This window comes from Corythoichthys intestinalis, chromosome 2 (assembly GCF_030265065.1).
Source record: "Corythoichthys intestinalis isolate RoL2023-P3 chromosome 2, ASM3026506v1, whole genome shotgun sequence".
NCBI lineage: Eukaryota > Metazoa > Chordata > Actinopteri > Syngnathiformes > Syngnathidae > Corythoichthys > Corythoichthys intestinalis.
In genome coordinates, this window is record NC_080396.1 from 39,948,234 (window position 1) to 40,009,001 (window position 60,768).

Genomic DNA, 60,768 nt, shown 5'->3' on the forward strand with positions numbered 1-60,768 from the left:
GAAAGAAGCTTCAAGGATCAAAAAGATAGATTGTGGTCTCATGACTAAAGTGGAACAATATGTATGTTTACCATACGGGATTCCCCCTCAAAGTATTGCATGTGCTCAGAAGTTGATCCAGCTTCAGTAAATTCACTTTACCCGTTGTATAAGTATGATTACCCTTTGCATAACTATAACCAGATACATATGTATCTTTGGGGTGAGAGGCTTTATTTGCCAGCGCCCCGTCTCTGTGAATTAACTGCATGTTGTATTATAAAATACAGTGTGCACGAGGATGAATCGTTTTACAAGCGAGAGTGATGCAATGTGAATGCATTTTGATATAGTATCGTGAGCATGTCACAGAATTCCTCTTATGTCAGACAGGCTGCAATTCACAATCAACATGTGTACTTTAAGAAGTCAAAGGAGAACTAAAACTGCTTAGCTCAGTAGAATTAAGCCTTAAAAAAGAACAGTCATACTTCAACTTATTAGGAAATTACCGTGTTGAGTATTTCAGCTCCATGTATGACAAAGCGTAAGTTATGTTGACTGCTGTCATCAACTCTAGCAGAGATGGAATAGGACAGGAGGACGGGGTGGAGGGGAGTTTTCTAATCTGCCAGCTATGAAATACAAGACGGCGCCCCATGCCTGCGCACTGCTTCATAATATTGCATGTAGTACTCAAGACACACAGTAAGCTCAAGGAAAATATTCTTAGACTCAATATAGATTATACATTTAGGCTAAAAATGGTGACAGACACACATGCACACAGTTTCTCTCAGAACATAGCGTAGTTATTCTTGGAAGTTTGCGGCGAAGTCGGCTGCATCCACAAACTCCGAAGACAAAGGTAAGGACAATAAATTAAATCTCAACCTCACATTAAGTCAGCTGAACCCATTTAGTTTATTATAGCATGGTGAACTGTAAGTTGCATTTTGGGACGAGAGAAGACACCAGGTTCTTTTCTCAGGCTTGATCAGGATGTTCACAAAGGGAAAATGCCCTTTTCTATGCCTAAAAGAAGTGGAATGTTGTTGTTTTTTATCATCTTACTGTCCTGCACAAAAATCCGCAACACATCCAGTGAGTGTGCAGTATTTCAACGAAACAAAAAACAATATTGTCAAGGAAATTTAGTTTTTATGACGCAGGACGTTTTGATGTTGATTTATCGAACATTTGTTTTTAAACAGACAGTGCAAAAGTGTGCCTTTTAAAAGTACCGTAAAACCGAGACGATACAGTTACAGTAGATATCCACACGGGGGCAGGCTAACAGCATTTCACAACATTCCCAATTTTCCCAGCCAATCAGAGGGCACGTAGTTTTGCAGAGGTTTCCAGAGGAGTGAAATTATGGGATGTCCGCGTGGCGACTTCCGGTGTTCACTCGACAGAATCTCTGTCAAAATTCAGTTTTTTCCATCCCCGTGTAATGGATACAAATAAATGAGGGCTCTCACGCTGATTTCCGGGACACCTTGGCAGTTTAATGTGTGTATTTAATTTTTTTTTTTTTTAAATACCGTTTGTGGATTGAGTTGTAAAACATGTGAACGATTAAATGTTTGGCTGTGGCGTTTGCGTATTTTCCCTACGCAGTACTCAGACTTTCGCAAAACATGATTCTTGGGCTAAATATAATATTTTAAATCGGTGTGATTACAAGTACTGTATGCATGCGTGTTTTTCAATATGCGCTCTGCAATCGGCACCTGGGGTATGCCAGCAAACAGGTTATGTGGAAAGTTGATCCTGAAATGAGAGAAATCCTGATCGATTCGTTCCATAAAGTCACCACTATAACAGTCTTTGTAAAACTAACCTTTATTTGTTTTATTCATTTTAAATTCTAACGTTATACTGATCGCCCCCCAACATGAAGCCCTGCTATAGCAGTGTTTGTTGCATGAATATTTTCATATTACTTGAACGCCAGCATTACCCCATCCAAGTCCAAACTGATCGGAGGATCCGTTTCCATGGTGACTCGATTTATGAAGACTACTGATGACGTCATTTTGTCGAGGATGTGCACTAGTTTCACTCAAAGTAAGGGTAGCGGACTTAATTGTACTGATTACCAAGGGTGTAGGTTTGGTCTCAATATTGGTAGGGACGATAATAATCAATGCAAAATAAATGTATTATTCTAAATTCACACTGCAAATTTATCACGTCTTAGTCTGATATTTTTTCTTAAGTCTATTCAAATAATTTTCTCCATCTTGTTTTGAGTGTTAAAGACTAGTTTCAAGAAATCTAAATGAGTACAAGTTTCTTGAAGCACTGGCAGATATTTTCACTTATTTCTAGTAGATTTACACTGAAAACAAGGGAATTTAACTTGTTTTAAGAAGGTGTGTTTTTGCAGTGCATATGTATTGGTTCAGGTGATATACCATTTGATTCCAACCTTTGTTTTCAAAACCTACTAAAGAAACATTTTGAAAACTTCCAGAATAAATGTCTGGATTTTGTTAGCAAATTTAAATTGCAATATTCGAACATAGATTATATTAACAGATAACAGATTATATTAACAGACACAATAAATGCAAACCTGATAATAATCTCTTATTTATCCAGGTATGCCAAAAATAAACATTTGTCCCAAGATTTTCAGGAGCAAAATTAGTGGTGTGTTCCCCTACACCACAACACTGACATCTTTTTACATTACTTACAGTGGGTGCTGCTGACGGGAAAAAAACTAATATTCCTCGTCTTCGAAGGGGACGGAGGAGGCGGCATGTTATATTTGTGTCAGGGCTGAGGTTGCGTGTGTGTGGGAGGGAAGGGGGTCAAGTCATCAGCCAATCAAACGTCCGTTTGATTAAAAAAAAGTTTGACTGGCACATTCAGCAAGTGAAAAGGGGTCAATGTAAGTCTGAAGATAATGAAAGTAATTCACTTAATAATGGTAGGGTCAATTCGATCCTTAAAACATATGGGAAGACACTCTAAATGACCTATACGTATATCTGAACTCATTATATAATGCAAATAAGGTTGCTTAAAAGTTGGTGGGAACAATTTGAGCATCTTGAAAAGTTGGTAGTGTTATGTCCGTATCGTCCCTATGCAAACCTACGCTGTTGCTGATTACTATACTGTGCTTGACTTGATTGATCCAGTTTTCGAGTTCAGGGCAACTCAACTTATTAGATTTAAAACGTGTTAATTCTGCATGCTGTACGCCCCTGAATCAGTCACACTCCTGATCGTCACTCGTCCAAAGTCAGCTGAGATATTTTTCATCACTCTCACAACCCTAGTGCGGATAAGCAGGACAGAAACGGCGATGGATATCATCATGACGTATTCAGCACACCAAAAACACGCTGCCATGTCCAATTTATTAAGAACAGTTGAACCTGTGCCCCCATGTTATATACTGTAACTGACTTTTCATTGATCGGGCTTTCCTCTGAGAAAACATGCAATATTTTCAATATAAATAACTTATTATTTTTATTATGATACTGTATGTTTTTTAAATTTGCGACCAAGCATAGACCAAGACTTTTGAGGGGGCATAGGCCCAACACTGAAATATCCATCCATTTTCTATAGCACAGATTCTTAAAAGTGTAGTACGAGTACCACCACGCGCAGCCTCTCATAGTATGTAAAAGAATTCATGAATTAAATCTTCAGTCTGCTTAGAACATTTCTTCTGCGCATTTGCTGAGTACTGCACATCTATTTAAGTTTTGTATGTAATACAATCCTTGAAGGAATTTTTTAAATCATATTTAAGCACAATGATATTTATTAAAACCACTACCTCAGTCTTTAGAGTTACAGTAGGTTTGTGCTCAGTTACTTTTGATAGAACATTTCAGCCTCTTACGCTGTACTGTTGTACTGTTGGCTGTGATGCTGGTATAGTACTTATAGAGCGGAGTATTTTTTTAGGTGGTGTTTGGTGTAAAAAATTTGATTAATGGTTCTATAGTGTTTTCCCTCATTTAGGTTGCAAGTGAGCTGAAGTCAGCTGACCTTTGGTCAGAAGACAGGAAACTAACAACCTGAACTGGTCATCAGTTAATAGAGTGATGCATACCGACAGATAACTATTCACACTTGTGTCCACAGATACTGTTTTGTCTCACACAATTATGTGGACAAAAAGCAAAGTCCAACAAATGAAGGCCTGAATTGAGATTTGGTCACAAAACATCTCAACTAAGGCAGGCACACTAATCACTCTGGTACCATACACCCATCAACAAATGAAATTTAATTTCTGGCAGAGATAAACACCATTTTTATTTAATTCTATTGTCATTCATTCCAGATGGTCAATTAGTTACTGTGCAAAAACATTTTTAATAATTCCAATTGCAGTACGCGACAATTGTAAAACACATGCATTAGTCTATCACTGTCTTCTTTAATCTCTAATTGAATTTGTGTTTTCATAGATTAAACCACTGCCACTAGGCCGAGCACTGACATCATGCCTGGCGAAGACAAGACATCACAACAACCTCGCCAGAGAAAAAGGAATAAAAAGTCCCGTTCGAAGGGAAAGAGCCCTGGCACAGCTCCCAGTGCAGTTCTGAGTAGTACCTTGAAAGGACAGGATGAGTTCAACTTGCCCTCAATCATTCAGCCACTTCCTAAAAATCCATTGGAAGCACGAACCAAAGTAGCAGTCGCCAAAATTGAAGAGGAGTCATCCCGAGCAATATGTCTGCAGGTTCTTTTTCCATACCTTCTGGCTGGAATGGGAATGGTGTTGGCTGGGATGGTGCTTGATAATGTGAAGGCGAGTGGTTTATTCTATATTTTTTTGCGTGTTTCTCACTGAAACAATTTACGAAAGCACAAGGGAAAAAATGCAGAAGTTTATGCTGTTTGAGTGTTCAGTCTTATTGACATTATTTTCCTTTCATTTTGGAAGTCTCCCCTTTCCTTAATATATGTAATGAGAGAACAGTACAATAATTTAGCAGCACTTGGAAATATGGATGTGGGGCTTCGCTAATCCCCCCACCACATGTTTTCTGTTCACTACCTTCTATCAAGTGTGTTTCTTGCTGCTTCGTGATGAGCTAATGTGTTTATCATTCCTCTTTTACCTGCCCTGGTTATCACATTTATCCTCATTGGCTCACACTTTGCGCATCATCAGTTCACCATTGGTGTCCTGTCTGACTGGGCAATTGATATTAGGTCTACAGTCTACTACAAAAGTCATACAAAAGTAAAGTCTACTACAGGCTTTGTCAGCCAGCCTGTAACAAAAAGCACACATTACGCTCCAAGCAACTAATAGATTTAAATTGATCATTAATAGGTGTCAACTAATTCATTGATTAGTTGCTAATTTATTTATTTTCACCTTAAGTTTCTAGTTTCTTTCTTGTTCTGAGCCCTTCTGATATAGCAGCAACCAAAGTGTGGCAGTAACCACCATTTGTGGTTGAAGCCAACCCATATAGTAGGAGAAATTGCAAAAAGTCAATGGTAGACCTGCCCCTTGCTTTGTGTGTAACCGCGCCGCACCGACCGCGTTCCGATACCCCTCACTCAGGTTACGATTCGAACCTGCGCCGCACGGCAAGCGGAGCCACTAACCACTAGGCCATAAGCTCAAGCTGATGGCCTAGACGCCAGCGCACCCAGATGAAGGCATCGGAGGGAAGGTTTACCACGCACCGCACACAGACCTGCGTGTATCCGTTACACTAACCCCCTGAAAACCTTCGCTGCCGATCCGGGTCATGGCACCATTGTAACCGGGCAGCCCCGCACCGACCGCGTTCCGATCCCCCTCGCTCAGGTCAGGACTAGAACCAGAAAAGACTTAAACGCATCAATTTATCTGAATTAAGAAGAAAAAAAAAGTCACATCCAAACTAAAAAATACACTGAAGGTACATTTTTTTTGACCACTTGACACTAAACATTAAATTTAATAAAGTCAACAAATAATAATTCAAATAGATTAGTAACGTTAACTCATGAGGACCATATGCCAAACAATTTGACCAAAAAAACAAAAATAAATAGAACAAAAATGACAGTGTCATTGGACAGAGGGACAGTTTACATTTTTGCTGCAGGCAGTATCAGCTCCTTTGCTGTGGTGCAGGATTATTGTGCACTGAGCAACTTGGAACGCCACCTTATATGATGCTAACAGTGCTCACTGATTTACTGATGTAACACTGACAAAGCGGGACGATTGTTGGCAATATTTGGCATGTGTTCGCTGAGAAAAAATCAAGCAGTATATCACAGTGATAGGCGTCTAATGTCTTTAGGTGACCTCTTAATCGATTTGGTTTCCTGCTCTCCGCTGCAAACATTTTTAGACACAGTAAACAGTCAGGTCTTTTTGCTCCTCTCCCACTGTATTAAAAGTCAAAGCCAAACGCTACATACGCTTCATCATATTTCCTCGTCTTAGCTCTTCATATCTCCAGTGGTCTTTGCTGTGTGTTCTTGTTTGGTTAAAAATACTGAGCACACTCAGAATATGAGAGTACTGCCACCCACTGAGTGGATGTGCAATTACACTTTATTCTAGTACGGAAAAGAAATATTTTCCTGAGTTCACATGCGCCGCCCCCCGCATCGCTCTGCGCCCCCCTGGGGGTCTGCACCCTACTATTTGAGAAGCACTGCTATACGCTAATACCAAATGATTATGTTTTGTTCGTGTCACTCCAGTCAGTAACGAATATATATATGGGTCCTGATTTGTTTAACACAACCACTTTTTGCTTAAATCTATTTAGTAAAAAAAAAATGTGTACATTTATTTTTGTTTCAAATGTGTACTTTTGTGTTCATATACTTTTTTCTTACGTTTTTCTTTTTTTTGGGGGGGGGGGTTCAGATAATTTCTGTTAAGATGCTCACGTCCCAGGAATGGAATGAAATCGTGAGCACCAAGAAACGACACATGAGTACCAAGCAAGAACTTCTAGTAATTATTTGAAAACTACACCTAAACTCTTATGTGCTTCCCTGATTATAATCAATCATCAACTTAAATTATTATGGTAACTCCAACTAGCCTGAGCCCCAAATGGTACAAAAAAAAAAAAAAAATAGATGAGGATATAGTTTAAATGCTATAAAATGCTAACTTTTTTACAATGCTCTTAACAAATGGTTCAGACACTTATTCCCACAAAAATAGGCTAAAGATAGCCTGGTACACCAGACTCAACGCTGTTCCAGCTATTGAGTCTGGCCACCATTCCCACGGAAACAATTTCCAGGGCGGAGCAATCCACAGCAAACAGACAGCGGAGTGGACCAATCAGCGACGGGCAGACGTGACGTTAGAAAAATGGCGACGGCAGGACGAGGGACTTGCGCGCGGAAGTAAACATACGAAGAGAGCGGAGTTTATTCGACATGGCTAGCGCGAGACAGACTGTTGTCAATGACTCGTTTCGATGTGTTTTTGGTCATTTAAAACTGATTTTACCGTGGATTGGAACATATTCTCGGCTCTGCCGTTCACCATCTGTGTTGCTGAAGAGACGACTTTCGACGCGCAAGAGTGACGTTGCTCGTGAAGAACACGTCACGCAAATAAACGAATCTGATTTGTCGATTGATTTTGTATCTGCTCGAAAAGGCCGTTAATGGGATGGTTCCCAGACTATTTCTCTCAGTGTTTGAAAAATACAGGGAGAATAGTCTGGCAGAGCCAGGCTAGGCTAAAGATACCTATAAACTAAATTACGAATGCATTAGAAAAAAAAAAAAAAACATTAGCTCAAACAAAAACTTTGTTATGTTTGTCTTAACAGGGAGCACCTGGATTCAGCCATGTGAAATGAGTCAGACTAGAAGCCAGTATATCCACCCAAATCAATAAAACTAAATGCAAACACTTTCAAAATAAATCATTACAACGCCACCTTAATTAAACGAATACTCGAGGCAGCAAAATTTAATTCGAATCTTTTCTTCTAATAGAATACTCGAGTTATTCGATTAATCGTTGCAGCACTACATACTACTTTATATATCTATGGCTAACACTTATGTTAGTGTCTTCCCATTCATAAGAAATAGTGAATATACAGTATTTAAATTTAGGCAAAAAATAATAATTGTGTACTGTTGTGCCACTTGTGTTAGATGCTTTTATATCGCAGCACTACTTGATGCATTTCACTTTAGGGTCATGTCTGTTTCATGTCAATTCAAAATAAAGTGAGAGGGAAAAAATCTTCTGTTTATTGTTTCTTCAATTACCCATATTTTTCACCACTATAAGTTGCATCAGAGTATAAGGCGCACCCTCAACGGCCTATTTTAAAATTGTTTTCACATACAGGGCATTAGTAGTAGTAGTAGTAGTAGTAGTAGTAGTAGTAGTAGTAGTAGTAGGGGTTGCGTTATGCATACACTAGATGCTGCCGCGCTATAGAGAATGTCAAGCCATGGTTAACCAATATTGATCCATAAATAAAGAGCATTGGCTGTTTGCTTATGAGAAAATTGAAGGCTTTTAGGTGTGCCTTATAGTGCAGAAAATGCGGTATTTGAAAAGTTGATTTTGTGGCATATTGTTACCGTGATATGAAATTTCAAACCTTATGATACAAATTTTTTCCATATCTTACAGCACTAATTAAACAATTGCATGTTGCATTTACAATAATCTCTCTGCAGTCATAGCTATCAATGATTCAACAACCAAGCACCATGGCTCTCTGGTCAAACCTGGCTAAGTGGGAGGAATGTGTCAGGAAGCAATCTGACATCAGAAACTGAGTCCTACATACAGTATCATGCAAGTTAGAAGTAGGCTCTCTGTGGCAACCCCTGCTAGGAGAATTACCTGGATTTGTAAAAAAAAATAAAAAATTTAAAAAAATATGAAAACGAAGGTAAGGGCATGTTTTATAGAGAAGGTTGATCAAAAAGAATAAGGACGCTGTTATGTAAATACGCATACAGTATAGTCACTCCTTGCAAGGGAGACTAGTTCTGAGAAAAAGCAAGATTTTAAAAGAGTAAGATGGTCATTTCTTTCTGGAATAAGCATGACGTGTAGTGGAGCCAGCCCTGCCTCTTATCTGCTTCGTCAGAGAGGAGGGGAGCGGAGCAGCACTTCCCTGATGCTGTACAAAAGAGGAGAACAACTGGAGCCCTCAGACATCAGCTCCTGCATTTTAGGATATTTCAGGATGCATATTATTAGCATGGACCAGTTTTGTTTCCCCTCGCTTTTAAAAAAGGCATTGGACAGACAGCAGTAGAAAGGATGCTCATTCCAGACTCTCAGATGATTGGATTTAATCAATATACTGTCACATTGTCATTTTTGTTGATGTGGCTATGGTTCTGCTCAGGAGGTCAAGATTAAATCTGAAAGGATTAAAATGGTGACTAAATCCAATGAAGACTGCTTGGATATTAATATTCTTTTGTGATTTTAAATTGTATTTTCCTTTGAAGAACTTTTTCTCCTGAATGACTGGGTGACTAGAGACATTTTTATATCCTGGGGATACAGTGATCCCAAGTTGTGCCAGGAAATGGATCAGTTCATCACTGCTGACTCACCAGTGGGACATGATGTCGTGCATCATTGCATGGCTTGTGGACAAACTAACCATAAATTGCCATCCTGAAAAATGTCATGAAAACAGACTTGAAATATTTATTTCATTCCTAATATCAAATGGTGACAGTTTTAGAAACTAACCAAAATCCGTCTGTGTAAATTACACTAAGAATTTTAATGACTTTAAAGTCAAATGAATAATATGTTGGTCCATTGTAACATCATTTATGATTTTTTTAACATGACATCAGCATATTTTGTTGAAAGTTGTAATATTTAGCCTCTACCTCCTTGGTTTTTTTTTTCTCTCTAAACTGCAAACTAAACTTTTTTTTTTTTTATAAATAGTCATTACAGATTAAATTTACTCCAAATGCGATTGTATCGGCACGGATTGACTATATACAGTATATTTCATTTTTAAATTTAGACTCCTTGTTTATGATGGTGATTGCACTTGTCAATCAAATGGCCTAACCCTGTCATCATGAGACCTTAAATCGCCCCCCCACCCCCCATTATTGCTTAATTTCGTGTGAGATTCTCCCGTAGTCAAGGTGAAAGCTGATGTTATTTCTTGAATTTTTATAACATTTTAGTTTATTTGTGGATGAACCACAAGGGCTTTTGACTTTAATCCAATATTGTTTGGAGCTGAATTTCTTTCTGGATTCAACTGCTCACATCTTTACATTTGCTGGGCTGGCACGACTACATTAAACTTAGATAGCCCTTTCACGTAATATGGCTGTGACTCATCTTGAGCTGGAGCTTTCCTACCAGGGGAACAAGTTACGAGGTGTGACGTGGAAGCTGACACACTCGGAACATGGTTTTCTACCAGAGAGCTCGTGTCTCATTGCGCTTCAAGTTGTGGTGCCATTCCTAGTGTCAGGCCTCGGACTGGTCTTTGCTGGTATCGTCATGGACCTGATACAAGTATGCAAATCAGTCAGACAAAACATGAGCATGATTAACTTTTAGGTGTCAAAACCAAGTGTATACAGTCTAGAGTACAAAGTGGGACATCATTGTTCATAAATATTTTGTACTGCATACTTATAAGTCGCTACGGCCCGGAAACGAAATCGGTATTGAAAGCCAAAAAACCGTATTGGTGCAGCACTTGTTTTACATGGAGAAACAACACTGCTTTAAGACCAGGAGATACATAAATATTACACATTAACTTCATATCCCTCTTTCCGATGTAAGTTGTTTTTCAGTAAATTATGTTTTTGAGATCCATAACATTCCCTTTTTTACTGCACATCTTTCCTTGCTCCTTCCCTGCCCTACTCTCTTCCATATCACTTCTCTCTTGGCAGCTGTGCTGTTCTGTTCTATGTACATCTATTTAAAGACCTAAACTCCATGAACCTGCCGTGTCGGCTAGTAGTCAGAAAGCGTGAATAAGACTGTAAATTCATAATCTACATCTGTGAAGGTTAATGTGTTCTCTTCACTAAATTAAAAAAATCTATTTTTCAAATGAGGAATCCTATTTATTGTTCATTTCCTTTCTTAATTATCTCAACATTGTTCCATTTTATGTCTGTGTTTCAGCACTGGGATGTGTTCAAAGTAATCACAGAGGTGTTTATCCTGGTGCCTGCGCTGGTTGGACTCAAAGGAAACCTGGAAATGACCCTTGCAGCACGCCTCTCCACTGCAGTAAGATATGATACGGATATTATTCAGAGCTCAAATTTAACATTTCAGGGTACTTACCCTTTTTACTTAACCATGGCAAATTTCAGCTTGCCCACTTGGATCAAGTTTACCCATATGTTTTCTTACTAGAAGCAATATAAACTTAACATTATAGTTTGACCAAGTTTGTAGGCCTGCCAACTTTCATTATGAGATGGAGCTAAGAGCCTGAAACTGTGAAGGAGTTTAAATGTAGTACATCTTTTCTGCAAATTTATCTGGGCTTCATTTTTTGTATTTGAGGGCGGGAAAACTCATAATGTTTTTTGTCATCTTTATTTCAGATGAGGTAACTTAAGATCCAAAACCAAATAAACTATAAGAGAATTTAACAGAGTATGGTGCATGCATATTCTATTAAGCAGACACTTGTCTCGGCATGAAAATGTCTGCACTGTCCAAATCCTGATGATTTTCAACATACAATAGGTAGCAAATCCGTGGATACTTAAAATTCACAGTAAATTGAAATTGGATGGCCATGTGCACATTGGAACACATCAATAGTCTCCAGTTTCAGTATTTGTTGCTTTTGGAACAAAAAAATGGAACTTTAAGAAGTCTCAAACTCAGCTGGAAATTTGGGATTATGAATGGCTCATCAGCGTGCACCATCGTTTCACTCATTTATAATGTTACATTACATAAATTTGGCTTGAATTTTGTACCATGTGTCATACAAGAACTTCATGTTCTAACTATTTAAAACCTTTATGATCCTATTTACTCTTTACATTATTATTTCAGATGCATTTTTGAGTTTGTTCTGTTGAATTTTGTTTTCTTGTCATGTCTCTAGGCCAACACAGGACAATTGGATGACCCGAATAAACAGTGGACCATGGTGTGCTGCAATCTTGCACTAATACAAGTAAGGTCTGCTTTGATTGGTTGGTGTTAGTGAGTATTGTTATGTCCACAGTTGAGTTTTCAACAGTTGTCATCATTGTGACACACATATTTTCTTCCATTCCATCAGAAATGTGCCGAAAATTTGGTTGCCGAAAATCTTTGGTCAAAATGTGATTTAAAATGTGTTTTTGTCACCGAAATGTCAGTACTGAAACCGGTATTCCAATCTGTTTCGTCCTGAAATCTGATTTTTAGGGCTGGCTGTTGACATATTTTATTAGCGAGTGTCCAAATCGGAATTGGGCCTGTTCAGACTGGGCCACATTATTGACCCATCTGACGGGTTGCTGTGGCAAAGAAGGCGTCATTCAGCACGTGTAGTGTTCGACGTCATACAATTACGACAGCCTCAGCAAACATGTAACATGTGAGAAAGTATCTCCAAGGTAGGGAACCAAGATTACTATACCATTATATTAGCCAGTATACAGCAGTTTACCAATTTAACAAGCATTGTCATTACTGACCTGCATTGTCATTATTTATATGCCGCTCCTCGCCATCTTCGTGAGGTGCATTGCTGTTGAGCACAAGCGTTGGGCAAAAACTGGGCTTGTCTCCAAGAATTTACTCCCATAAGCATTTTCTCGTATCATAAATGCCATTATTAATCGTCATGTCATTGTTCACTCTCCCCAGGTTCAAGCGACTGTTGTAGGCTTTCTTGCAGCTGTTGCAGCTGTGTGTTTAGGAGCAATTTCTAGAGGGGGTATTGAATTTAACCAGGCAGCTGTTCTGTGTGCTAGTAGCATCGTCACCGCATTCGTGGCTGCTCTTTCTTTAGGTCAGTGACTCTGGAAATGCTCTTTTGCTCTACATCATATCCTATCAAATTCCTGTGGACCACTATAAATTACCTAATCTGTTGTTTTAAATTGTTTCAGGCGTACAAGGTAGTCATGTCATGAAATATGGTTCAAAATATGATCCTAAATCAGGATTTACCAATAAATATTTGGTGTTCTGAAGTAAACCTCAAATACATGGTCGTAACATAAACCCAAAAATGGTTTTTCAGTAATCAAGTTGGCAAAAAATACTGTATCACATTGAAATAGGTAGTTGTAAAGACTGACTGGACAATATTTCTCACAAGGATTCTGAATGAATATAATATGAACAATGTAACATAATATTTCATTGCTACTATTTTTACAATAAAACACTTTTCAATTCTTCTCCCTAACAGGCTTGCTGATGATTGGAGTAATCATCGGGTCCAGGAAGGTAGGAATCAATCCAGATAATGTGGCCACCCCCTTAGCTGCCAGTTTGGGTGATTTGATCACTCTTTCCCTGCTGGCAGGGGTCAGCAGCACCTTGTATGAATACATAGGTGAGTAAATACACATGGCATACAGCTGAGCAACTTTAGTATGCCAGGGCTCCTAACTGCACAAAAAGTTTTCTAACACAAGGGGATGAACAATTGGCCGACTACTCAGTAATAATAAGTAACATTAACTTATAAAGTTCAGAGTCAACTGCTGTAATAACTAATCACGTACAAGATTTGCATTTGGCATCTCATATTCCAATCTGCAAATTTACAAATATTTTTAGTTACAATAGCAGCTTTCTTGCTACATTTAGTCAGTTTTGTTGTTACAAAATTATGTGCTGTGCTGAACAAAGGCAAAGGCAAATTTATTTATATAGCACACATCAACACAAGGCAGTTCAAAGTGCTTTATATCACATGAAGAACATAAAAATCATATAAAATTAATTGAATGTAAAAACAAAGACAATCGAAACAGGAAATAAAATTATACATAAAAATCGCATTTAAACACGAATAGAATAAAAAATAAATAAATAAAAAAGTGGCATGGAAAATGAAAGAATGAATAAAAATTAAAAACTGCTACTACTAATGATAATTGAAATCAGTAATGGAGATAAAGCACAAGAGGAATAGAAAGGCAAATAGGTTAAAATTAGGGCTGTCAAAATTATCGCGTTAACGCGCGGTAATTAATTTTTTTAATTAATCACGTTAAAATATTTGACGAAATTAACGCACATGTCCCGCTCAGACAGTATTCTGCCTTTTGGTATGTTTTACAGCAAGGTTTTTTGTGCTGTCTAACAGCGAACTCTTGTGGTCGCTTTGCGACATGGTTTATTGCTTTCTTGCCAGTTCAATATGGCTGCACGACGTCTCGGGCTGACGCCTACGTTGTAATGTTGTGCTTATATGATCCTTGGACAAGATTTGTCCGTAAGTATGGTTGTTGTAAAGAATGTACATATTATGTTAGTAAGCGAAATGTTATATTTTTTGTATGAGGCGCTTTTTGTTTATGTTTAGTGAACCTGTATAGCGTGCTAAGCTAACGTTGTTGCTAATGCAATGCTTGTGTACTTTTTTTGTGTAGTTTTACTACGGTCTAAAGAGGACAATGTTTTGAGGCCATTTTATTAATAAATCAGATGAAAAAGGAAGAAGTCTGATTATTAAGGCGTCGTTCACTAGCTGTCTAGCTTTGGAAAAAGTAGACGCTTCGGAGTGAGGACAGCATAGACAGATTTAAATGACAGTAGAGTGAAATGCCCACTACAGTCCTTATGTACCGTATGTTGAATGTATATATCCATCTTGTGTCTTATCTTTCCATTCCAACAATTTATTTTACAGAATATATATATAATTTACAGAAAAATATGGCATATTTTATAGATGGTTTGAATTGCGATTAATTACGATTAATTAATTTTTAAGATGTAATTAACTCGATTAAAAATTTTAACCGTTTGACAGCCCTAATTAAAATATATAGAGTTATGGATATGCAGTGCTAAGCAAAAGCGTTTTTAGCCCTGATTTAAAGGAGCTAACAGTTTGAGCATACTTCAGACCTTCAGGTAACTTGTTCCAGTGGTGAGGAGCATAATAACTAAATGCTGCCTCACCCTGCTTGGTTCTTGTTCTTGTAACATACAGCAGACCGGTTCCAGACGACCTTAGGGGTCTAGATGTTTCATAGGAATCGAACAAATCAAGCATGTATTTTGGTCCAAGGCCATTAAGTGTTTTGTAGACGAGCAGTAGTATTTTATAGTCTATCCTTTGACTCACTGGAAGCCAGTGTAACGATTTCAAAAACCGGTGTAATGTGGTTCGGTTTCCTTGTATATGTGAGGACTCTGGCTGCAGCGTTCGGTACTAGCTGCAGCTTCCTGACTGATTTTTTATCAAGACCTGTAAATACTGTATACCGTTGCAATAGTCCACTCCGCTGAAAAATGAATGCATGCATAACTTTTTCTATGTCTTGTTGAGTCAGAAGCCCCTTAATTCTGGCTATATTTTTTTGGTGGTAATAAGCAGATTTAGTGACGAACAAATATCAATGACATTAACCCATTAATCCTCTTTGGGCTACAGATACATGGTACCTTTCTCCCCTTGTATGTCTGGTGTTCCTGGCTCTTATCCCATTGTGGGTTCTTGTGGCCCGTCAGAACCCTCAGAGTAGGGAAATTCTTTGCTCAGGATGGCAGCCTGTTTTAATCGCCATGTGTATTAGCAGGTATGTAGAAGCAAAACACACACTAATGTCAATGGGGGTTTTTTAAGTGGAGGATGTAAAATGGACATTTCCCATGTGGTTCCATATTTTCTGATTTTGTGTGTTTGCAGCCTTGGAGGCGTAATACTGGACAAGACGGTCAGTAATCCCAACTTTGTGGGAATGGCTGTGTTTACACCAGTTATTAATGGTAAGATGAGTGAGAGCAATATCAGAAAAGCATGTAGCAGTTATTCAGCATTTTTAGTACAGTGTTCATCTGACATACCTTTCTCAAAAAAAAAGCAAAAAAAAAAAAACACTAAGGGCAACCTCTCTGCTAAAATCACAGAGGCCACAATAGAATGGAAATTTGATGTCAAGTCATTGGCTGCAAGATATCCCCACCCTCTCCCTCCCCCAGGCTTCAAGTTTAAGATCCTAGGAGTGCTAAATCTTCACCTCAGTGCCCATCTGCTTTCAGTTGTGTAAAATAGTATATTCTGACTGGTTTACTCAATGTCAATTTTCACTGGTCTAGGCGTTGGAGGTAATTTAGTAGCCATCCAAGCCAGCAGACTGTCAACCTACCTGCACCTTTGGAGCATCCCAGGAGTGTTGCCCTTCAAGATGCGGCAGCATTGGCCAAATCCCTACATGACATTCTTTTCCTCAGGTAACATCATCAATATATTGTAGCAGGAGGGAGGGTAAGAGACAGAATTTTTTTTTTTTTTTTTAAGTAAAAACACGATCCTTTTAACCGGTGTCAAGAGTCAAGAATCTGAATTGGACAAGGTGATGATGCTGGAACTTTTGTTTGGTGCTATTCCAATTAGACCATAAATGGCCCGAAATTACCTAATTGCCTGGCATTGACTGCCACTGACAGCCATAGACGTTCAATCCGTTTGAAGTGGGAGGGATGGCAGCGAATGAACGAATGTTTATTCACTGCCACCCTCCCAGTTCAAATGGATTGGATGTCTACTAGTGATAACCTAATTCCAACTCATACTAGAACCTTGTTTTTCTGTTAATTAGTTTTTTGTAAAATATCCTAGAACGATTTCCTGACCAATGTATCGATAATCGCTGTATCGCCATATTGTCAGATCATCATTATCGTGAGCTTTGTATCGCAAATCGTCTCGTATCGTGAGTAGGGATGGGAATTGATACGATTTTTACGATTCCGATTCCATTATCGATATTGCTTAACGATTCGATTCTTTATCGATTCTCTTATCGATTCTAATTTCGGGAAAAAGAAGAACAAACATTTTGATTGGCATCAAGTTTGTTTAATCAGAAGTCACAACCTTACAAACTCACAACGAGGTCAAAAGAGGCCCAAAGCCTCAATGTTAACTGTGGCAATAAGTGGCAAATGCACAAGAATGTGTAACATTTTACTGAAACATTTTTCTAATAGAAATAAAAAATATTGGTATATTTTGGCATATAGGTCATTGTTCTGCCTTTGGCAATGTCCCCAAACTTTTTCCTGTGAGGGCCAAATAACTTTTCCCTTCTCTGATGAGAGGCCGGGGTCAGTTTGTAACAGAAAAAGTGTGATGATTACAGGAGTGCGAAATGTAAAAAAAAATTATTGTTTTTCAGAAAGCCACAATCAAATAACGCTCTGTGGATTCTTCACGGAACAAAAGTAAATAAAATAAAAATAATAATATAATATAATAATAATAAATAATAATAGCACTATTAATTAAATAGATAATAACCAAATAACCCTCTCTGAGTTATTCACTGAAAAAGGCCAGGAAATAAATAACACTACTGAGGGAGAAAAAAACAAAAAAAAATTCAAATGCTCTCTGGAATTGTTCAGGGGGCCGGACAAAATATGGAGCCGCAGGCCGTAGTTTGGGGACCCCTGTTTTATTTACCAGTATATTGAAATGCATGCCTTTTAGTTTTTATGGCGCTATCACGCTCAAGTGGTGGCGCCCTTGCGCTTCCTCACGCGAAGAAGAGCGCGAAGATGAAGAAATGCCGCATCCAAGCCAGTGAGCGAGTTAGTGAGAAAGGGAAACACTGCCACGAGCCTACGTTCTTTGTTAATGTTTGTAAAATATCCACAGAGCCAAGGCCTGTATGTATCATCATCTGTGTTGTTGTTGTGTGTTTCCACTCGCGATCGGACACTTAAATCCAGTTGTGTAGTGGTTTAAACGATGTGCTAATGCTAGCGAACGCATGCTAACTGTTTGTTATGACTGTGTTAGCAGATAATCATCGCTGATTTACGTTGATGCGAACCTGTTTGTTATTGGGGACGAAATTGATTCGTTTCATTTCTATTTTTAGTTTCAAGTGATGGTTGAATAAAGTCAGCAAATTATACCAACGTCTTCTGCATCGTCATTTGGGAGTTTAGCTAGCTGTATAGCCAGGACTGAGCCTTAGCGTCTCGGTGAGGACAGTGCAGTCTATTCCCTCCCGATGCAGTTATTTCCATCTCGCAATGACTGCAAGTCGCTTTGTTGTAATTTTTCCTCGTGAAGTGAAGACACACTTTCGAGCGTTCGAACCTACGTCATTGTTATGTTTACAGCGGCAACGCTCGTGCTAAACTATCGTAACCTTTCATTTTCACCCTTTTTCCTGGTGAAGTGTAGTCAAACTTTGGAGCGAGTGGTTCTTGGCGCCATGCTAGTTTGATGCGTCTGGACAACAAGACACGTCACGACGTAATATGCGTCTTTAGGGATCGTTAAAGGGATCGTTAAGGCTTTTTCATTGTGATGTCGAGGCCTCGAAACACTCAGAACCGGTTCTGAATTGGAATCGGATTTCGATTCCCATCCCTAATCGTGAGGTACCAAGAGGTTCCCACTCCTAGTAATGACACTAGAGTTGGCCTATTAATCAATCACATTAAATTGATATAGCACTTTTAATTCATTAAAATTGCAATAAAAGGTGTTTTATAAGGACAAAAACAGACAAAGGAAGGGGAAAAAAAGTCAAAGTTCAGACTTGAACCCCATTGAGATGCTGTGGCATGACAAAGACAGCGATCCATGCCAGACATCCCAGGAATCTGACTGAACTACAGAAGTTTTGTAGAGAAGAATGGGCCCAAGATTACTCCTGATCGATGTGCCAGACTGATTTACAGCTACAGGAAGCGTCTGATTGAAGTTATTGCTATTCCGATCCTCTGAAAAATGGCCCGTTGGCCCGATATCCCATCATGTGATCGGATCAGGACATCTCTAGTATTGTAGTGCAAATACAGCTCATTTAGTGTTATGTTTTGACTATACACAGCATTTTTGATTAGCTGACACCATTCTCATGAGTACCAGTTTTATCTACAGTAAGCAATTTTGTTCAGAGTTAGAAGATAACAATAGAATGAGGTTAAGCATGACGAAAAGAATAACATTAGTTACATCTTGATAAAACTTTCGTCAACATCCAGATTAACGCAAAATAATAAAGAGAATTAATACTTAAGGATGCCTGGAAATGAATACATTTTTAGAAAGTAAAAAGACCATCCGATTATGTTCCACAACCAGTTGTGTTGCTACCATGAGTGAGCCTCCACTTGTAAATCCCACAGGTATGAACTCCAAGTCAGCACGTGTGCTGCTGATGCTGGTTGTGCCTGGTCACCTGGTCTTCCTCTACGCCATCTTTATGTTCCAGGGAGATGAGGTGGCCATCACCTTATCATTTGCTGCTTGCTACCTCTGTGCTGCTCTGCTGCAGGTACAGCCACTCAGTATCGTATTCACTGTGAAACTATTCCAGAGGCACGCTTGTGTGAGGTTTTCATGCCCTGCGTACAATTGTCAAGGTTCTTGGTTTGGCATTTTCATTTTGTGATGAACATGCATTAGATTGACAACTCTAAATTTAAATAAAATTTGAATGGTTGTTGGTGGATTATTTTTTTGTTTGCTATGAATCTATTAATCTCCATACTCTTGATTCACAGTACAATAAGTGCAGAAAAAAAAGTTTGGTTTATATTCATAGTAATTCCTGTTTACGTTTTTTTTTTTTCTTTGCAGCCCGTTTAGACGAGAATACAATGTCTTTATTGTCATTGAGTCAGACAATTTGTTTGGTTCTAAATAATGAAATCCTCAGCTGGTTGATAAAAGTACTGAAACCAATTGTGCCTTTAGTTGGCTCAAGACTTAACAGCCTTGGTTATTTTTTACAGCTCTGATACTAAATCCAAACCTCGCAATATTATAGAGCTTACTTCACCCCATTTCTGTAGCAATGCCCCAGCTGTGAGTTTTGAATTCGTTTCTTTGTTTTTTTTGCTTACTTAGTTGAGTGCTTTCCTCGTTCCAGGTGGCCATCTTAATTTACGCAGCCGATCTCATCGTTCGTATAATGTGGCGACGTTCGCTGGACCCTGACAACTTCTCCATACCGTACCTTACGGCCCTGGGAGATCTGCTGGGCACGGGCCTTCTGGCTCTGTGCTACCATGTGTCATTGGTTCACAGTCAGCACCTCTGAATCCGCTCCTCTTTTTGTATTATTTCTGGTACACGCACAGATGGGCAGTCGGCCGCTAAAGAATATGTGTCGGACCGAAACACAGATGAAAGTAGCACAAAATGACATACGCACTGTAATAATGAGGGAAATATGTCCCTCATGTATTTGAAAGCAAAGAGATATGCTTTCTTTTGCATTTTTAACGATTCATCCTCCAATTGGCTGTGAAAAGAAATTAACCAGTTGGGGGTGCTACAGAGGCATTCTGCTAAACACCTGCTGAGTTGCATGTGCATGACCACATCACAGCACATCAACGGTAAGCAATCCATCAATATGCTTTGTGTGACATTTGTTTGGAACTCAGTTTGTAGTCCTTTACTGCTCAAGATTTGAAAATGTTGCTAACTTGAAGCCTTTTTAATGTAATTTACATCTGTAAAGATTTAAAAGAAGGTTTTATTGTCGGTCCTGTTCTTAATGTACAGTATGTTGCATTGTGTATTCACTGGAGCAAACTGATTCCCCCGTTGGCACCACATTAGATATAACATTGGAGAAGATAATAAACCAAACTCTATCAATTTTTCCTTTATTACTCGAAGAGCAAGTTGTTGTTAATTTGTTTTTGCACTAATAAGAGAAGAGCCACAGCCCATCTGCTCAATGTGCCCATATGCACAATAACAGTTTTAACGCTATTATTTTGGAATGCAGGTAAATCAAAATCAGCATGTAAAAAAGGCCAGATAATGTGATAATAAATTTCTGTTTAAAAAAAAAAAAGACATTCAAAAAATAACATCTACTATTGCGGAAAAAAGGGTTTATTTTTTTCTTTGGGTTTGGACTTGAAATTCAATAATATACATAATAATTGAGATACATCTTAGGATGCACTAAGGCCACATCTTCAAAGATGTACCTGAGATCATCGGGGGTTTCTCTCAGTGACCCAGGCAGCGTTGATCAGACGCCAGCTTGTCTACCAGTAGCATTACCCCAGAGATTGCTCCTCCTAATCCAGAGCCATTTAGAGGCTCTCTCTGCTGCCTCCATGGTGGTCTTGGCTTACCTCTTCTCGACACCTGTGAGCCAAGTAGAGTGAACACCTTGCACAGCAAAGCCCTTGCACACCACTTCAATGGGCTCACAGCGTGCTTTAGCCTCCACTTTGGCATCGCTCAACTAGCTCCTGGTACTTTGACCGCTGATGCGCAGTTGTCTCTTTTATGTGATCCTCCCCTTTCTATTAATAGTAATTAATAGTACCTGCCTTGATGATACTGATGTAAGCACGATTTCTGGCCTAAATGAAGTTGTTGTAACATGGACTGGAGAGATGAGCTGCTTGCCCAAGTCTACTAGTGTACCGTCTTTAGAAGAGGCTTCCTCCTGAGGTGACAGCCATGCACACCAATTTGATGTAGAGTGCAGCGTATGGTCTGAGCACTAACAGGCTGACCCCCCCACCTCTTCAATCTCTGCAGCAATGCTGACAGCACTCCTGTAATGAGTCACATGACATTTTGGAGGGAAAATGACAAGCAGTACTCAATTTGGAAATTTAGGGATGTACGTATTTACTAAGGGGTGTACTCACTTTTGTTGCCAAGGCTTTAGATATTAATGGCTATATTTTGAGTTATTTTGGGGGAAAATAAATTAACACTATTATATAAGCTGCACACAGACTACTTTTCATTGAGTCAAAGTGTCATTTTGTCAGTGTTGTCCCATGAAAAGATATAGAGTACTTAAATATCTGCAGAAATGCGAGGGGTGTACTGACTTTTGTGATACACTGTAGATCCCAGTCCACTGCTGAGGGGTGAGGAGCCAGGCTGCTGGTTTGGGCTGTTCCTTTGGCTGCTTTTCGGCCATGACCAAGCATAGTATCCTCTGCCAAGTTGATGCTTGCTGCTGTTGGGTTTTGGCCAAAATTAGACATTGACATTTACATGTCAATCTAAGTTGTATAATCAATTATATGTTTATGTATATATTAGGGCTGTCAAAATTATCGCGTTAACGGGCGGTAATTAATTCTTTTAATTAATCACGTTAAAATATTTGACGCAATTAACGCACATGCCCCGCTCAAGCAGATTAAAATGACAGTATAGTGCAATGTCCACTTGTTACTTGTGTTTTGGGGAGTTTTGTCGCCCTCTGCTGGCGTTTGGGTGCGACTGATTTTATGTGCTTCAGCACCCATGAGCATGGTGTAATTATTGACATCAACAATGACGGGCTACTAGTTTATGTTTTGATTGAAAATTTTACAAATGTTATTAAAACGAAAACATTAAGAGGGGTTTTAATGTAAATTTCTATAACTTGTACTAACATTTATCTTTTAAGAACTACAAGTCTTTCTATCCATGGATCACTTTAACAGAATGTTAATAATGTTATTGCCATCTTGTTGATTTATTGTTATAATAAACAAATACAGTACTTATGTACCATATGTTGAATGTATATATCCATCTTGTGTCTTTCCATTCCAACAATAATTTACAGAAAAATATGGCACATTGTATAGATGGTTTGAATTCCGATTAATTATGATTAATTAATTTTTAAGCTGTAATTAACTCGATTAAAATTTTTAATCGTTTGACAGCCCTAGTATATATTGAATGAACAGGTTTCTAAAAGTTTAAAAAACCTTTTTCCATGCTTCAAAAATGACCTATTTTAAAATCTGGATGTTGGATGAAGAGTGACACTCCACCTGTCTCTTCAGAATTCCCCACAGGTGCTCAGTTGGGTTCAGATCATCAGACATACTTGACCACTGAAGCACTGACCCTGCCCTTCTCAAGAAATGCTTCTGTGCTGTTGGCTGTATGCTTGGGGTCATTGTCATGTTTGAAAACTGAACAACAACCAAGGGCTTAGAGTAATTAATGGTTGCATCTTCTTGTTTAAAATACAACAGTATCTCAGAATTCATGATTCTATCAATTTAAGGACTTTACGACTACTAAGACAAAGCCTCCTATTTGTCGGCAGACTCTTCTATGGAAAAGCGGGCACCTGCAACATTAGATTTCATTACTTTGAAGCAAGAACTTATTTGGTAATTTTTTTTTTTTTTTGTAGTTTTTCCATTCATTAAATTGACCAATAAAGCAGGAATCTAAGCTGTAGGGTTACAATTGTGTCCGGATTTGAATGACACTGTATCGGAATTGGAACAGGTACACGAAGACAAGAGATATAAATACAGTTGGAGCAAGTTTACAAACACTGCATAAAGACATCACATTTTTTCCCCACTGTTTGCAGTGAAATCAGACTTAACTTCTCCTGTTTCAAGTCATTTTGGATTTCCAAAATTCCCCGATTTTTTTTTTTTTTTTTTTTTTTTTTTTTTTTTTTTTTTGCTAAATACCATGATAATGAAATAATTTCTTAGAATTTTTTATGTCACTTAAAGATGAAACATTTACATTAGATTGTAATCGTTTTGTGTACTATATTATACTTTAGTTTGTTTTTTTTTATCCTTAAATTTAGTTTTGGCCAGCTTTAAAGTGGATTTACTAGATTTTATTATGTTTATTTTTCTTGATTTTGTTTTTGTTTGTTTGTTTTCGTTTAGTTATTCACACTCTGGCCCATTTGTCAGGTGCACGATAAAGGGGGGGGGGTATTTATTTATTTATTTTTATTAGTGAAGTGATAGCCTCCATTCAGATATAACTAAAGCTTTTCTTGTCAAATTTGCATCAAAAATGACATTAGTTTCTAAATTGCACTTAATGGATGTGACAGATCTCATGTCATAATTATGACAGTCCTACAAACCTATATTCAAATAAAGAGTTACCCAAAAAGTTTAAGCAATTGACAATATTGGTGACAAATAATTTTGGTCTTAATCTCAACTGTTTTCCTTTGTGATGGAAAGGTTTTTTTGTAATCCATTGTCTGTACTGCATACTGCTGATGGGGGTGTGGGAGCCTATCCCAGCTGACTACAAGAAGGACGCAAGGTATATAACGAGTTGACAAATAAATAAAACAAATAATTCATACTCACAGTCATGCTCATTGACATTTTAGTGTTGAATTAACCTACATTGCATGTTTTGGGGCTGTGAGAGGAAACATGAACAGCGAGAACACGCAAAATCCACAAAGACAGGCCCGAGGCTGGGTTTGAACAGTAACTTTAAAGAATTGTTTTTTGTTTGTTTGTTTGTTTGTTTTTTTAAGTTATTTGCTATTTTGCAGAACCTTTTTTAATGTTAGTTACATGGGAATGCAACTTTTGGTCATGCTAAATTGATGTAGTTTTCTCTCTTGCTCAGTTTATGGCTGAGAACATTGTTTATACTTACTACTGCAGCTCTGACCAAGAGTTTCTCTTTTGCACTGTCACTTCCTGTTTTTTTTGACAGATGGTCTGAAGAACCCTCTCAAACACTGTTTGGGTCTTTTGACTTGCATTTCAAAAAAGGTGTTATAGAGGTTTGCAATAGTGCTCATAAACTCATAAGCTTATAAATCATCCTATAGCCTACTGATTGGTAAAAAGAAATTATGTGAACTTCTACTCAGATACATACAAACACATACGTATGTGTATTTAGAATATATATATATATATATATATATATATATATATATATATATATTTTTTTTTTTAAACAACCATTTAAAATTGATACATGGTAATGTTTTTTTTTTTTTTTTTTTTCCCCAACTTTGGCTGCCAGTGACGGTGGGAGACGTCAAAAATATATGAACTGTAAGGGCTGGCAGTGAGTGATTGTGTTCAAGTGCCCTTGACAACAATAGACGTCCAATTTTTTACTGGGGGGCACCTCGTCAATATAAGCTAAATAGTTACTGTATGTTCAATAATATTATCTACATTTAACCAATTTTGGCCTGCTTTATATGCTTTATTATATAACCAATGCATACGATGTATTTGGGAAATTGATTTTTTTTTCTTATAATTGTTATTTCCATTGTCTCTTTTTTATCGTTTGAAAACACTTTTGTGCATCTCGAATATCATAAAATTGAGTGCTGTATAACTCCAAATTTTGATTCGGCATTTGCATTGACATCCCTTTTTCACTTGATAATTTCATACAGTTGAGTAAAGCGACCTTTTGGGAGGAAAAACGATTTTTTTCAGGGCTAACAACCAACTTTTAGTTCATTGCCAACAAATACTGAAAAAATATACTTGTATTTTTTGACACCTCTCCCCCTCAATAAAAAGTTCGTTGTATTTATTTATTTATTTTTTAGTTTGGATGTGCTGAATGTTGTGTCGAAGCGTTCATGCTTCTTTTCGCGTGGAGACAGCTCGTCAGTTGGCAGACGATCCCTTGGCCAATGGCACTAACATAGCAAAGTACAGCAGCTCAGTCCGCGTGTGCGCCACATCCAGGCGTGGACGCTTTCCACGCGGCGCCCACACACAGCTGGCGTGAGCCCCGCACATTGGATGTAACACCACACGGTGTGTGATTAATGTCCTCGATGGCACTTAAGTAGCCTCCATCTTCTCCGTGATAATCCCACGAAGAAATGACCGGTGTGTAAGGGCTCTCAGGCAAGTGTTTTCCACTCGTTCGACATCACTTTCTGTCATTGAATACTAGATTCAATTTATCCGTTTAGGTGTTTTCTTCGTAAAATAATAATAATATTCACCACAATTGCATCTCCTTTTAGCATACGTTGTCCATTCAAGGTTCTTTATATGGCTCACATCATTGCAAGGTGTCACCTAACCAAAATCAATAGTCTAGAATTACTTAATGTCTGCGCTGACATTGTAATTGATTTGCTTAGAACAAACCATCATTTTCCAAATGCACGTTCTCATTCTTTAGTGTATTGAATATAAAAATTGTCCGTTTTTTGTTACTGCAATGATTTTCAGACATCATTGATACGTACAGTTGATCGATGGTCATTGTGTCAATGTGGCTGACCAGTTTTTCAACAGATTTTATTTTCATTAGTAAATTACCGGGGAATATTGCATTATCGATTGGAGTACATTTGTATCATACCAATTAAATAATGTTACAGTTAGGTGCTACATAAATATCACACACATATATGTGTTATATATTATGCTATATATATATATATATATATATATATATATATATATATATATATATATATATATATATATATATATATATATATATATATATATATATATGTGTGTGTGTGTGTATATGACACGTCATGTCATGCCAATTATGAAGAAATAACGTTACCTTTAAATAAAAACTAATCACTAATTGTTGTTGTCTCTTTTTTCTAAAATCAATGTTTTTCTAAATCTGTTACATAGAAATCGTAATGGTTCATTGATTTTTTTTTCAATCGCATGATCGTAACTATCTTTATCAAGACAACTCCATCAAATATCAACATTGTCATCGTATGTCATTGATGTTAATTTTCAAATGATCAAGCAATTGTATAGTATACTGAAGATTTGTTGTAAAAACTATATTATCACTATCACTTATGATACACTATCATGTGCCTGGTATGATATTCTGACGGTATGATAACCTTAAGCCAAAATATCACGGTTTCACGGTATTGTGGTCTTGTAATCATAGCTCTAAAATGTGTTACTTTGAGATATCTGGGTTTAAAAACTAAAAAAAAAAAAAAAACTTTTTTCCATTGAACACGATTTTTATTTCTTTTAAACATATTAAAAAATTGGAACATAAGTATCATGTTTATATATACATATATATATATATATATTTATATATAGCGTAATTTCTGGACTATTGGGCGCCCCTGATTACAAGCCTCACCCAGTACATTTTTAAAGGAAAAACCATTTTGTACATATATAAGCCTCTCGTGCCTATAAGCCGCGTGTGCCCACTTAGTAACAAGAGACACTGACAAAGAAATACACAGTTTTCAAAATTTTAATAACACACCTTAACTTTTCGTTCCAAACAGCGCCGGCAAACACGGCAGTTATATAGCAGCGGCACAGAAGTTACATAGCATCAGTATGGCGGTGCAGCACTAATTGTGCTGGTTAATAAAAACATAAAAGTCTTTGTTAGCAATCTTCATTTTACTCCTGTGCATTCAAACCATGGAAGTCTTCACCCTCAGTGTCGGATATGAAGACGCTCAGATGCACTTCGCCATGCACCTACTCACTCAGTCTCTCCTTCGCTGTCGCCTTCAATGTCTCCCATAATGAGGCAAATTCACTCCCAGCCTGTGCCGTCCTCCTCGCGCTTTACGCTGCCAGGCTCCCCCGGCAAACCTGTGCTAAAGCTGCTCTTCGCATGCGGCGAGTCTTGGCAAACGATCTCTCGCCGCTCGTCATCAAAGCTTCTCATACAACTCGGATGGCCAATTTAATTTCTTCAAGCATTTTCCATGATGCAGGTCTGCCAATTCTACTCATGCACAAAGACGAGGGTCCGCTACCTCTATTCATGCACGACGCACAAAGTTTTTTTTTTGTATACATCTTTTTATTGAGCTTTGGAATACATTGACATGATTTAGTAGTTCTCAGCCACATCTGAGATAACAGATCAGATAGTCTTTATCATGGCACATTTGATGTAGATAGGAGAAAAAAAAAAGGGGGAAAAAAAATAATAATAATATTAACAAAAGATAGGTTGATAACAACACTTTGTCTTTGCCATGAGAGAGAAAAAACAAGAAACAAAACGGGAGTTATGTTTGGCTGTATCAAGAGCAAGTCCTCATCTATTTTACACAAACGACGCAGTTAAACTACCGGTAATAGTGCAAACTAGCGTCTTCCTCGACACGTATATTCCACGTGTCTCACTCCCACATTCCATGCTCGAGCGCCCCTGGCGGCCGTCAAAAAAATACACAAATTGGCCGCATCATTGCACACGCCGCAGGACCCAAACTGAGGGGAAAAAGTAGCGGCGTGTAGTCCGGAAATTACGGTATATATACATATAATTAAATTTAAATAAATGCAGTCCTTTAGGAGCAAGCCACAGCAAACAGACAGCGGAGTGGACCAATCAGCAACGGGCGGATGTTACGTTGGTAAAGCGACAAGAAACTCTAGCGCGTCGAAATAAACATACGAGGAGTGCAGAGAATGGAGAAGTTTATTCAACATGGCTAGCGTGAGACAGACTGTTGGTTTTAGCGACTCGATTTGTTTTTGTTCATTTAAAACAGAATTTACTGCGGACATGAACATATTCTCGGCTCTATCGTTAGCCATCTGTGTTGTTGTGGAGACAACTTCCAACGCGCAAGAGTGAAGTTGCTCGTTAAGAACACGTGACGCAAATAAACAACTGATTGCACGGTAACCTTTGTTCGGGCTTGAGAGGCCAATGAGGAGCTGGGTCCCAGACTGTTCTTCCGGTGTTTAAAAAATACAGGGAGAACAGTCTGGCCAGGCAAGGTGACCCTATACCCACAATTGCCAGAGAGAAAAAAAAACATCAAATGTTTTACCACCGCTAGACACACTAAACATGCTGGAGTTAACTTCCGTAGCTGGTGGGAAACGTTCCTGACAGTGATTACTAACCTTAAATTTTGAATAAATGCGAAATTGTATTGGAGGTATTGCCTCCTCGGCAGCCAACCTCCGCAAACATGTTTTACATGTTGATTGGCCCTCCTCCTCTAAGCCGCGGCCATCTGTAACTTTTTTGTAGCCGAAGTATTCCCATACCTGCAATTTCGTTTTTTCAGATGGGGGGAAAAAGTTCAGGAGTTTCACCTCCTACAGCCATCGTGTAGCACAGCTGACTCACTGATAATGAGCAACAATCGGTGAGGGAGGGCAGAACCTTACAGCTGCAAGCGAGGGATTTCTCCTTGTATTTTTGGGGCATAAAAAATAACTAATACCTTAGGGCCGATATGACGGAAACCTTGACGTTTTCATACCACGTTATACCTTGAAACCGGTAATCAGCACATGTCTACTGTTCATGAATATTGTTGTCCAGTGTCACACTTCGTGACAGCGACCCCGTAATTTCTTAAACTAAGATCCATATCCTATGTATCTCTTTCCCCAAAGCATAGTGCAAGTTCAGGTTATTATGATACTGTCCGTGTTCTTGAAATTCTTGGCACAATGTTGTATGACCATTCTCTTAAAAATTTGCAAAACTGAATGTTATAATATGACAATAAAACTGTGTATATGCATTAATGGTGCCCACACTGTATTAAGCATATACTGTATGTACATTTGTGTTGCGGTGAGCAGCGGCAGAGGAGCTGGCGGTAAATGAGAGGGCGTCACCGTCACCATGCCCCCAGGGAAGCATGGGATGCAGGAGGAGTGGGAGCGAGAGTGTGACCAAGGCATCAGGATGGACTTCCTGTTGCCCACTGGCATCTACCTCACCTTCCCAGTGTCTCATAAAGACACAATCAAGAGCATCAAGTTGGTATGAGCATGAATAACAGTATTGTACCAACATCACACATAAGTACGTCCAAAATGTCTACGAAGAATGAAATAAGCTGAATCATCTCCAAGTAAATGTCATTTGATTTTCTGGATGTTGCATTTCTCCTTGGCCGCTCTCCTTATGAATGCGAATGTGCTGTTTCCATGCCAACCACTCTGCCACCTAAGACACTTCCATTTAGCTGTGTTTAGTAATGATACTCTTGGAAGCTTTTAAGATGATTAAAAAAAATAATAATTGCTTGCCGCTTCTTGTTTTTTTTTTTTTTTTTTTTTTTTGTGAGTGCTCCAAAAGTTTCAGGGACGAAGAGTCGCTCATTGAATTTCCTTGTCAGTGTTTTGGTGTGAATTTGTAAGAGTATTTAAGTTTAAATAAGTATTTCTTTCTCTTTATTTTCTTACACATTTATACAGTGTGAAAATGCATTGCAGTTTGATTAATTCCTTTTTTTTTAGTTTTTTCTTAATCTTATTACTAGGTGTTTTTATTTTTACGACAGAATTTTTTTCAATAATAATGTCCATAAAGCTCAACCTGTTTTTTGCAGAAAATGCACGACAATAGATCGATGATTAGGATTCAGTGCCGGCTATCATGTTAGAAAATGTTTTTTAAAAATTCTATTTTTCTATGCAAGGTACAAGCAGATGTTTTTAAATATATTGCTTTGATTAAACTCAAAGACAGTCAGTCTTCTTTCATATATGTATATGCTGCACACAGCCACGAAGATGTACACTATATTATTTGCATGATTTCTAGGTTTTACCATTCTATGCTGGGATGTAATTTCATTTTGTATCTGAATTAATGAGAGATTTATTTATGTTTTTCAGCTGGTTTGGGAAAATGCCAGAAAAGAGGCACTTTTCTCAGCACTTGGTCATCCAGACGCATATGTCTTCACTTGCATCAAGCAGACGGGTGAGAGTGAGGAGCTGGAGGAGGAATCGAGGCGTATAAGTGATGTGCAGCCCTTCATGGGCGTTTTGAGACTGGTGGCCAGGGAGGGTGACCGTGTTGAGAAACTCACCAACAGCCAAATCAGCTTTTTAATAGGCAAAGGTCAGCAACACTCACTTTCACTGCCAGTGTCCATCTACTGTAGTTTTGATTAATTGTTGCCATCCAATGCAATGTACAGTACATTTTTCTTGCGAGAAAAATTAAAAGATGCAGCTACAGTGGTATGAAAATGTTTGGACACCACTGATAATTGTCAAGATTTTCATTTATTATAGATTTTCATTTATCAATAATTGGTTGTGTGGATCAGCAATTTGAAGTGTACAAGACACGAAAAAGAATGTTTATTTTATACTACACGCAGTATTTTATGCTCCTAATTGATATACACCGAATGGCTTTGTCCGGACGCAATTGGTGTGTTTTGTTGTTACACCGGGGAATGGCGTGAGCCTTTTTGAGTTTCCAAAAGGAGCGGAATTTTCCCATAAGAATACATCATTATCCGATTAATTTGTTCCACAGCCCAATAACCTACACTAAATCCTTAATAAATACTACATGTGCAATAGACCTATCACGAAGCCACGCCCCCTTGGAAAACTCTGACAACCCAAGGCTCTGTCAAATTCTCTCAGTGACAATGACTGAGTGAACGAACGATTTATGGATTGTGGCGGTCGTTCAAATTTCTAGATTTGCACTACCACAGTAGGCAATAGACCTGTTTATTTTTGTTTTGTTTTAATGAAAATATTTCGTCTAGAAGCATACAGAGAGGGTTGCAGTATGTCCATGGTATTAAACTTTACAGAGGAGACCCTTTTTATAATCGAAGTGAAATGCTACCACTCGCAACTTAGGGCGCTTTCACACTAGCACTGTTTGGTCTGTTTTAAACGGACCAGATTTCTTTTTCTGAGCTAGTCCGCTTCGTTTTGTAAATGTGAACGCGCTTCTGAACTCTAGTTCGGACCAAACAAACGAACTCTGGTCCTCTCAAAAATCATGGGTCTCTGTCTGTTTAAGCGCACCCTGCTTCGCTTGTGAATGCAATCAGAGCAGGGTGCGCGTTCGCTACTTTATGTGCAGCGTCACAGTGTGGTACTGTGATGCTCCAGGCTGTGACACTACATGCAGTGTATCCTTGGAAGCAGAGTGCAAACGCTATTCAAAATCAACAATGGTAAGAGGACAGATGATCAAACATGGCCAAATGTTGTTGTGCTGCGCCAAGCAGTTGCATTTGATTCACAGTTTTAATGTGGCGGTTGTGTTTTGCATGCTGTTCCTGAATGCACCATGTAACAGTGTGGAAGCGTGGGAAATGATACTTTCACTTTGACTGTTCTGTTGTTGTTGGCGTCGCCTATGGTGGACAGAAGCCATGTTGTGTAGCACAAGTTGTAAATTAAAGGATTAAAAACCTGACGACAACCTTGAACCAAAAGCTGTAGAAAGCGTTCATAGGCTGTTATTTTTTGCAAAAGGAAAATCTATTAAATAGTTATGTAAGTTTTGAGGTGCACCTGGCTTCTTTTGTTTATCGCACTTTCCGTAAATCCTACAAAATGTTTTTGACCTCTCATACATTAATGTGTTTTTCTGTTGTTTTATACATTTAAGTTGATGACCCACACAACCAATTATTTATAAAAAAGAAAATTAAAAATTAGCGTTGCCCAAACTTTTTCTTCCCACTCTATGGGTAAAATAAGGGCTTATGCCCAGATACTCACACAAAACCACATGAAATCCCACCTTTTGAATTATGAATTATGCGTATCATGTTTGTGGATGTGTGCGTCCCAATATACTTAAAATATGCTTGAAAATGGATGGTGTAAAACTATTTATCTTAACTATAAGGTCCCTACATTGCAAATTTTCATTACTTGCAGGTGGGTCTAGAACTTTCGCCACACTGTGAATCAGTTAATTACTGGATACAGTACTTATAATACGGTTTGACACCATTCAGAAAAAGACATGCATTTGTGATTTTTTTTTTATCAGTAAGTGGTATTGTTTATTTGACATTGGTATATATGGCAATTATATCATTAGACTAATAGCATAATTGCCGAACCCATATTCTGACATTTTCTGAATTTTTTTTAGACTAATAGCATAACTGCTGAATCCATATTCTGACATTTTCTAATTTTTTTTTTTTTTTTTTGCAAGCATATCGATATTTTGATGACCAAGACACAGAGTGTTTTTGAACAGTTCTGATTGGTTTTGGAGAAAAGCAGTAAGGAAGGATGATGCACCAGTGATAGAAGAGTAACATTAAACATAAATATCAGTTTGGAAAAATATGATTCAGACAATTATGCTGTTAGGCTAACAATATGGCAGAATGACTTTCTTCTCCAGTCTGTTTTACAGCAGCTCTACTTTGTTTTTAAACATGTAGTTATATTGTCTAGTGTCAAGAGTGAGTAGCTAAACTTTGCTTTACAATAACAGTAAAAATCATTCCAAATCCGCATCTACTGTTTGTACGTCATTATTTAAGAAGAGAAGAAGAGGCAGTGTTGTATGTAGAAAAAATATACAATATATATATCGATAAATAGTTGGCCTGCACTGGTGTGGAGCAGTCTGTCATGGGAGGAAATGCTGAGTGATTTGATGGTGTTCCATATTGGGTGGGAGTCACGAAGCTGGCCTTTTTTTTTTTTTTTTATCAGGCTGTCCAATTTGGCCCTGTCAGCAGTTGAGATGCTGCTGCCCTGGCACATCACTCCCTAGAGGAAATAAAAAGTGTTTTGCTTGATGTTGATTCTTTGTGTTTTATGATGAAACTAAGGAAAATTAAAACAAACCTTAAAACACATGATCAACTAAGTTTCCAGCTTCCCAGACTCGACTTCTCATTATGAATGCATTTGTTGTTTTCAGGCCTGCATGAGTTTGAGGCCCAGAAAAACCACGAGGTGAGTGAGTTTAGGACCAAGATACGAGCGTTCTGCGAGGAAAAGGCTCAGCTACGGCAGGCGTCACCATGGCAACAGTGGATGGCATACATGTTCCCATGTGACCTGGAGCCATGCTGCTACCTGCCGATGTGCGGCAAGTCACAAAACACCAAGATCTTCATTAACATCAAGTTTGAGGCCTGTGACGTGAGTTCACATGAAATAATAAAGTCTATAGTTTAGGTCATGATGAGGCAGAAACTATTGATGCCTGTCAGTGCTCATAGAAAAAATACATTTTTGAGTTGATGTTTCTCTCTGGTTCTGTTTTCTCTCTGTCTCTTTCATCTTTGCTAATTTACCTCCCACACCAAAAAAACACCAATTTGGAACTCTTCAAAATCTAACTGACGAGTCAGACACCATTGTAAATGTGTGGCAGGAAAGCTTCATGGTGCAGCAGGAGCTAAAAGACCTCCCCATGGCTCTAATGAGAAGTGCCCTTAAGAAGAAGGCCACTGTCTTCCGCTCCCTGCAGCAAGAGCCTGAGGACTACGTTTTACAGGTTAACGGAAGGTGGGAATTCATCTATGGGACACATCCCCTGTGTCAGTTTAAAGTGAGTTCCTCATGTTCATGTTGCTCGGTATGTTTTTAAACCCCTCCAAAATCAGTTGAATTGAAACAACAGTGTGTAATAATGTAGTCTTAAAATAACATAGGGATGAGCATCTCTCAGGTTTCTGTGGTGACCTCTCACTTTATCAATTGATATAATATCAATATCATATCATCACAATATTTGAAAAACCCGTGACCATTTTTTGAGATACATTGTGACATACTGTTTGCAGGTAGCAGTATTTATAAATGCAAAAGACGTACCTACCTTGACACATTATAGTAAATCATATTATTTTCCTTGTAGTTCGTTTACTAGACAAACACACATATATGACCAATACCGAGGGGTGGAAGTGGGCCGGAATGGTCTGGAACGCCGTTGCAGTATAAGATTCAAGGCCGGAACGGGACAGAACAGTGCGTTGATCCCAAAAATATTACGGCAACTGTCAAAACCCTATGTAAATAAAAAAATTAATAAACTGCCAGGCTGCCACATGTATCTCATCTCCAAGAAGAAAACAACCTACGTCAGATTTACTTACACAAGTGTTAACAACGAACAAGTGCTTGTGTAGCGTCATCTCTTTCCACCGATATTTATTATTTATTTCTTCCACGGACGGCACGGAGCTTTCCCCAGCTGCTGCAAATATCTAAGTCTGACAGTCGCGTCGATGTGCGCATGCACGCATGCGCGCAGCAAAGCAAACTGACCTGGATACAGTTGTCTATTCAATTGGCTGACATACTAACATGTGATCAGGACGTTCAAATACACGTCTTCTGGAACAGCAAAAAAAAAAGTGAAAAAAAGAACAAGCAACAGCAAAAAAAGATGTGAAAAAAAGAACAAGCCTCTTGAATTGATGCAATACAGAATGGCAATGCAACAGAAAATTGATCAGATCTTTAAGAGAAACGAAAGAGTTGAAGGAGCTTATTTTATTTTATTTGCTCTGCTGGGGAGGTTCAGAACATCTTTCATGTCAATTTTCACTTTGGACTTTTTTTTCTTTCTTTTTTTTTTATGTTAGGATACTTATTTATTTCGTTATAATTTAAAAAAGTAAATGTTTGCGCGATCTTCAAAATAATATCCATTTCACTGTGCACAATATAAGTCATTTGTACTAAATTTTGTGAATGTGTGTTACTTATGTGTGTTAAAAAAATACCATTTTGAATAAGAATCAGTTATTTTGTTTGTATGTGTTAAAGGAATAACATGTGCCAAAAGCAGTTTTATCTGCATTTCAGTGGTCTTTGACCCCCAACCAAAAAAATAAATAAAATTCTGGCTCTGTGGCGACCTTCATGACAGGGAGGTCTGACAAGAAATTCTAGCCACTTTCACCCCTGCCAATACTGTACCTTTTATTCAACCCACACAGACTATCCAGATTTGCAAAGCGATGTGGCAACATGGTGCAATACGTTATGAAATTGAGCATCTGCATTCGCGATGTTTTTATGTTAACCTGGTTGTCTTCTGTTGTTGCCATATGTGAGCTTTATCCCAGCACTCAAGTTATAGCCTACTATTGCCCCAAAGCAGCTTCAAGGTTCGTTCAGGCACATACACTGTTAGCTTGGCTGATACATTAAGTGTAGTTATTGATTGTTTGATTTTGGTGTGGTTTTTTTTTTTTATTATTTTTTTTAATAATAATAAAATAAAATAATAAAATAAAATTGACTTTTTACTGACTCTAATAGAGAGTAGCTTTAAAGTGTGAATACCAAACTAAGACAAGAGCCAGTCTTACTGCTAGCTATTCTACAACAAGTCATTAGCTATGACAAAACACAAAGTAATTGGGTAGCTTGACCTTCATGTTAAAAATGATTGCTCAAAGAATCTAACGGAAATCACAAATTTCATAAAAATTATTACAAAAAAAAGAAAATGCTTAAACAGAGAAAATGACATACTTCATGTTTTATACACAAGTTCGTACGGACTGCCAGCCAGTTTTTTACTGTGACACAAAATGAAATGGCATTTGAACTCTGTAACGCAGATAGTTTGAGCGATTAGTCTTTTTTAAGTTAATGTGTTAAAAAGCCAGAGGTGTCCAGCTGCAGGCCAAGTCGAAAGTTATCGTTTTCATTGTGAGTTGAGTCAAGTCATGAGCCAATCAAATGTGGGTGTGAGGGGAAAAAATGGACTGGCACATTCAGCGAGTGAAAAGGGGTCATTGTAAGTCTCAACATAATGAAAGTACTGTAATTCACTTAATAATGGTGGGATCAATTCTATCATCACAACATATAGGAAGACAATCTAAACGAACTATATAACTAAAGTCATAATGCAAATAAGGTTGCTTAAAAGTTGGTGGGGATAATTTCAGCATCCTAAAAAGTTGGTAGTGTTATGTCCCCACCGTCCCGATGCAAACATACACCCTTGTTTCTTAGCATCGGAACAGTTAAAACTGTGAGTCATTCAAGGTTTGGTCCAGTGATGCTACCTGCAGGCATGACTCATATCAGTCTAGTTGGTAGCACTGCAGGAAACATCTATTCAAGTCCTAACAAGATTTGGACTGCATTAGCCTAAGCTGCAAACAAACAGCTCTTCGATCAGAAGTTAACCTGCACTCTAAGGTTCACTGATTGTGAACCTCTAGAATAAAATTAATTCCGGGGGGAGGGAGCTAGAAAGCTCAGCAGCAATGTATGTTACGAGCTACGGATGAAATGACCAAGTAAAAATGATCTTGATGTTTACAATTTATGGAGTGCAGAACCACATGTTGCACACACAACATAAGGAATTATGTACACTTATGCATTCCCCCCCCCCCCCCAAAAAAAATATATATTTATGTTAGTGCTGCAATTATTAATCGATTAACTCGAGCATTTGATTAGAAAAAAAGATTCGAATTAAATTTTGCTGCTTCGAGTATTTGTTTAATTAAAGTGCTGTTGTAATGGTTTGTTTTGAAAGTGTTTGCATCTAGTTTTATTGATTTGGGTGGATTCACTGCCCCCTAGTCAGCCTCATGTTACAAGGCTGAATCCAGCTGCTCCCTGTTAAGACCAATATAAGCTGGGTTTTTGTTTGCACTAATGTTTTTTTTAATGTATTTCTAATTTAGTCTATAGGTATATTTAACCATTTTTTGTGGGAATATGTGTCTGAACCATTTGTTAAGAGCATTGTGAAAAAATGAATAATTAAAAAATAACTTTAGCATTTTGTAGCATTTAAGTTAGCAGACTTTTGCTATGTAAGTTAGCCAATTGGATCTTTTTCTCCTACCGTTTGAGGCTCAGCTCAGGTATTTTAATTTTTTATGTTCCTTATCCAATTACTCGATTATTCGAGCTGACTAATTCATCGATTAATCGACTACTAAAATAATCGATAGCTGCTGCCCTAATATAAATATATAATGTTTGTTTTTAATTCAATTTGTTTATTTATTTTGCCATGATCTACCCACACTAGCATTGCAATCGACTGGTAGATCATAATCGACGTAATGACCACTCCGGCTGTACTATCTATGTTTAGGTGACAATCCTAACCTAAACCTCTTGATCAGAATCCCGGGGTTTTGGTGTGTGATTGTTTGGTTGATATATTTGTTGAAGTTTAGGTTCCCATCAATTCCTAATGACTGTATCCACGAAAAAAGGAAAAAGTATTTCACTTGATTCCCACTGAAAGTTTCAAATTGTTTTCCAGCTAAACAAGTGAAGATGCTTTGCCCTTAAAATTAGACCAGACAGTAAGACCCGCTTATGTTGTTATATTATGTTTTTTTTGTATTAGTCATGTGCCAATCTCAGCTCCCTCTCTCTCCATGCAAAGTCACGGCTGTCTTTGTCTTTTCTTTTATCTTAGTACATATTTTCCTGTTTGAGAGCTAGCCAAACTCCTCATCTCACCTTGGTGCACCACTCCACTATCAGCAAGTATCAGGAAGAGCATGGGAGGATGTGTAGTCAGGTGTGCAAGAGTCGCTCCTTGTCCAGACCTCCTCCTTTGCCACTCAAGAAGGTAAGAGGTCAGTGTATATTTGGTGTCTTTCGCAAACACTCCTCTGACTCTTCCGGTCGTCATTATAGTTGTTCCACCGGGACATCACGGACTTTGGCACACTTGAAACGTGCTGTGCGTCACAGTGTAAATAATTGACATTTGATGTCTTGCTTTGACATCAGTTGAAGACACAGAGGAGCAAGGGGTGTGCAAAGTGTGGACCCTGTTCTTTACGGAACGCTACCACGAATCCTTTAATGCTGCATGTTGTTGCATGGATCATCTTCTTCAATAATTCTCTTGAATTATCAAGAGAATTATATTGTGATCATCTTCTTGAATAATTACAACAAAATATAATTATCTGTCAAATAAGATAAGCTTTAAATGTTCATAAAGTTATTAGATAATTGTTGTTACACCGTTCTGTTGGTGTTATTAAAAAAAAAACTAACTTTCCCAATTGAAATTTAAAACTTTTTATTTAAAAAAACAAAATAGGAGTAGGGTCTAAGCTCTACATATTTTACATATGTAGAGCTTCTACCAAAAATTTGGACACCTCATTCAATGCAACACAAATGATGGCCCCAACCCCATTGATAAATTCCACTAATTAAACCTGATAAGGCATACCTGTGAAGTGAAAACTATTTTAGGTGACTATCTCATCGAGAAAATGCAGAGAGTGGTTCAAAAAAGTAATCAAAGCAGGGGGAGTACTTTGAAGAAACTAGAATATAAAACATGATTTCACATGTTTCGCCTTTTATTGTTAAGTACATGATTCCACATGTATTCATTCATAGATTGATACCTTCAATGTAAATAGTCATAAAAATAAAGAAAACATACATTTGAGAAGGTGTGTCCAAACTTTTGACCAGTACTGTATTTTTACTTTTTTTCCCTCTCCGTCGCTACAAGCTACTTGACCTGTCTGTTAGTTATAAAAAGTCCTCAAGGTTTGCCCACCCCTACTCTAGCTATATTATGTGGAAGAAGAATACAGTCATACTTGTATATCCAAAAAAAGAAAAAAAACTCTTTCTAGCAGTTGGATGTTGTTTTTTCTTTTAATTTCGATTTCTCTTCCAACAGCATCGTTGTAAATCCCACAATTTTTGTGGTTCTTTACAAAATTAATGTTAATATCAACTATAACCAGCTACACACATGCAACCATCAAAGCAAAGCACAATGTGAAAACTGGCAAAATGAACATACAGAGTCAACATCGAAGTATAATTGCATAACAAGTCGGTAGTCTATCATACAAATTTAACACAAATAGGTCTACACAGTAATGATTTCAAGGCAAATTATTGTGTTCAAATTAATTTCACTTCAGTTGAATTTTGCCCCCCCCCCCCCGAATACGGTTGCTAGGCCATTAAGCTTCGTGAGTCCAATGGCAGAAGCCACTGCAGGCAGACGTATACCAGAGTGTTTCAAGTGCAATACCAGTGCAACATCCTCCAGAATGAGGGAAAAGGGTTTACATATGCAGCAGCTTATGTTGAAAATATTTTTAAAAATGTAGCTAGCTATCGAGGCAAAAGCATACAGGTTTAACACATAACTTATAGCAAAGCAAAGGATTGGGGTATTAAGGTATCTTCACAAAAGGGTACATGAAAAATAAAACCAATATGTTCAAGGTATTTATTAGGACGCAATGTTTACTTAAAAAGAGGAAGGATCACTTTCATGTTAGCACACTCAGAGAACTGATTACCTGCGAACGAAGACATGACGTGAACTAACTTTAGCCAATGAAACAGCTATACTTAGACATTATAGCAATGACATCCTAGTAAGATATAATATTCAATAACAGTAGCTATAACTTTTATATACAGTTTTATGAATGTGCACTCCTCTACATGCAAGTTAGGCATGACAGCTCACTAGTTAGCCACTGGCATTAGCTTAATTTAAGAAAACACGGATGTGTGCTTGTTCATTTTTGATACGTTTAGCTGGGAGTGATGCCGTATGTCCAGACTCTTTAATCCAGGGGCGCTCAATGTTTTTTGCTCCAAGATACACTTTTCAAGTAGACAACCTCCAGCCATCTACCTTAACAGTGGGGGGAGGGTTGCAAAACCACATATGTTGCTCTCACAACATAATTAACTATGTACATTTAAATATATATGGCAGAAAACAGGGAAAAGTCTGAAAAAGCAGTTTCTGCTCCTGCACCCCTCTTTAAAATAAACAGCTGTATTTTAAGCCAAAACAACTGTTGTGTTTGATAGAACATTATGTCTATATGCTGCAATAGTGGAGTCACGGCGCATTAAGCCCTCAAACTATTTTTAATTTGTCCGTTTTACCCTAGAAACCCCCGTTTATAGACGTCGCGCAACTGCTTTTGTTTCAACCCAGCCCTAAGAAGAAGCTCAGTGATTACATTTATTATTCGAAATGTCTGTCATTTTTAGCTTAGAGTCATTAATTGATGTCTAGTATTTCTTTTAAAAAAACAACTTTAAAATATTTATTCACTCGCATATTTTAAACTTTTAAACAAATTACGACACAATAACAAAAAAAAAAATGTCTGTAGAAAGGTCACAGATATCTACCTCATAACTATCGCTTAATTGTATTTTTTTGTTCCCGTCGCATTTCCCCTAATATTTTAGATGATAAATAATCGATCCAAACAAAAAAAAAAAAAAGTTTAAAAGGGCAAATACATGAAAAACAAAATCTCGACCCCTCCTGCATGTTTGCGATTTCTGCATCGCGAACCTTGTTACAGTATATGACCATGTTTCACCCATGAAATCCCCCCAAAATCCAGCTCATGCCATTCACAGCTGTGTCGTCACACTCATACATGCTACATGAAATTTTGGGATCAAAAAGAGGTATGTGCGCGATAATATCTCGTTAAAATTGATCTCGTTAAAATCGTGGTGTCCTTAATTATGCTCTCTTATGCTCTCGCCTCCAGTTAGGGCTTTGCTGTTTAAAAAAAAATTCTTTTTTTTAAACGCCCTCCTGTTCAAAATTTTTCTTCCCCCAGAAAATTGAGATTTTTAGCTTTCCAATGATGTATCACACATGCATATAGGACAATTTTGAGTTTGGCCAAATTGGAGGTCTTCGACATTCATAGGTGAATACTTCTGGGGTATCTGGTGTCCGATTTAGATATTCCATAGGTTCAACGCTTCACCATTTTGGATGTCCAAGGCGTGTTAATCGTTTTCATCTTCTTCCATATAGTTTTATGGCAGTTGGTAATCTCAAAACCACAAGATCAATCAATTAGACAACGGAGCATCCAAGAGTTGGTCCGATCATGTTCACTTAACAACGGTCTCTAGAACGCATGATTGGTTGATGGTTGTTTAGGAGGCAGAATTAGTTAAATGTCTGTCATCTCACAAATTTGTAAACATAAATGTAGCGACACCAAAAGTGTGTTTTTGATGCAACATTATATTTAACCTTGGACATGAGGGAATAAATGTCCTCCTCTGACTTGCTCTTCCAGCAGAACACCACCTCTCTTTGGTCCATAAATGAGCCTTTCTACATCCATCTGCTTCAAGGCAGCCGAGTCAATGCAGATGAAGGAATGAAGGTTTGTGTGTGAGCGCGTTGTACACCCACTTGGTCTTCTCGATATCGCCATTTCACTTATGCTAAAAGACAGTTTGACATATAAATGAAATGGATGGGGGTTGAGGGGCTGCACTGGTTAAGACCACATGCTTCCGATAACTCATCATAGCGGTTGGTTAACGTTTCAAAACAGGAAGTGAGGCGGGCCTATCTCTTTTTTTTTAGACTCCTCATTCTGGGTTGTTGATTCTGAGAAAAGCTTCTCTTGTCTCTTTTTCTCTCTTTCATTTCTCTTTTTGACACATGTAGGGACTGTATCTAACACCAAACAGCTACTTTTTGTATTTCCAGCCACAACACACATAAGGAATCTTGTTAATGGGTGGCTGTGCATTTTCGTTCTGTAGACTACCTATGTTACCATTTAGGTTGATTTGTGTTGTATAAGTGCACTTACAGCTTCTGTCTTATGACTCATTGCAATTGGGTCCTTTGCAAATGTGATCAGATGTGTCGGTAGTTGGCAGAAAGATGCTTGAAAATACGCCCCTAAGGATAATTGATGCGCATACGTTAAGCCAAAACAGACGTGGACTATCTTCATTTGGAAAAGGGCAGGACATGAACGGTCGCACAATGTTGGATTTTGAATTCAGTCGCATTGTTTTGACTCATAGCCTGAGTGGCACAGGAAACTCTTAATCATCTCATCAATCATATAAAACTTCTACTATCACACAACCTACCATGCCCTGTCATGCCCTGAACACCTACCAGTGGTGAATTGCCGCCACAACAGCAGACTCTCACAATATGTTTGGGTCTTCCAGATCTAGCCAGCATCTTGTCCCACCATCGGAGCCGACACACCACCAGGTAGTGATCAGTTGACACCTCCGCTCCTGTCTTCACCCGAGTGTCCAAAACATGCGGCCGCAAATCCGATGACACGACTACAAAGTCGATCATCGAACTGCAGCCTAGGGTGTCTTGATGCCAAGTGCACATATGGACACCCCCATGTTTGAACATGGTGGTCGTTATGGACAATCCAGGATGAGCACAGAAGTCCAATAACAGAACACCAGTCAGGTTCTGATCGGGGGCGAGGACGTTCCCCCCAATCACCCCCCTCCAGGTCTCATTGTCACTACCCATGTGAGCGTTGATGTCCCCCCAAAGAACGAGGGAATCCCCAGAGGGAGCGCACTCCAGCACACCCTCCAAGGATTCCAAAAAGGGAGGGTACTCTGAACTGCACTTCGGTGCATAAGCACAAACAACAGTCAGGACCCGTCCCCCCACCCGAAGGCGGAGGGAGGCTACCCTCTCGTCTACCAGGGTAAACCTTAACAGGCCATGTTACCTCAGGCCGGGCCCCATGGATATAGGCCAGGCCACCAGACGTTCGCCTTCGAGCTCCGCTGCAGGCCTGGCTCCAGATGGGGAGTCCCAGTCACCTGCATCCGGGCGAGGGAACACTGATCCCATTTGTTTCTGTCATAATTGGTCTTTTGCACCATACTTTTTCTGGTCCCTCACCTATTACCTGTTTGCCATGGGTGACCCTGCCAGGGGCATAAGGCCCCAGACAACATACTGTAGCTCCTAAAATGATTGGGACACGCAAACCCCTCCACCACGATAAGGTGATGACTCAAGGGGGCTGCCCTGTCTAGATACTGTATGTGCAGAGGCTGGTTGGTCTGGTCTTTGGTAATTTTGCAGATATACACAAGTACATACATTTGAAAGAGGGCAGTTTGTAGTGGGCGTGATAACAGCCGTCTCAGTTCACCTCCAATCACCACTCTCTCTGTCCGCCAAAAATGTGGCGCAGTAGGTGCACAAAGTTCTTGTCATGAAGGGCAGTCTAAGTGGACAAAATTTGAAGAACTAGTACAAACAGACCTCCACAGCTTCACTGTCTGCAAAAACAGAACCCTATTTCTGGTTGTCAGAAGATAAATTGAAACATCTTAATCTAACCAGCATATCTGGAGTAATGACTTGCTGTTTATATTGCATAATTTGTCTTACTTTTGTCTGTGTATTTTTATGACCAGCTTGTGGTGCAGGCTGGACTCTTTCATGGAAATGAACTTCTCTGTAAGGTGGTAACCAGCTCCGAGGTGGCAGTAAGCTCTGAGCCTTTATGGGACCAAAAAGTGGAGTTTGATATAAATGTGGCCGACCTGCCTCGGATGAGCAGGCTTTGCTTTGCCCTCTATGCCGTCTTCGACAAGGCAAAGAAGCCCCGAGGTACCAAAAAGAAGAATAAGAAAGTGGTGAGTTTTAGTGTGTGTGTGTGAGTGAGTGCATTTGGGTGTGAAAATGAGTTTTCGGGGTGTGCGTGTGTGTGCAGTGTGCATAGTCATTGTTTATCCTGTGGGTGGGTGTGTATGTTAAGTTGCGCAAGTGTTATTCCGTGGCTAGGCTGTGGTTCACTGTCCATCCGCTTCAGTTCTTTTATCTACTGTACGTACAACTCCAAAGTTGTCAAGCATTTTCAAGGAATACTATATTCATCTTCACACTACTTATCTTCTGCGGCGCCCCCGCCCAATGTGCCATTTGCAGTTGTATTGACTTCCCGTTGCAGTAACCAGTCTGTGAAAAAAGTTTCAAGAAAACAAAAGCTGAATTGTCAAGACACTCTTTGTCCCGCGAAGCTGTTCAGTAAAACTAATTAACCTTTCATAGAAATACAGTATTACTTCCTGCCCCCATGAGGAGGTATTGAGAGCTATTGCTTTATGGACCGGAGTCATGCAATAACAAAACTAAAGTGTGAAATAATGGGTTTCTGAAATGTCAGGGGAATGAATCATTTTTAACTTGTAGTGTATAAAACAACGGCAGATTGCAAATATGTGTTAACAGTAGCAGTTACAGTTTATTCAAACTATGAAGTCATGTCACGAATGCTCAACACATGATTTTTACAAGCGTCATGAAAATTTACAGTGCTATGAGACTTCCATGTTTTATTTACAGCGTATGGCCACCAGTGACCAGAATGTTGGGTACAGTATGCCATTTTCAGGAAATAGTAGTTTTCTTTTTGCAGCAACTCTAGTAACTGCATTCAGCAGCAAATTTGATGCTGTAATGAACCTTGGTAGCTTCACTTCTGCTTTCTTGGACACTTCTCTCTTCTATTGCTTGGAAGAGAAGTCCCTAGTACCAGAAAGAGCAACGGAAGTAAAGCTATTTTTGGTCATGAATTTTGGATTATTGCTAGAGTACAGACTATATTTTATTATCTGTATTTTTCTAGGACTGTCCTATAGCCTGGGGGAACACCATGGTGTTTGACTACAAAGACCAGTTGAAGACCGGCGAAGTTGTTTTGTCTACATGGCCATCTGTTCCTGGTACTTACATAAATGTAGTGCGATAATGCCATCAAAGTCACAAATAACTACACATGATGGATTGAGTCCTCACATTGTTTCATTAAATTATTCAGTTACACTGTGCAAGCGCTAATGTCGAATACAATCTGCCAAATAACACAGGTTTAGTTTCAGCTCATTTGATTTCAAAACGTGTTTTTTTCCGAAGAAATATTTGGGTGAATGGCGTCACTGTGAAGTGGTGGTTAGCATGTTGCCTTACAGTCGAAAGGACTGTCTTTCTAACAGTGGTCTGTGTACCAACCATACTCTATTCATTACAGCTGCCAGATATTTGGATTAGAAGTGTACACATTCACGACTCAATCAGTCATTTGTGACATTTCTCTAACAGATGACAAAAGTGACCCTCTGAACCCGATGGGAACGGTTGAGAAGAATCCTAACGTTGACAGTGCAGCTGGCCTTCTCATCCGCTTCCCAAACATCAGACCTCATCCGCTCTACTATCCTCCTATTGACAAGGTAGTGTATTTATTGCCAAAAACATCTGACATTTATCTTATAAGTAAATATATATATACGTATAAATTATCTTATATATCTTGGTTCAGTCAGTAAAATCAACTCTCGCTATAGATATGTGGTGTGGAAACAAATGGGGATGCAGCTGTCGCAACAAAAGAAGAGGTCAACATCTCTGCATTATGTGCAAATACTTTGCATGCATTGGGTGTTTTATATGTCTTTTAAAAACATATTTTGCTGTTTTAAGAACCTGAAACTGAAAGAAATAATGGACAACAAAAACTACACAGAGTTCTTCGAGGATGAGAAGGAGCTGTTGTGGAAGCTCCGCGCAGAAGTCCGAGACTATTATCCTGAAAGTCTTTCCAAGCTCCTCCTCATCACCAAGTGGAATAAGAGAGAAGATGTTGTCCAGGTATGAGGGATTTTTTTTTTTTTTGGGGGGGGGGGGGGGGTCACTTAGCAGGAAGAACTATATATGTATAGTACATAAAAACTGATTGATATATGAAAACTGTTGACAGGAAGGGTTAGGGTTAGGGTTTAGTTAGGGATCAGACAAATAAATCTTCATGAAGGACGTATTGATTAGTAGCCTATAATGTGAATTTTTAGATGGTGAGTCTTCTGAGGAACTGGCCCGAACTCCCTGCTATCCCTGCCTTGGAGCTCTTAGATTACAGTTTTCCAGACCCCGCAGTCCGTTCTTTCACCATCAGATGCCTCAGGAAGCTCAGGTAGATAAATTTATGTCCGCGTTGGTGCTCATCTTACGTCTATAAGGAACACATCATTTTTGGAACATCTTCCCACAGTGATGACGAGCTGTTGCAGTATTTAATACAGCTGGTTCAGGTCCTTAAATACGAGTCCTACCTAGACTGTGACCTCACAACGTTCCTGCTCGAGAGGGCCTTATTCAACAGGAAGATAGGGCACTTTCTCTTTTGGCATCTCAGGTGAGGCACCTCGCAATTATAAAAACAAACAACAAGTTCGTCTTATTTTGACTACTGAACAGAGTTTTTTAAATTTAGGTCAGAGATCCACGTGCCATCTGTCAGCGTACGGTTTGGCCTGATTCTTGAGGCTTATTGCAGGGGTAGCATCCACCACATCAAACTCTTAACTAAACAGGTACTCGACAGTAACCATACAAACGTAAAGCATCATACATTACCAAAAAAAAAAAAAAAACCTGCCCAACACTTGTGCTAACATGCTAAACTAGACATGAGTAAATAACTGACATGTCTTTGTTTATGCTGCACCTGCTCCTGTACAGAACGAGGCTCAAGGCAAAATGAAGGTCCTCAGCGACTCAGTCAAATCAGGCCCCCAGAAAATGAATGTTGAAGACCTGAAGCTGTTCATCAGACAGGAGTCAGATGCTTTGTCCAACCTGCTGTCACCACTCAATCCGAGCGTCATCCTCGCTGAAATCTGGTTAGACATGCAGTACACGCACAGTCCCACACACCTAATTTAGTAATGTGTTTTTTTGTTTGTTTGTTTGTTTGTTTGTTTAAATAGTTTATAATATTCTACTTAGATGTGTGGAAAAGAGCCTTACTATCTGTGTGGTCTAATGAGAGATACAGCCATGCACTAGATCAAATTAGACCTAATGTAAGCGATGGATGCATCAAAATTATTTATCGAACACACTCTTGTCCTCATCTACTCCCCAACAACTATTTATTCAAATGTTGGAAAACTGCAGTTGCTTGTTTACTTCCAAACTCTGTCAATAGTCAGAACACCATAAATGAATAGTGTTATGTGACTTAATTAACTGTGTTTGACTGAGAGCAATGCAGTGTCATTTAGGCTACGTCTACACTAGGACAATAATTTTCTCCAGGCTATTTTGCTGACTATTTTTATACCTGTCCACATTTCGTTTAAGGTGCGTTTAAGGGCCTCCCCGCTTCTGCAAGGTACTCCTGCATTTGCGCAAACTACGCATGCGTAAAAAGGAGAAGACTCATGTGTTACGTCATCGCCCGCGCGGTTTACCTCTGAAACGGAAACTCATTCCCAGCCCGCGGCAAATTTTAAAATTACTACACCTTCTAGACACTCATTATTTAGTGATCAATGTTTTTTTCGTGATCACAATTAAACGCATCACACAGGAGCGAGAGTGGAAGGGAGAGCACGCTCTGTTTTTGCGAGCAGGCGCCCTGTTGCGATTGAAATAAATCTTTATAAAACCTACTTGGGATGTTACAATCGATGCTCAGTTACGCTCTCACCACTTGGAAAATAACAAATAGAAGCATATGGTGTGGCGCTGACTTTTTCCTGGAAGCAGCAACCAGGACTGCTTATGCATAAAAGTGGCGATCCTGGAAATGGCAACAGTTTTGACAGGCAGAAATGTCTGGGGAAAAAAACTGATCACGCGCCTCTTTGACTGGGCGTACCACAAAGGTCAGTTTTTGGGGTTTAATTTTCCTCTGTGCATTTTTATATACAGTACTCATGTTCGGTCAGCATTGAATTGGGAGGGGACAGCCCAGCAGCTGGCTGATTGGAGACAACTCGGGAGACCAGCTCTGTAAAAAACGCTCATCTCCACCTCATCCGCTACGGGAGGACCCCAAATGGGCACTGAATTGAAGCATATTGTTGAGACGTAGTTTGAAGGTTGAAGAAAAATGTGTGGAGAAAAAAAAAGGAGCAGGAATGCCATGTCGTGATCGTCTGCCTCCATTGTTTATGATGCTGTCATGCCACACTAAAAACAGTGACAGCATTACGTCCTTTCCTGAGTATCCGAATGTTGTACAGAGACAGCAGTATTAGGCGACGCGTGGAGTAACATTACCCGCCTACATTATCCGTCTAACAACTAATCCGGATAAGAGGCATACGAGTGTAGCCGACATGCCGTATAGTCCAACTAATTGCACGTTTAAGGGCTAGTGTAGACTAGGGTTGGGAATCTCTGGCATGAAGCCGATTCGATATGTAAGATACACAGGTTACGATTCGATTAAAAAACAATACATTTTTAAGGCCGAGCGATTCGATAGGATTCGATACAGTTTAAGAACGATACTGTTCGATACAGAGTGAAAACGATACGATAGTAAACATTTGTTGTGTGTGTTCATACAGTATTTTAAACATTAAAAAAAATTAAACATTAAATTAAACAACAAAATTTCATACCAATGTTATGTTTTATTTTTTTATGAAAAAAAGATGAAGCTTACTATATGACCGTCATTTTGTTGGATGGGATTGATAATAAAATAAAACTCCAATGACAGACAACAATAAAGTGCAGTAATTTAATAACTGTATTTCCTGGTGTTTTGAACACAATAGCTAAGTAATTTAAATGCAAACTTTCAATGTAAACATCTTACAAGCAAAAAATATTAATTATATGGAGCAGCTCTAGAAAAAATGAATTAAACCTGTTAGTGTTATCATAAATAAATAATAAATTATGCTTTACCACTGGTATAACTGGGGGAATAAAAACATGGCATTTTAGACAGACAGGTCTATAATCATTACTTTAACCTTATACCAGAGGTTGCGCTAGACTTTTTCGTTGTCTGTCATTTTGACTGACAGGGTCATAAAAATCCGGTCATAATCTATTTTTACCCGTCACTTAAATTTTTAAAATGACTACTATATCTTGATTCAGTCACTATATGTATATACACAATAATACAATAATACTTTATAATATAAAGTAACTAACATTAGTGCAGTCATGGATTACAGTAATAAAATATTATATAATTCCATTATATATATATATATATTTTTAATATATATTATTATTATTATTAAATAAAAATGCACGTTGATACGACGCACATAAAGGAAACTTAAATTTTTTTAAAAATCCTTAGAAAGTTGTATGGACTTACAATCCGCAAGCTTGTTGTTTCCTGTTGTCTTCCGAAATACACCTGGGTGACGGCGCGTCAAGTGTTCGTTCATTGCCGACGTGCTACCGTGGTATGCGAGCTCAGCTTAGCAAAAAGAGTACACACAGTGGTGGCACCCTCCATATTTTCCTTGAAATAATTTCAGGCTCTGGCTAGTCTGGTCCGCTTTTTTGGCTTAATGCCGCTTTCACCGTGTTACCAATTCTGCCCTTCTTGGTAATTGGCGACGTTTTCAACTGCTCGCCGCAGTGAGGAGTGAACCGGCGATTCACTTGATTCGTTGTCATCCTTCATCCTCCACTGCATCAGTCCCTCTTTTTTCACCTCTTTTATCAACACCATCGTCGTTTTGGGGCTTTTTGAAGAAACTTCGGAGACACTCAGTTGCCTTGACATTTTTCCGAGTAAGGCCAACGACGTCATGCATCAAGAGAGACAATAGCTAATTAATATGCTCACTCGCCACCCTGTGGTCTGGGGTGTGAATTTCAACCTGTCAAAATGACAGATGGACTTCAGTTTTTTCCGTCACCGTTTTAAAAAAAACGGGCAACGACGGAAAATATTCGGTTAACGCGACCCCTGCCTTATACACAGCAAAGTCATTCACTTTTGCATGTGCTTCCACATTTTTTTATTCCTCATCACTGTCTATATCTTTTCTGAAGGGCAGATTTTTCTTGAGGAAGATCAACTGATCCACATGTTCATGTTTAAGTAGACTGCGTTTCATGGAAACAATATGCTGCCCTTTCCACCATTGTAGTGGGTTATTTTTCAGGGTTAAAAACTTACAATCTCTGTACCGCTTCACACTTCACACTAGCTCTGTCCCATACGAACAGATATGGCTGCCTTCGTCACTTCAAAGTCTGACTTTTGTTTTCCGGAGTGCGTTGAAAATCAATCGCTGCACGTCGCTGGCGTAGTGCGCCAACATCCATTCCATTGTCCATTGTTTTAGCATGTTGCTTTGTTGCCACTACTAGTTTCGTTTTGGGCTGTGAAGAAAACGCTACGGAGCGTGCATTACAGTGGTTTTGTTAGCTCTCGCGTTGTTATGACACGCCCGTGACGATCGGGTAATGACGGCGACAACTAGCGGTTCTGCCGAAATGAATGGGAAGTTGAGGCAACCATGACGGCGGTCACAATCTATGTGCGCTGTGTGGTGAATGACACAAGCGCAGCATGTGAGGTAAAAGCTAAATTATTATCATATTAAAGAGCATACGACACGAGAAAAAAAGTCTTAAATGGCATTATTATGTGAATTAGAATCATATTTTGAGACGATTCGACTATATACAACAACTTAGCAAAGCACAGATGACGAGAAATTAGTCTTTTAATCTGCCGGTTAGCCACGCCTACCATTATAGGGCTTTAGCGTCCCCAACGGGTGGATGATGTCAGCGGTAGAATGGGCTCATCGGTTTTACTATTCAGCCCATCGAGGGGGAATTATTCAGAACGAGGAAAACGCGACGAAGAGAGCCGCAAAATGTCATTGTTTCAGTCTCTCTACTCCAATATTTTTACAGGATATTCTTTTTATCCAAGTATTTTTCCCCAATAGCTATATAAATGGCTTTAGAAGGACCAGTCAGCCCGTCAAGGGGGAACTATTCACAGCGAGGAAAACACGACGAAGAGAGCGGCAAAATGTCAGTGTTTCTGTCTCTTTACTTCAATATTTTTACAGGATATTCTTTTTAGCCAAGTACTTTCCCCAATTGCTAAATAAATGGCATGGTCATGACAAATAACAGTCTTGTGCTGAATGGAATATGAAATAATAAAAATGCATTTATTCAGGACGACATGGCAAAATTACTCCATAATGGTCAAAACTGTCGACTTCACCTTTACTGTCGCACCTCCTGAACGATATTTTATGACACCTAAATCGGACATATGTCATTTCCCTTCCCCCGGCTTCGGAGAATGTAAACAAACCAGAAGGCGTGACAGCTAGCCGACATGACAGCTAGCCGACATGCTAACCCGGACCGAGTGATGTTTCAAAGTCTTCGAAGCAGAAAATCACACATAACTTGCCTGGATTATTTGACATGACGACCCGGTTGTCGATTGTCAGCGTGGATCGGCAAACCGCCCGGCGGAGAGCAATTTACAGTTCGTTCCCGGAGGAGGGTGGCTGGAGTTGTTGTGCAGCTAACGTGCTGCTGCTAATGAGCATTAGGAGAGCTTTTTACATGCCTATCAATGATCAAACGTAAGTAGTCCTTTATTTAAAGGAAGTCTGTTGTGTTTACTTTGTAATCGCTGTATTCGTATTTGACATAATACAAAAAAGATGTTTACTCACTTCCTCGTAAGTCCAATGGTCCCACAGTAGTAGGGCTTGGCCAATATCCACGGTGAATGGGAACCTTTTGAAACTCCAAAAAGGCGCATATGCCTCTCCCTCATACAGAATGATTTTTCTGCAGCCGTTTGGCTGGCGTGATGCGAAAAATAAACGTATTGATCTGCAAAATCAGCTGAATCCTTCGTCCTCATACACAACGGTACACTGTAGCGTGAAGAGGACGTCTTCTACCGTACACGTCACAGCGCCCTCCTCCTCAATTCAAGACCGAAGCCGGAAGTCACTCATTTTCATGGCACGGGATTCAAAAAACTAAATAGAAATAGCGATCGCTTCCACACACATCCAAGCGGTCCATACCATTCAGGGGCATAAAATACCGCGTGTATTATGAAATAAACATGCTTTTTCGTGTCACAGGCACTTTAAGCAATGCATTGAACTAGGCATTAGAAGCCGATTCTTGTGCTCGCGATAGCCGAATTCTATCTCTACTATCGGTTCATTGAATATTTAATGGCTAATTACTGTCGAATGGTAACCTTACTATCGATACAGCTGTATCTCTCACCTGTAAAACCGGATATCCGGTTGTATCGGTTTATCGTTCTCAAGCTTAGTGTAGATGTAGCCTTAGTCCGCCTTTGCCCAGCATCGACTGAAACTCTAATGAAGATTCTGATTAGTTATGAGATCTTCCACCATTCATTGAACTCCCAATTAACAATTTAACCTCTGCCTCGTGATTTATAAAGTTGTCTGCTCAAAGTATGTTTTTTATTTGTAGTACAGACAAGTGCAGATTTATGGACTCAAAGATGAAACCACTCTGGTTGATGTATAAGAGTCCTTGGACTCAAGGAGACATGGTGGGCATTATTTTCAAGAATGGGGATGGTGAGTTACAAACAACAATGTGTGAACGAGGACAGGAAACAATAAAGAAAAAAATACAGTATGTACCTTCTTCATTGTGCAGATCTTCGGCAAGACATGTTGACACTCCAGATGATCCAACTCATGGAGAATTTGTGGAAGAAAGAAGGACTGGATCTCAGGTAGGGACACGTATTATTTATATATTTCTGCATACCATCCTTTAAAAATAGTTTACTTAACTAATGTTGTCCTCTGAGAGCAGAATGATCCCATATGGGTGCTTATCCACTGGGAACAAGATGGGCTTCATTGAGGTGGTGAAGAACTCGGATACAATCGCCAATATCCAGCGAAATAACAGCAACAGTGCTGCCACTGCTGCCTTTAATAAAGATGCCCTGCTCAACTGGCTCAAATCCAAGAATCCAGGGTGAATATCCCAAATATATGTTTAGATTTTAAGGAAGTTGAGTTGAGGATTCATAGAATATAGCTACAATTTTACATTAACGTACATAAACTATATCTTTTAAAACCAAGTACAAGCAGGATGCATGGAAGATGAATGAATGAATGCTTTTTGTTTTGTCATGAATATTAAATCTCTGGTGGGAGTCCTGCTTGTGACTGCGCAAAAATGAAATCTTATATTTCCCATTTTAAAAAGCGTATTCAATACGAACTACTGTTATTTGTTTCTCTTCAGCAATTTGTTTATATTTCCACAAAGATGGGAGTCATGAAGCAAAAATACCTTGAAGATAATATCTAGTATGCCCATCTATCCCAAACAATGATAATAAATGTAAAATGTCTTTAAATGTGGTGGAATGTAACCCTAACCCATAAACTTATTGTTCCTCTTTTTCTCACCAGAGACAAACTGGAGCAAGCAATCGAGGAGTTTACCCTCTCTTGTGCTGGCTACTGTGTAGCTACTTATGTTTTGGGCATTGGAGACCGTCACAATGACAACATTATGATCAGGGAAACAGGACAGGTTAGATTTGCTTTATGCATTTTTTATGTCTTGGCTAATGCAAAAAATCTGCCACAAGAGGGCGTCGGTGTTGTTTTTAATCTTCAACATGTACATGAACTGTATTCACTTATGCAATTGGCAGTCACACTACTGTTTATGGATCCTTTTGGGGGGTGTGGGGGCTTGTGGTCCAGCAGACACAAACTTCAATGAAACACTTAAGCGATTTAGGTTTTCTTTAGTTTTTTGCATAATTTTGTTCACTGATAAAACTATATTCAAATATATTCTTTTCAAATCAGTCAGTAAAATGTCATTGCTTGGATTCTGTACATCTTTATATGACTATTCTGCTGGGGTTTTTTTTAGCTGTTTCACATTGACTTTGGACATTTCCTGGGAAACTTCAAGCGCAAACTCGGCATCAACAGGGAACGTGTGCCTTTTATTTTGACATACGACTTTGTTCATGTGATTCAACAAGGGCGAACGAACAACAGTGAGAAGTTTGAGAGGTACAATAATGAATTGTATATACAGTGGTACCTCTACATACGATCACTTCGACACACGATCTTTTCGACATCCGACGTAAAATTTGAGCCGCCATTTGTTTCTACATCCGACGAGTTGCTCGAAATACGACGACATGACAGCACTGCAAACGAACGCACGGTGGATTTTCTTGTGTGAGAAATCAACACAGTTTTCAAAAAAAGTTGATACAGTTGGAGAAACAAGGAAAAAAGTGATGCTTACCTTTGAAATGAAGATGCAAGTTATAGAAAAATATGAGCTTGGGGTGCGCGTCCCTGAACTGGCTCAACAATACAGCTCCATGGTCCTCTTCCGACCACCGTTCGCCACTATTTATAAGTTAAGGTGACAATTATTATTGTGGTAACATTGCCAAGGAAATCGCCAGCTTCGTCACGTTTTTATCATTTATTTAAGAACTTATCCAACACAAAACGCCCATTGTCTTAAGCAGTTGACCGCTCTCAAGAAAACGAAAGTATTATCTCTACCGCACCGACCTATCTCACTGAGACGTCACCTTCGCGGTGCGTTCAGGGACAGTAAAAAGTGTCCGCCATATTAGAATCCGATTCGTTACATTATTTACAGGAATAATTATTAATTATTCTTCTTATTATTATATTATTCTGAATTATTTATTTATAACTTATTTGTTTTTCTATGTTTAATTGCCATTTGTAACAGTGCCAGCAGTATTTATTAAGAATTTAGTGTATGTTTTTAGGCTTTGGAACGAATTAATGGAATTATAATGTATTCCTATGGGAAAATCCTGCTCAACATACGACCATTTCGACTTACAAACAAGGTCCTGGAACGAATTAAATTCGTATGTAGAGGTACCACTGTATTTTGTTTTAAATAATTCTGTATAATCTCCTGGGTTTGTGAGTCTTATGACCGAACTTTGCTTTCCATTATTGTTCTCAGGTTCAGGGAATACTGCGAGCGAGCATATAAGATCCTGTGTCGAAACGGGACGTTGTTTGTCAACCTCTTTGCAATGATGAAGGCAGCTGGACTGCCCGAACTCTCTTCCTTTAAGGATATTCAGTACCTAAAGGTATACAGAAATCTTACTGATTACTGGGGAAGGGGGAATATTTATAATTACCGTATTGGCCCGAATATAAGACGACCCCGATTATAAGACGACCCCCTCTTTTTCAAGACTCAAGTTTGAAAAAAGACTTTTTGAACACCAAATTAATTTTTATACAGAAACGACCACGGAAAGCTTTTCTCTGACTGTGAGCATTTTTTAGGCGATCTTTTTGAGCTCTACATCTCCGTACATTACACTCTGTGACACCATATTTCACAGCCGCTTTGCAGTTGTTTGAAGACACCGCCTCATTTATCACCATCAACTTGAAGTTTGCGTCATAACTTCTCCTCAGCTGCCGGTGTTCTGCCAAAATGTCCTACATCGGCGAAACGTCCTACATTAGTCGAATTTGACACCTAAATTACTACCGTGTGCTCTAAACTTGTTTTGTTTAGATGCATACAGGAATAACGTACTAAAGAAATGCCTGCAGAAAATACTTAAATGTAGTTATGTCAAATAAGGACGGTTTAAATACGCTACGTGACTAATGTGGTCAACTGCTTCAAAGCTAACACAAAAAAACACAATGGTTAAAAGTATGAGAGGGTAATACATGCAAAAAGTATCTTTGAGGCTGTGAAAAGGTTCTAAATAACTAAATAAAAACAAAAATAGTGAGTACTCGCCGCTTCCAACCGATGTGCGCATGCGTGTGAATGCATATGCAAGCGCCCTGAGCATTGTGTAGGACGTTTCGCCGCGTAGTAAGGAATGGCCAAACACCGGTTAACCTGGCCAATCTTCGACCCACTTTTCTCCAACTTGTCGCGAAGTTTCTCCATTTTCGGTTATCTCTTCTATTACCGGTATTTTCTTCTCTTTTCCTTCTTACCACTTTCTTCTTCGTGTCAGGGGTTCGCTTTGGCCGCCCGAGTCGCGTTCAGCATTCGATTCATTGATGACTGGCGCCATCAAGCGTCGTGAATGGGTATATGTCTAGGCCGCAGTTTTTTTTTTTTTTTTTTTTTGTTTTTTTTTTGTAGGCCGCAGTTATAAGACGACCTCCTCTTTTTCAATCTTATTTCAGTGCAAAAAACATCGTCTTATATTCGGGCCAATACGGTAATACATATTTTCTTGTTTCCTCTCAGGATTCTTTAGCTTTGGGCAAATCAGAAGAAGAGGCACTGAAGAATTTCAAAGTGAAGTTCAATGAGGCTCTCCGAGAGAGCTGGAAGACCAAGGTCAACTGGATGATGCACTCTTTGGCCAAGGATAACAGACCATAAAGTAGGACAATGTAATGTAAAATCAAATGACAATGTAATAGATAGAAAAGGCAAGAGGAAACAATCAGGTATCTCATTTTACAAACGGCAGAAGATGATTGTTAACATGCGATTGCAGCCAAAGACAATAAGATGATTGTGGATAAGTTAGACTGAAATATAAATTTACCATAACATTGCACTAAACAGCATATGCCATCAGTGTTGGACTTCAGCAAAGGGTCAGATAGGATTTCTTTATTTAATTTAATTTTAAATATTTGTACAAACATATTTTTAAAGGTCTTTTGCAGCTTTATCAGTTTGGATGCAGTATGTTGCATTTGCTGTGCCAGTAGTTGAGATTTTAAATTATTATTATCTTTTTAAATATTTAATTAATTGACACAGCCAGGACTGAAGCTTTCAGTTGAAGTGAATCTGATTGTGTCACACTGTGTAAAATTTCAAACAAATTCATAATAATGATTACATTATTATTATTGAAAAGTTTTGTTTATTTTATGGTGCTCAGGACTCTCTTGTGTATTTTAATCAAATATGGAACATTTAAAAGAATGACAATTACTTTTTTAAGAGAATGTGGCTTATTGTCTGAATGTGATTTTTACTGTTTTCTGATAATGAAGTATCATTTTGATTTTGTTTGTTTGTGAGAGATTTTCCAAATGCCATTATTCATAATGTCTGTTCTCAAACTTGTTTACTGTTTGACAAAGTATCCTCCGGAGAATTGCACTTGTTTTTTAGCACTAAAAACATTATTCCATTCAAGTGGATTTAAATATTACTTTCAATGTTTTATACCCTTCACCTGTCCGGCTCCCTTGTATGTAGTTTGCATATTCTTGTATGGGTTTTGTCCAGATTCACCAACTTTCTCCCACGTTTCAATTTAGAACATATGAATGTTAGGTTAATTGAAGACTCTAAATTGTTCATTGGTGTGATTGTTGGTGTAAATTCTTGTTTAAATGTACCTTACAATTAGCTGGCAACCAGTTCACCTGCCCAAACTTTGTTAGAAATAGCTTACCTGCAACCCAAATGAAGATACTGTATGTGCTATAGAAAATGAATGGCTATATTTTAATTTGAATTCATGAATATGTATTTTATATAGTATTCTTAAGAATAAAAGTGCTGGAAATTTACACAGTGAATTTTAATTTGCATCGTGCAGCCTTTGATGACACCATTGTTCTAAATTTATATTATAAAGTAAATACTACTGGTGTCAACAATAATCGATGCGGCGATGCATCCCGATGCGGGGGATGGACGATCCGATTTGATGCGGGCAACAAGCCGAATCGATTCAGCGCATTTTAAAATATATAAGACTAATAGCCTAGCTCTTGAGCCCTAACCCAACCCGACCCGAATTTCGGGCCGAGTCGGGCTCAAAATGTCAATGATTTACATTCGGGTCGGGTCTGGCTGGACTTCTTGCTCACTTTTGTTTTTTAAATAAATATATATTTGTATACTAAAACGATGTATGGATGTTAAACTAAGGAATATTTGTTATAAAAATAAATAAATTGGATAAAACAGAGAGAAGGCGCTTTGGTAATCCCAAACATGAGTCGCAGCAGAGCCCGTGCATTGTTTGCACACATGAACGCCGTGGCCCCACCCTCCTTTTAATCTTCCCCTCGCGCTTTGGCCTCTCCGCGAGTCCGCAACTGCATCCTCGTATTTCCTTTTCGAATTTCGATATAGAGCAGCAAGAGGTGAAAAGCAAACTAAAGACGGGGGGATTGAAAAGGCAAGAATCCACGCGTGGTATGTGGAAAGGATTTAAATCGATAGTGGAAGATGCTACATGCAGAAAACCGTATCGACCTTGCCGAATGCAACAAATGTGGCGCTTTGCTCTCGTACGAGAGCAGAAAGACTGGCACCTTGACGCCGAGCAGGCATTTTAAAAACTGTACTGGCCTAAAAAATGATATTAGTCAAACATCGTTATTATCATTTGTTTCGAGGGCTGCACCTCTTCGTGCTAAGCAGGACATCGTGGTGTTCCTTTAAATGTTATTATTTATTTTGTTTCAGTGCTCCTTAAGTTGTTCTTTTGTGTGTTCTAATGCGAGTCATTAAAATAAAGAATGTTGTTTGAAAGTATTTTAGTTTATTTTTGTATATGCTGCTGTTCCTCTCATTGTCATAGAGGCGCATAGTGAGCAAAATATCCCACACAGAAATAACAAACCTTTCCAGCATTATTTCGTTGTGTAAATGCATTTATAATGATCAGAAAAAATGGGTAGACTATTTAAACATTAAGAAAACTTGCGTTGTTTTCTGCCAACTCGAAGAAATTAAAATAATTGTCTTGCATTTTGCCGAGGAAATGACGCATGAACTATCCACCTGATAGAACAGACACAAAAATATAAAAGATATAAATGTTTATTGAATATGCATCTTACAGTCTTGTTTAACTGGTAGAATTTGTTACAAAAGACGGGCTTTAAAATGTTATCATTATGCACATGGCATCGTCACAAAAACACGCAACCACGCATCGCATCCCCGCATTTCCTCCCCCACCTGAGTCCTCACAAATAAAACGGACTCGGGCCTACGAATAAAACGTACATTTTCGGGGGGGTTCTGGGCGCGGGCTTACAAATAAAACGTAAAATTTCGGGGGGGTTTCGGGCTCGAGCATACAAATAAAAAATGAAATTTCGGGGGGTTTTCGGGCCCGGGCCTGGAAGGTAAGTCAATTGCTCGGGCCGGGTCGGGCTTTAATACGCGCAGGCCGGGCCGGGCCGGGTCGGGTAGGGCTGGATTTTTTAGGCCCGAACTAGGCTCTAATATAAGTACTTTCAAAAATCTTCCCTGCGCAATTCCAATTGATGCAACAGATTTGGTTTCCACATTTGTATTATTATTCTCATGTTTACCTGTAGAGGAAGCTACTTTACATTCAAAGCAATGCAGGTGGGACGAGGAACCCAAATCCGCTTCCTCACCGGAGTAATGTCACAGACATGCGCAGTTGCAATCAAGAGCAGAGAGATTGGACATAACAATGGCTGAAGCGGAGAAAGAGGGAGTGCTACTGTGTGTAAAAAAAGAGAAAGCCCCGGTCTCATTCAAAGCACAAATTAAATGCTGTGATGTTTTGTTTTATATTTATTATATATATATATATATATATATATATATATATATATATATATATATATATATATATATATATATATATATATATATATATATATATATATTAGGGCTGTCAAATGATTAAAATTTTTGATCGAGTTAATTACAGCTTAAAAATTAATTAATCGTAATTAATCGCAATTCAAACCATCTATAAAATATGCCATATTTTTCTGTAAATTATATATATACTGTAAAATAATTTGTTGGAATGGAAAGATAAGACACAAGATGAATATATACATTTAACATACGGTACATAAGGACTGTAGTGGGCATTTCACTCTACCGTCATTTAAATCTGTCTATGCTGTCCTCACTCCGAAGCGTCTACTTTTTCCAAAGCTAGACAGCTAGTGAACGACGCCTTAATAATCAGACTTCTTCCTTTTTCATCTGATTTATTAATAAAATGGCCTCAAACCACTGTCCTCTTTAGACCGTAGTGAAACTACAAAAAAAAAAGTACACAAGCATTGCATTAGCAACAACATTAGCTTAGCACGCTATACAGGTTCACTAAACATAAACAAAAAGCGTCTCATACAAAAAATATAACATTTCGCTTACTAACACAATATGTACATTCTTTACAACAACCATACTTACGGACAAATCTTGTCCAAGAATCATATAAGCACAACATTACAACGTAGGCGTCAGCCCGAGACGTCGTGCAGCCATATTGAACTGGCAAGAAAGCAATAAACCATGTCGCAAATCGACCACAAGAGTTCGCTGTTAGACAGCACAAAAAACCTTGCTGTAAAACTTACCAAAAGGCAGAATACTGTCTGAGCGGGACGTGTGCGTTAATTGCGTCAAATATTTTAACGTGATTAATTTTAAAAAATTAATTACCGCGCGTTAACGCGATAATTTTGACAGCCCTAATATATATATATCTGAAAGTATACTATTTTCATTTGACTTCAAC

General features: G+C 38.6%; 2 protein-coding genes across 9 annotated transcripts; both read left to right on the forward strand.

Annotated features, from left to right (window-relative positions):
* Window positions 1-693: 693 nt before the first annotated feature.
* LOC130912328 (solute carrier family 41 member 3-like) lies at window positions 694-23,560 on the forward strand. Of its 4 annotated transcripts, XM_057830342.1 has the most exons (12): window positions 1,358-1,494; window positions 4,102-4,196; window positions 4,431-4,777; window positions 11,120-11,227; window positions 12,066-12,137; window positions 12,818-12,962; window positions 13,368-13,514; window positions 15,570-15,714; window positions 15,825-15,904; window positions 16,235-16,369; window positions 19,289-19,437; window positions 20,035-23,559. In XM_057830342.1, the coding sequence occupies exons 3-12, from the start codon at window positions 4,466-4,468 to the stop codon at window positions 20,203-20,205; spliced, it is 1,464 nt and encodes a 487-aa protein (XP_057686325.1). In that variant the 5' UTR covers window positions 1,358-1,494; window positions 4,102-4,196; window positions 4,431-4,465; the 3' UTR covers window positions 20,206-23,559. The 4 variants fall into 4 exon arrangements, with proteins under 4 accessions (XP_057686326.1, XP_057686324.1, XP_057686325.1 ...); XM_057830343.1 differs by lacking the exons at window positions 1,358-1,494; window positions 4,102-4,196 and adding an exon at window positions 694-847; XM_057830341.1 differs by lacking the exon at window positions 4,102-4,196 and having other exon boundaries at window positions 1,342-1,494.
* A 1,584-nt stretch (window positions 23,561-25,144) lies between these two features.
* On the forward strand, window positions 25,145-58,744 carry pik3cd (phosphatidylinositol-4,5-bisphosphate 3-kinase, catalytic subunit delta). 5 transcript variants are annotated; one of them, XM_057827467.1, is made up of 23 exons: window positions 25,145-25,774; window positions 29,459-29,642; window positions 30,503-30,731; window positions 33,543-33,766; window positions 34,002-34,178; window positions 38,046-38,201; window positions 41,701-41,787; window positions 43,835-44,056; window positions 45,049-45,145; window positions 45,522-45,652; window positions 45,767-45,817; window positions 45,903-46,070; window positions 46,271-46,392; window positions 46,471-46,614; window positions 46,693-46,792; window positions 46,941-47,101; window positions 52,698-52,807; window positions 52,890-52,968; window positions 53,052-53,219; window positions 53,666-53,789; window positions 54,141-54,286; window positions 55,242-55,374; window positions 56,514-58,744. In XM_057827467.1, exons 2-23 carry the CDS (start codon window positions 29,502-29,504, stop codon window positions 56,649-56,651), a joined length of 3,108 nt encoding a protein of 1,035 aa, XP_057683450.1. In that variant the 5' UTR covers window positions 25,145-25,774; window positions 29,459-29,501; the 3' UTR covers window positions 56,652-58,744. The 5 variants fall into 5 exon arrangements, with proteins under 5 accessions (XP_057683450.1, XP_057683441.1, XP_057683459.1 ...); XM_057827458.1 differs by having other exon boundaries at window positions 25,146-25,774; window positions 41,698-41,787; XM_057827476.1 differs by lacking the exons at window positions 25,145-25,774; window positions 29,459-29,642; window positions 30,503-30,731 and having other exon boundaries at window positions 33,621-33,766; window positions 33,979-34,178; window positions 41,698-41,787.
* Window positions 58,745-60,768: the final 2,024 nt, after the last annotated feature.

Excerpts from the sequence above, each read along its gene's own strand:
- LOC130912328 (XM_057830343.1), top strand. The coding sequence starts at position 4,466 with ATGCCTGGCGAAGACAAGACATCACAACAACCTCGCCAGAGAAAAAGG. Across the intron at positions 12,138-12,817 it reads GCAATCTTGCACTAATACAA|GTTCAAGCGACTGTTGTAGG; the intron begins GTAAGGTCTGCT and ends CACTCTCCCCAG. Across the intron at positions 12,963-13,367 it reads CGTGGCTGCTCTTTCTTTAG|GCTTGCTGATGATTGGAGTA; the intron begins GTCAGTGACTCT and ends TCTCCCTAACAG.
- pik3cd (XM_057827458.1), top strand. The coding sequence starts at position 29,502 with ATGCCCCCAGGGAAGCATGGGATGCAGGAGGAGTGGGAGCGAGAGTGT. Across the intron at positions 46,793-46,940 it reads TCAAACTCTTAACTAAACAG|AACGAGGCTCAAGGCAAAAT; the intron begins GTACTCGACAGT and ends GCTCCTGTACAG. Across the intron at positions 47,102-52,697 it reads GTCATCCTCGCTGAAATCTG|TACAGACAAGTGCAGATTTA; the intron begins GTTAGACATGCA and ends TTTTATTTGTAG.